General features: G+C 33.6%; 1 protein-coding gene, 1 long non-coding RNA gene and 1 other non-coding gene across 4 annotated transcripts; all 3 read right to left on the bottom strand.

Moving 5' to 3' along the window:
- Positions 1-25,300: 25,300 nt before the first annotated feature.
- LOC121214127 (small nucleolar RNA R71) lies at positions 25,301-25,407 on the bottom strand. Its single transcript, XR_005909714.1, has one exon. It is a non-coding gene; the product is annotated as a small nucleolar RNA R71 (small nucleolar RNA).
- Positions 25,408-37,620: 12,213 nt separating this feature from the next.
- LOC107951778 (WD repeat-containing protein 25) lies at positions 37,621-42,347 on the bottom strand. Of its 2 annotated transcripts, none has more exons than XM_016886911.2 (4): positions 41,955-42,347; positions 40,289-40,453; positions 39,638-40,173; positions 37,621-38,138 (listed from the first exon to the last, which is right to left on the bottom strand). In XM_016886911.2, exons 1-4 carry the CDS (start codon positions 42,235-42,237, stop codon positions 37,767-37,769), a joined length of 1,356 nt encoding a protein of 451 aa, XP_016742400.2. In that variant the 5' UTR covers positions 42,238-42,347; the 3' UTR covers positions 37,621-37,766. The 2 variants fall into 2 exon arrangements, with proteins under 2 accessions (XP_016742400.2, XP_016742401.2); XM_016886912.2 differs by having other exon boundaries at positions 39,689-40,173; positions 41,955-42,315.
- A 5,632-nt stretch (positions 42,348-47,979) lies between these two features.
- LOC121213815 (uncharacterized) lies at positions 47,980-50,804 on the bottom strand. Its single transcript, XR_005909258.1, has 5 exons — positions 50,593-50,804; positions 50,404-50,478; positions 50,230-50,273; positions 48,960-49,044; positions 47,980-48,213 (listed from the first exon to the last, which is right to left on the bottom strand). It is a non-coding gene; the product is annotated as an uncharacterized lncRNA (long non-coding RNA).
- Between the last annotated feature and the right edge of the window lie 21,285 nt (positions 50,805-72,089).

Raw genomic sequence — 72,089 nt, 5'->3', positions numbered from 1 at the left:
CGTCATAATCCACAATAAAATAGTATTGCAGAACGAATGAACAGAACGATCATGGAGAAAGTTTGATGTATGTTGTTGAATGCTAACTTACCGAAGTCATTTTGGGCCGAAGTAGCCTCTACTGCATGTTTTTTGATCAACCAATCTCCATCTGTTGCCATTGAGAAAAAGACTCCACAAGAGGTATGGTCTAGTAACCCTGCTGACTATTCTGATTTAAAGATCTTTGGGTGTCCTGCGTATGCTCATGTTGATAATGGTAAATTGGAACCGAGATCCATTAAATGTGTTTTTCTTGGTTATAAAGCTGGTGTAAAAAGGTATAAGTTATGGTGTCCTGAAAAGAGAAAAGTTATGATTAGCAGAGATGTTGTTTTTTTATGAAACTGCTATGCTACCTAACTTATCTCTTAAAGACTCTTCCAATAAAGAAAATCAAAAGAAGGTGGATCATCAGATTAATCCAAAATCTACAACAGAGTCGACTCTTCAAGTCAATACAAAAATTCAAAATAGAGTTGCTTCTTCACCATAATACTCTATCACCAAAAATAGAACTAGAAGAGAAATTAAACCTCCAAAGAAGTATGTCGATGCTGATCTAGTTGCTTATGCTTTAAATGTGGCTGAAGATATAGATGCAAACTAAGAGCCATCTAATTATTCTGAGGCAGGTAACTGTGAAAAATCAGAAAAGTGGATGTTTGTTATATAAGAAGAGATGAAATCACTCCACAAAAATAGAACATGATATCTTGTGAAACTTCCTAAAGGTAAAAAGGTTGTTCGTTGTAAATGGGTGTTTAAAAAGAAAGAAGTGACTCCAAGATTTGAAGAATCCAGATATAAAGCAAGACTTGTTGCAAATGGTTACAGTCAAATTCCAGTAGTGGACTTCACGGATATGTTCTGCCTAGTTGTGAAGCATAGTTTGATTCAAGCTTTGCTTGGTATTGTGACCATGCATGATTTAGAGCTTGAGCAGTTAGATGTAAAAACTAAATTTTTGCATGGAGAACTTAAGGAGGATATTTACATGTAACAACCAGAGGGTTTTACAGTTTCAGAAAAAGAGGACTATGTTTGCTTGCTGAAAAAAGTCCCTCTACGGTTTGAAACAATCACCAAGACAGTGGTACAAAAGGTTTGATTCCTTTATGACTTCTCATGATTTTAAAAGAAGTAGCTTTGACAGTTGTGTTTACTTTAAGAAAAACAGTGATGGTTCTTTTGTGTATTTACTCCTTTATGTTGATGACATGTTGATAGTAGCGAAAGATAAAGAAGAGATAAGAAAGGATAAAGCCCAACTAAGTGAAGAATTTGATATGAAAGATTTGGGACCAGCAAAGGAGATACTTGGTATGGAGATTCTCAGAGATAGAAAAACAAATAAATTGTACCTAAGTCAAAAGGGGAAAATGTAGAAAGTTCTTTGCAGATAAAATATGCAGAGTGCTAAGCCTGTTAGTACTCCTTTAACAGCCCATTTCAGACTTTTATCGGCTTTGTCTCCACAATCAGAAGATGAGATTGAGTACCTGTTACATGTTCCATACTCAAGTGCAGTGAGATCTCTCATGTATGCTATGGTCTTTTCACATCCAGATTTATCACATGCAGTCAGTGCAGTTAGTAGATACATGGAAAATTTTAGTAAAGAACATTGGAAAGCAGTTTAGTAGATTTTAAGATACTTACGAGGTACTACTGATGTTTGCTTACAGTTTGGAAGAACTAGAGATGGAGTCATTGGGTATGTTGATGCTGATTTTGCTGGAGACCTCGATAAAAGAAGATCTATCACAGGTAATGTATTTACAATCGGAGGTTGTGCAATCAGTTAGAAAGCTACTTTTCAAACTACAATCGCTTTGTCTACCACTGAAGCTGAGTACATTACGATTACTGAGGCTTGTAAATAAGCTATTTGGTTGAAGGGACTCTTTAGTGAACTCAATGAAGACCTTCAAATCAGTACAATATTTTGTAACAGTTAGAGTGTCATCTTCCTCACAAAAGATCAAATGTTTCATGAGAGAATAAAACACATTGATGTTCGGTATCATTTTGTTCATAATATTATTGCTTGTAGTGATATTGTTGTGAGCAAAATTAGTACTCATGAAAATCCTGCAGATTGTAACAGCCTAATTTTCTGTAGTGTCAGAACAGTGATTTGAGATCACTAAATTTGATGAAAAATTTAGAAAAATTTACTAATTAATAATTATAAGTTAAGCGTGATTTTAGAAATATTTTTGAATTAGTGAATTTTGTGATTTAAAAGAAATTATTAGGTAAATTGGGTCGAAAACGAGGTATCGAGACCTCAATATTATAAACTGAGCCGTAAATATTTTTATAAGTATTTACGAAGTGTCATTAGGGTAGTGTACAGGCCCAATTTTACCCGGGCCTTAAACACAACAAAATTAAAACAAAACCCCTAGCCCAATGAGCCTAACTCCGCCTACCCAAAATCCGATAGAAAAACTAGGGTTTCAGAACCCTAGCCTTTGCTGCAGGTGCGCCGCCAGTCCCATCATCGCCCTAGTGCCGCATCATTGCCTACCACCTGCCTCTGACTCTACCGCCGTGACAAGCACCTACAAACAAGCAAAAAAGAAAGAAAAAATAATAATAGAAAGATAGTGAATCAGCTATAAAGGCTGAGGCTTTATTTTGTAGAAAGAAAACGAATGTAAAAAATGAGATTGAAGAGAATCAATAAAAAATTTTTGAAGAGAAGGTTTTCCTCTTTTCTTTTTATTCTGTTTCTTGATCTATTTTCTATCTGTTTCTTTATTTATTATTGAATCATATATATATGTATATATAAGAATATATATAAAATGAAAAGAGGGAAAAGACTAGAAAAAACTGTACCTGCGTCGCGCTGGAGATTCTCTCGTCGTCGTCGGAGTCGGCTAGAAGAAAGGACTTTGGGTTTTTTCCTTTCGGTCCTCGGCTGGAGAAGGCCTAGCCTTCGGTTTTGTTGTGAAACAAGGGCTGAAAAGCCCATATTTGCACAACACCGGCCACTGGCCATGGTGGCGACGACGATGGCCATGGAACTCCAAGGGGCAGAGTCTAGAAGGCTCAAAAGAGAGGAACTTTTTTTATTTTAGCAGAAAAAAATGAGATTTTTAAAGTTTTTTTTTATTTTTAATGGTTTTCAAAATGGCGCCGTTTTAGTGAAGGAGATCCGCGCGTTGACCCGACCCGACCGCTGAGGATCCGCGTGTCTAGTCTTGAGGGGATATTTGCGCGAGAAGCCCCTCCCTAAATTTACATACATACATATGTATATCTGCATATTTTTTTTATATTGTATAATTTTTTTAAATATACGTATACATATCTTTTATTTTCATGAATACATACACATACTTATATGTTTTTTTTATATATTTTCATATAATTTAATATTTTTATATATTTTATAATTTATATACACATACTTATATCTATATACATATTTTCTAAATTTTTATAAGTATATATTTATATGTACATACTTATATATTTATATTTTCACATATTAAAATATGTATATTTATATATATTATATATATTATTTTATTATAATTCACATATATATTCATTTTTTCTTATATGTACATATACATATTTTTATATTTTTATATTTTATCTATTTTTTTGTTATTATTATTGTTCTACTTGATGTTCATTATTATATTTATTTACATGTTCATTATTATCATTTTTATACTCTTTAAATGTTTCGGTTTTATTATTTATTTACTTGATATTGTGTATACACAATTGATTTGTTTTTATTTATATTTTTATTATTTTTGTTCTTGCTCATGCTATTTATATTTACATTATCACAATCGTTACTCCATTACATCAATTTTTACCTAGATTCAAAAAAGAAATTTTAAAAATATAAGTAATACTCGGTATTTGGGATCTTCGAGAGAATCGAGCCCTAACGATTGGGTTCCGATTTTCTTCATTGAATCTAAATAATCGAGATAAAAAGCTCATTATCGGGAATTCAATACGTTGTGTCCGAACGCATTGGACATGACACGTCGTTTTCTCGAGATGTGAATTTTTCTAAAAAATAATAAAGGCAATATTCAATGTTTAAAATTTTGAGAAATTGTGCCCTAACGTATTGGCTGTGATTTCTTCATCTGACTTAAACAATCGAATACCCTTTTAAACTTTATTGTGCAAGTTTTTAGACAAGTTCATTTCTGAAGAGGTAAGATACCGTGCCCTAATGCATTGGGTGTGACATTTTCTCTTTCTGAAATGAGAGAGTCTTAACGAGTAACTTGATTTATGTAAGTTTTCCTTTTTTATATAAATAAAGGATCATAGTTTAAATTCTTCAAAGTTTTCCAATTTTCAACATTAAGACATTAACTAATCCACTAGGTACCAATTTTGGGCGTTACGAGGGTGCTAGTCCTTCCTCGAACGTAACCGAATCCTGAACCCGTCTTTCTAAATTTTGTGGACCAAAACTGTTGTTTTAATAAAATTACATCATTTATTAAAAACAACCACTTTTCAAGGTGATCTGATCACACCTCATCAAAAAAGGATTGGTGGGGACTCCCGTTTTCGTTTTTGTTTTCAAAACCCAAGTCGACCCCTACTTTGTCCAAAAAATGGTGTCAACAGCTTGGTGACTCCACTGGGGACCAACACGAGATTCAAGCCATGAGTTGATTACTTTTTGTCTTTTTGTCAAAAATTGAAAACTTGGTTTAAATATACGATCCTTTCGTTGCATTTTCATTCGTCTTTATTACGATTTTCATCATTGTGATTAATAATCGTTATGTTAGTTTAAGTCTGGTTATATTTCTGCGCATTGTATTGCATGACCACTCAGTCATACCCTTTTAAGTGGAAGTGAGAAACTACGCCTTCGTGAGGTTTTCACCTCCGCATGGGATAGTGAATCGCTTTCGGGATACATCCGTACCTATGTCTTCGTGAGATTTTCATCTCCGTATGGCCATAGGGAAATGTACTCCCCTGAACTGAACTCGGCTCATATGAGCCTATAATGGGTGAGGATCGAGGAATCTTCTAGTTCAAGGACCCTTACTTTAGAACCGAACCGCATATAATGAGCCTTAGAAGCCTCCCCTAGGTAGAACCACATCAAATGCCTAGAGGTCACTTGAAAACTTGGTTTAAATTTACAATTATTTTGTTGTATTTCATCCATCTTGTTATGATTTTCATTACTTCGGTTTGTAATTACTCTATTGGTTTGAATTTTTATGTTTATGCATATTGCATTACATAACCGCTTGGTTACACCCTTTTAAGTGGGAGTGAGAAGCTACTCCTTCGTGAGGTTTTCACCTCCGTGCAGGATAGTGGATCACTTTCGGGATACATTTGTACCTATGTCTTCGTGAGATTTTCATCTCCGTGCAGCCATAGGGAAATGTATTCCCTTGAACCGAACTTGGTCTATATGAGCCTATAATGGGTAAGGATCGAGGAATCTACTAGTTTAGGTACCCTTTCTTTAGATCCAAACCACATATAGAGGACCTAAGGAGCCCACCCTAGGTAGAACCACTTTAAACTCCTAGTGGTTACCCGAATAGGTACTCTGTTTTTCTTGTTTTCTTTTGCTTTGTACTAACATGTTTCGTTTCGTTTTGTTGTGATTGCATTGCATTTGCATCTTAGAAAAATGTGTTGATTCAAGTTCGATTACTAAATTAGAAAGCTTATCATGGGAAACAGATTTCTTGATAAAGTGGGAGATAATATAGCTGCCCGAATACACTCCAAGAAACACCACAAAAGAAAAGTGATGGAAGAGGACATGATTCTACTTCGCGGCCCAAAGATTCAAACTAATTATTTGAGAGTCGTCGACATTCTGACTTCTTTAAAGAAGCTGATGAGCATTACGATGATGAACAGCCGATGGATCGCAACCAGGATCAAGCAAGAAGGAGCTAGTAGGGGCATCCATTGGAAATTTGCAAGATTTATCTTAAACATTCGGATAAAGAGGAAGATCAATGTTGTTTCTTGGAATATAAGGGCGAGGTCATACATGCACCGCTTTATGTAAAGAAATTTATTTTTTAGTAAAGTTTTCTAAAAGGAATTGAATCAAAGTCAACGTCTTTTTTTTTTGCATTCATTTCATGCATTTGCATCACATGACATCACATGCATTAAGGATCATTAAAGACCCTAATTGAGTAAAATTATTTCAGCTAATCTGGAAAACCAACACCTTTACGGTATCCAAGAAAAAACTAAAGGAATGGACCAAAGGTTGGAGAAATTAGAGCAAAGGCAAATACAGATGCAAGAGCAATTGACCAAATTTCAACAAGATATGCAAGAATCTCAAAGGAGCTTGATGAGCCAATTAGCACAGCTATCAGCTAGAAATAAAAAGAGAAACCCTATAGTTAATTCTGGGGACGAATATGAAGACCCTACCTATCCTCCAGGTTTCACCCCAATAGGCATCCAGGCCCAACCCGACGCACATCTACAAGGGGCACCCACTACTAACAGACCCCAACAATATCAGGCCGGTACCTCGGTGCTAATTAACTATCCGACAGGCTTAGGTTCTAATCCAAGGAACGATCTAACCAATCTTGTAGTTCCTGAGTTAGACAAAATAGCAAAAGTAAGGGTAGAACTACCAAAGCAACTCGAAGATCGGTATAGGTGGTTGGAAGAAAAACTCAAAGCAATGGAGAATGCTGATTACCATTGTGGGGTTGACGCCAAGGATTTAAGTTTGGCCTCAGATCTAGTACTCCCACCGAAATTCAAGACTCCAGAATTTGAAAAGTATAATGGGACCAGTTGTCTCAAAGCTCACATCATGATGTTCTATCGAAGAATGACGGGATACATTGATAACGATCAACTGTTAATTCATTGCTTCTAAGATAGTTTGATCAGGTCGGCTGCCAAATGGTACAACCAGTTGAGCTGTGCCAATATCCACTCATGGAAAGGCTTGGCACTGGCTTTCATGAAGCAATATGGTCACATGGCAGACATGAAACCTGACAGAATTACACTACAGAACTTGGAAAAGAAGCAAAGTGAGAGCTTCAAGTAATATGCCCAAAGATGGAGAGAGGTAGCAGCACAAGTCCAACAACCTCTTCTGGAAAAAGAAACCACGGTGCTTTTCGACAACACTCTGAAAGCCCCATTCATTAACCACATGTTAGGAAGCGCTACCATGAGCTTCTTAGATATGGTAATGTCTGGCGAGATGATTGAAAATGCCATAAGAAATGGAAAGATAGATACGGGGGGAGTTGTCAAAAGATCAACCCCAAATATCAAAGAAAATGAATTGAGCAACCTGAGCTTGTATAAGAAAGGGTATTCAAAATCGATCATTATGGGCCAACCGAGGGTCGTAATCGCCGGCTATCAAAGTATTAACACCGTATCCGAAGAGTGACCCTAGGAAAAATCAGGCATTTGCCTTTACACACCTGAAAGTGTTTTGAATAGTAAGACTGTAGAAGAGATCCCTAAAAGTTTTAGACCTAATTTAGAGTAATGTCTAAAACACGCTTATTGCTCTAAGCCTAAAGGCACTAAGAATCCTTTTGTGAGATAGGCTTATGCCCAACATCTTTATTTCAATAAAATGCATCTTTGTTTCTCGCTTCGAGCAAATATTCTTTTATTGTTTCCATTTCATTCATAAGCATACTGTACAGATAAATATTCGTAGATTCTTTTATTCTTTGGATCTACTTTCATCCTATAACAGGTCTCCAGATATCAATGATATGAGTGACACTGCTATTGACTCAGAACCTCCTTTTAAGCAGGATATGTGTCTAGATTAAACCTCAAGACTTTAGAGATAATCGAGACTGTAGCTTATCTCCTGATTTGTTAAGGACGGGAGAACAAGATTCTACTGGGCACAGATGTCATAGGGCCGATCTCACCTAATGTTTTTGACGGTTATCTTTATGGTCATCAATTACCTCACTAAGTAGGCAGAAGCTGCTTCATATGCTAATGTCGCGAAGTCAACAGTCTGCAAATTCTTGGAAAATCAAATGACAGTATCAAATGCCAAAAAGGAGCATATCTGACAATACACTAAAATTGAACAGCGGCACGATGTCAAAAGTTTGTAGTCTGTTCAAGGTTAACACATTTCACCCCAAAATACATGATGTAGTGGGAGCAAAAACAAAACAAAAGAAGAGAGGAAAAACTGCTACCGGGGCAACACATTGGCTTATCGCAGTTTTGCTCATAGAGGTCAAGATTCCTTCTCTCCGACTGTTGGATCAGATCCCGATCGAAGAGAAATGTTCAAAGTTATCTATCTTGGTCAAATGTACCAAAAAAGACGTGAGCTTACCAAAGAAGGTTCGCCCTAAAGAGTTCCATGAAGGGGACCTAACATCGAAGAAAATCCTCTCTATACAAAAAGGACTTTAGAAGAAAGAGGATATTAAATTGAAAAGAACCTTATATGGAAGGCTTTATCTAGAGAAGTGTTGATTTCGACCAGAAAGGATAGTAAGGACTCACCTGATCCTACGAGTGCGAATTCAATCAAAGAATGTTCAAAAAAAAGAAAAAAAATAACAAAAAAGGAAAAGAAAAATAAAAATAAAAATAAAAATAAAAAGGAGAGGCCAAGGTGAAAACTCACAAAGGGCGCCTTGAGACCAAAGGGGTTTTGAATTGAAAACCCAGGAATGGGCAATTCAAATTTTGATCAAAGGTGGGGCATGCGGTAGCCTTGTCCTCTCTGAATTAATAAGGAAGAGAGATGCTACATATTGGGGCATCAACAAAGTCTTCTAAGACTTCTAAACACATATCAAGTTCGAAAGGGTCCTCAAGAAGCTTATGCGGAGAAGCTCATGCTGCGATATCTGGGGCACCTGCTTTCATTTTATTCATTTCGTATCTTAGCAAAATTTGTTATCTTGATCATTTATTTATTTCAAGCTTTGTTCTTAATAAAATTTCATCTTGTCCATTGTGATAATCCTTTTCATCTTATTCATTTTGAATCTTAGCAAAATTCACTATCTTGATTAATTTATTTGTTTAGAGCTCTACTCTCAATAAAATTTCATCTTTCCCATTGTGATAATATTTTTCAAGCATTTTTCATTAAAATAAAGATTAATGGGCTGTTAATATTCAAGCAAAAGGAGTTTTGCATATTACTCTAAATGTTTCTAAATAATACAGGAACCTGAAGTAAGACTATTGTTTAGAGCACACCAAGGTTAAAGGGTGAAATTTCTAAGAGGGAAAAGTCTAAATTAAGACTATCCTTTCAGATTTTGTTGTCCAAACATTGATTGAACAAAATGACAAAATGTCGTGCTGGTGACAAAGCTTCAATGAGCAAACGAGCAATGATCACCAAGTGATAAAAAGAGGTTTCTTGGAAGAGAAAGTTCTACAATTGTGCATAAATATTTGGTACGACACCCTGGGAATGGTATAGGAGACCAAAGAGATTTAGATCCTGTATCCCTAAATTACAGTGGGAAAGGATTGACAAAAGTCAGATCTTATACTCAGTGGGGGGAAGATGGCTCAAATTTTATGCCCCAAAATTACCATAGACTGAACCTTGAAGATCACAGCTGATTGAAATTTGAAGATTACAGTAGGAGGCAATCTGGCTAAGTAAGAGATAAGTGTTACTAGCCGAGCAAGATAACATTCTGACGTGTTGGCAATAAAACCTTATTGAATAACGAGTAATGACAACCCTAACATTAAAAAGGTATCATTCTCATGACATTCTGCATTCATGCAAATATAATTCACACACACCTAGTTAGGAGCATTTGATTCGTTCTGGTCATAACATCTTAATCATTAGGCATAACTAGGTTCATAAAATGGACTTTACAGGTCTTGTTCCTCAGAGAACATGCTAATGAAGTTACCTATACCCCTGAAGTTTCAGTGGGCTGAATTGAAGTCGTCATATCAAGTCCTATCTCTCAGAAATTACAGAGGAGTGGACTAGAAGCAACAGATCCTATTTTCTTGTACTGGTAGTGAAGCAGATCGAAGACACCAGCCTCACCTCCCTGAGCAGACTGAATATAGCAGATATTGTCTTCCTATACCGATAGAGAAGTAGATCAAAGACACAAGACTCACCTCTCTGAGTTTGCAGCGGAGTATACTAAAAGCAACAAATCTCGTCTTCTTGTACTGGCAGTGAAGTAGATCAAAGACACAAGCCTGACCTTCCTGAGTTTGCAGTGGAGCAGACTAAAAGATTGCAGATCTAGTATTCTTGTACTAGCAATGAAACAGATCGAGAGCACTAGCCTTATCCCTCTGAAGTTGCAGTGGAGCATATTAAAGATAGCAAATCGCATTTTCCTGAAGTTGCAGTGGAACAGATTAAATCTATCATAACAGATCTCCTCTCTCTGAAGTTGCAGTAGAGTAGATCATATCAAACTTTGTCTCTTTGAATTTGCAGTATAGCAGGTTGAAATAGAAAACCTTATCCCCATGAAGTTGCAATGGGGCAAGTTGAAGATACAAGTCTTATCTCCCTGAAGTTGCAGTGGATCAGATTGAAGTTACTAATCCTACCTCCCTGAAGTTGCAGTGGAATAGATTAAAATGATGGATTCTATCTCCCTGAAGTTGCAGTGGACCATATTAAAGATAGCAAATCTTATTTTCCTGAAGTTGCAATGGAACAGATTGAAGCTATAGGCTACAAACCTTAGCTCTTTTAAGTTGCAGTAGAGCAGGTTGAAATAACAAACCTTGCCCCCTGAAATTGCAGCAGGGCAGGTTGAAATTACAAGTCTTATCCCTTTGAAGTTGCAGTGGGGCAAGTTGAAGACATGAGTCCTATCTCCCTAAAGTTGCAGTGGAATGGGTCAAAATGATGGATCTTATCTCTCTGAAGTTGCAGTAGAATAGACCGCATCAAACTTTATTGAAGCTACAAGTCTTATCTCACTGATGTTGCAGTAGAATAGACTGAAGATAGCAGATATTATCTCTCTGAAGTTGCAGTAAAGTAGACCACGATGAGTCTTATCTCCCTGAAGTTACAGTGGAGCGGACCAAAATAATGAATCCTATACCTCTAAAGTTACAGTAGGTCGAATTAGATCTTATCATATCAAACATTATCTCCTCGAAGTTGCAGTCGAGCAAGTTGAAGATACAAGTCTTATCTCCCTGACGTTGCAGTGGAGTAGACTAAAATCACAAATCCCGTCCCCTTTAAGTTACTGCGAAGAAGATTGAAGCTACAAGTCAGATCATTCTGAAGTGCAGTGGAGTGGATCAAAGCAACAAGACACAGTTGACTGGAACGAAGATATTTGAAGAAGAGAAGCACCAGAAAAAGTCAAGACTCAACGAGACCGGGTGAATTTGGCCCTTTTGAAGTCTTTGCTCTGTTCTTGTTACATGACAACGAGCAAAGAGGGGCAGCTGTACAGGCCCAATTTTACCCAGGCCTTAAACACAACAAAATTAAAACAAAACCCCTAGCCCAATTACAGACCTAACCCACTAGCCCAATGATCCCAACTCAGCCTACCCAAAACCCGATAGAAAAACTAGGGTTTCAGAACACTAGCCTTTGCTGCATGTGCGCCGCCAGTCCCATCATCGCCCTAGTGCCGCGTCATTGCGTACCACCTGCCCCTGACTCTACCGCCGTGACAGGCACCTACAAACACGCAACAAAGAAAGAAAAAATAATAATAGAAAGACGGTGAATCAGCTATAAAGGCTGAGGCTTTGTTTTGTAGAAAGAAAACGAATGTAAAAAAGGAGATTGAAGAGAATCAATAAAAAAAATTTTGAAGATAAGGTTTTCCTCTTTTCTTTTTATTTTGTTTCTTGATCTATTTTCTATATGTTTTTCTTTATTTATTATTGAATCATATATATATGTATATATAAGAATATATATAAAATGAAAAGAGGGAAAAGACGAGAAAAAACTGTGCTGGAGATTCTCTCGTCGTAGGAGTCGGCTAGAAGAAGGGACCTTGGGTTTTTTCCTTTCGGTCCTGGGCTGGAGAAGGCCTAGCATTCGGTTTTGTTGTGAAAAAAAGGGCTGAAAAGCCCGTATTTGCACAACACCGGCCACTGGCCATGGTGGTGACGACGGTGGCCATGGAACTCCAAGGGGCGGAGTCTAGAAGGCTCAAAAGAGAGGAACTTTTTTTATTTCAGCAGAAAAAAATGAGAATTTTAAAGTTTTTTTTAATGGTTTTCAAAACGGCGCCGTTTTAGTGAAGGAGATCCACGTGTTGACCCGACCCGACCGCTAGGGATCTGCGTGTTTAGTCTTGAGGGGATATTTGCGCGAGAAGCCCCTCCATCTTTGCAGTTTATTTAATGCAGTTTCTTTATTATATTTGCAATTTTGGCCACAAAATTTTCTTTTGTTTTAATTAGGTCCCCAGACCATGCACACACCTCACTGGAACGATGTCGTTTGATATACGAGGGAATATTTCCCTTTTCAGTCCTTTTCGTTTCACGTGTGTTGTGATTTGGTCCTTTATGTGCTTTTTTTAATTACGACCCTAAACTTTGTTTATTTTTTTTAATTTAATCCTCAATCTGCTTTAGGTTATTCTTCTATTAAAATCAATTATTTATTGCTATTATTATTATTATTATTATGCATATCTTTTAATTCTAAGCTTTATTATTTATATGTACATGTGTATGTTCCATAATTTATTTTTATATATGCATGCACGTATCTATGTATATTTATACTTTTTTTTACACATATCTATATACATGTATATACTTATATGTACTCTTCATATTTTATAACCTATATATCTATATACGATTATATTTCTAATTTTTATAAACCTATATATATATATACTTACATATATTTCATAATTCTTATATATATCTATATACATATGCGTATCTAAATTTACATACATACATATGTATACATGCATATTTTTTTTATATTGTATAATTTTTTTTTAAATATACGTATACATATCTTTTATTTTCATGAATACATACACATACTTATATCTATATACATATTTTCTAAATTTTTATAAGTATATATTTATATGTACATACTTATATATTTATATTTTCACATATTAAAATATGTATATTTATATATATTATATATATTATTTTATTATAATTCACATACATATACATTTTTTCTTATATGTACATATACATATTTTTATATTTTATAATTTTTATCTATTTTTTTGTTATTATTATTGTTCTACTTGATGTTCATTATTATATTTATTTACATGTTCATTATTATCATTATTATATTCTTTAAATGTTTCGGTTTTATTTATTTATTTACTTGATATTGTGTATACACAATTGATTTGTTTTTATTTATCTTTTTATTATTTTTGTTCTTGCTCATGCTATTTATATTTACATTATCACAATCGTTACTCCATTACATCAATTTTTACCTAGATTCAAAAAAGAAATTTTAAAAATATAAGTAATACTCTGTATTTGGGATCTTCGAGAGAATCGAGCCCTAACAATTGGGTTCCGATTTCCTTCGTTGAATCTAAATAATCGAGATTACTCTTTTAAAAAAATAATAAAAAGCTCATTATCGGTAATTCAATACGTTGTGTCCGAACGCATTGGACATGACACGTCGTTTTCTCGATATGTGAATTTTTCTAAAAAATAATAAAGGCAATATTCAATGTTTAGAATTTTGAGAAATTGTGCCCTAACGTATTGGCTGTGATTTCTTCATCTGACTTAAACAATCGAATACCCTTTTAAACTTTATTGTGCAAGTTTTTAGACAAGTTCATTTCTGAAGAGGTAAGATACCATGCCCTAATGCATTGGGTGTGACATTTTCTCTTTCTGAAATGAAAGAGTCTTAACGAGTAACTTGATTTATATAAGTTTTCCTTTTTTATATAAATAAAGGATCATAGTTTAAATTCTTCAAAGTTTTCCAATTTTCAACATTAAGACATTAACTAATCAACTAGGTACCAATTTTGGGGGTTACGAGGGTGCTAATCCTTCCTCGAACATAACCGACTCCCGAACCCGTTTTTTTAAATTTTGTGGACCAAAACTGTTATTTTAATAAAATTAAATCGTTTATTAAAAACAACCACTTTTCAAGGTGACCCGATCACAACTCATCAAAAAAGGATTGGTGGCGACTCCCGTTTTCGTTTTTGTTTTCAAAACCCAAGTCGACCCCTATTTTGTCCAAAAAATGGTGTCAACAGGTAGTATTAAAGTTTCGTTAAGAAATTTTAATGTTCGATGGTTAATTGATTAAAAAGATCGAATTGAAAAAAATCTATACCCGGGACTTCGTTCTGATAAATCAGACTCGTAAATATTTATTATAAATATTGCGAAGTTAGTTGTGTAGTTAATTAGGTTTTTATTAAGTGAATTTGTCTAAATTGAGGTTAATTATGAAAAAGAATTAAATTGCAATAGTGACAAAAGTTTAATTTTAGGTTAAAGAAAAGTTAAAAGGACCAAATAGGAAATTATGCCTTTTTCTAAAGTTGAGGCGGTTTAACATTGAAAAATCTAAGATATTTTTAATTTAAAATATATATATTATATTAAATTTACTTAATTAATAAGTATTTTTTATATTATATTATTAATATATTATATTATATTATTATATATTTATAAAACAAAAGAAAGAATAGAAATGAGAAAGAAACAGAGAAGCAAAACGAAATTTGAGAAAGAAAAAGAGAAAGAAGAAAAAGAAAGAGAACCACAGCTTAGGGGTTTCAAAAAGTTTCAAATTCAATTGGTAAGTTAATTTAGTCCATTTTTCTTGTAATTTTGATATTTTTGAAATCCTAGAACAAAATACTACTTGATTTAAGTTGAAATTTTGAAAGTTAGTAAATTTTTAGATGTTGTTTATGTTGAATAAATTGAAGAATTAGGGATTAAATTGATTGAATTTCAAGTTAGAAGTTAGTAAAAGGTTGGTTTGTAAAATAAATTATAGACTTTGAATTAATAGGGACTAAATTGAGAGAATTTCAAAATTAGGGATTTATGGTGAAAATGAAGAGTTAAAATGAGTTTATAGTAAGAATTAAGAGAGAATATGGAGTTAGATTGGGAAAATAAAATTAGTATTGATAAGGGATTAAATTAGAATTTAGGTAAAGTTTAGGTATAAATGGAAATATTTTGATGAAATTGTGTATTATTGATTTTTAATTGTTTAATTACGTAGCTAAAGTCGTGCAAGAGTTATTTCTTAGAAAGGAAAGGAGAAGGTGGACGAGTGATTCGAGAAAATTTCGGTTAGTATTACCATAATTCGAATTTAATTATTAATTGTTATAATTTAAATTAATATACATGATAAACAAATTGAGGTAAGTATCATGATTGAATTGAATAAAAAAATACGTATTGGTATTGAATTTATTAATATTAATTGTTGAATTTTGAATAGTATGTTTAATAAATAAAAATAAGGTAAATATCGATATTGAATTAAATGATATTGAATTGTTTGTGAATTGAAATAATAGATGTTTTGAATTGATTGAATATTTGAAATTGTTGTGGAAATGAATTCGAAATTGGAAAAGTAAAATAATACGCTATTAACTTATCAGACTAGATTGGATACAAATGGCATGCCATAGGATTTGTGATGTGATGAGGAGATTTGTAGTTCGGCCGAGAAGATGATTCTGTTATTATATGCTTCGGTTTATCCGAAGAGGCATCTAATGCCTTATTGGTGTGTTTGGGAGGATATGATATAGTGGTGTGTTAGGGAGGATTTATATTATTTCGGGTCTGTTAGGTTGGATATTCTGGTGTGTTTGGTTGGATCCGTGTATCCGTCAAGGTCCGAGTCTTGTTAATAGGGGTAAATAATTGAAATGAGAAATTTTGAATAAGTATGATTGATTGAGCTATGGAAAGAAATGAGAAAGTGAAATTGTGAATTGATTTGTGAATTGGAAATCGAGATATGAGATTTGAATATATGAATTCAAAGTTCATGATGTGATTAAGAGTAAATTTTTGTTATATGATATTAGTGAGTACAAATTGCAATAGAATTAATATTGAATATAGTGAATAATTGAATGAATTGTATATGAATTGAAATGAACTATTGGAATGAGATAGTGAAAAATTCAATAGAATTGAGATAGTGAAATAAGGTATGAATACAATTAAATACAAGATTTGAAATATTGCTTATTGTTATTAATTATCAAGTTGATTTAAAATATGAGATAATTAATGAATAATTATAAACATAAATTAAATATATATAAATTTATCGATTAATGTTATAAATTTGAATTATGGTAATACCACTGAGTATTCCCATACTCAGCGTATGGTTGTTTCCGTGCGCAGGTTAGTAGAAAGCCAGTGTCCGGTCCAGCATCCAGAGCAATCTCGACCTCAGATAAATTTTAGTGATGTACCTTTCTTTTGATAATGTGGCATGTATCTAGGTGATGTATTGATTAAAGTATGCTATGTATGTTATTTAGTTGTGAATTAGTTATAAGTTATCCAATATGTCCGGTAATGCTTCATAACCCGATTCCGGCGATGGATACGGGTTGGGGGTGTTACACAGATATGATGACTAAGTCACTTCCTATAACCAAGTTTGAGCATTGCTTAGACTTGGTCGGTGTTCATTGTTGAAGTTAAACCCTTAAAGGGTTTTATGGAAGAGGTGGAGAACTTGTTCATTGAGAGTTCGCGATGAAGAACTTGTTCATTGAGAATTCGTGTCAAGATGGAGATTGTTAGAATTAAGTGACCTGAATCCTTATTTAAATAAAATATAGTGGTAAAATAAAACAAAAGTAAAATCCATTTAGAATTACACTTCTTTTATTTTATTTTAGAATAAGGTTTTTTAAACCTTATTAAACTCCATCTATTTGATATTGATTAGAATAAAGTGTTTCAATCTTACTATACTCCTATTAGAATATAGTTTTACAAGCCTATAAATAGACATAGTCTACTCCTCTTGTAATCATTCGAATTCGACATAGTGAATTTTCTTCTCCTCTACCCGTGGTTTTTCCTGAAAGGGTATCCATGTAAAAATCTGTGTGTTTTTTATTTTTATTTCTCTTTTCTTTGCAATATATTGACATTACCGACATTCTATTTGTTTTTTTACAATACCCATCTCGTTATAGGTTCTGATCAAATCTATTCTTCTTGATACAATATTTAGAACTACTCATAGTCTTTCCCCAACCCATAAATAGATGGATAATGCGCTTTAGTGAACTTGAACCTACATCCTCCCACATTCGCAACAATACCCATGCTAACTAAACTAAGACTCAATCGACAATATTCCTATTAATTCTTAATAATAAAGGAGAGTTGATGTTATGTATTATATAGATGTTAATACTACTTTAATATTACTTGCTAGAGTATGAAGTTACTACATATGCAACATACCAACTCGATATGAACTTGGGACAAAAAATTTCATTTTTTTTCATATGTTGGTATATTATGAGATAATATATATGCTTAAAATTTTATTATTTAGAAAAAAAATGATTTCACTTCTTTCAAAGTGAAATCATGGTTTTTGAAAGTAAATCTTGTTTGAGTTTAACAAAGCAGGTAAAATTCATCGACACCTGTTGATCAAGTCGTAAGAAATTTATGTCTTTCAATAAAGTTTTTAGTCTTGTGAATGGGGAAAACAACTTTAAAAATTGTTTTTGTTTAAAAGTTCAATCCAACTCGATTTTAAATTTATTGGAAATTGGAGGATATTAAATAAAAAAAGAAGGCAAAGTTCATCTCCCCATTGAATTTAATGATGGAGCTTTAAGAGCATTCAAGTAGTTTCTTTATGAAATTTGGTTGCCTGCCCTACCTATGCAGAATTATTTTGTGAAGTATTCCTTTTCATTTTATCTCCTCAAGGATGGATGAGTGATAGAGTCAAGTAGCAATATAATGAGGGTTTTGAAAACATGCAAAAAGCATGCATATAGGAAGGCTGCCTCTCTTGAAGGTTTTTCATCAGGAAAGCTTTTCCAATACCCTGATGTTGTGTGTGACATATCAAACTTTTCAATGTCCCTACATGTATTAATTTCATGCAATATTGCGTATCTAATTCTCCATACGTGTATCTATCCCACCTTCTAATTGTTTCAATTTCTCCTTAATAAAAAAATACCAAATTATTAGGAATTTTGATTAAAGGGTCATAAATCACCATTGTGCCAGCAATCTTGACCCCTTCAAAATGAAAAATTACTTTTCCTTTTGCAAATCACAAAGTTTTAAGTTAATTAATTCGATTGTAAAATTGTATTTTAATCCTTTCAAAAAAAATTAAAATTCAATTATAACCTCTCTAAAAATAAAAAATAATAATTTAATTCCTTGAAAATTTGTAAAATTTCACGTGACAAAATTACATTTTAATCTTTTTCAAAAATTAGTAACTCAAATTTGATCTCTCCAAAAAACAAATTTAACTTCATCCTATGAGTTATAACTTATAACTATATCAATAGTTACCATCAAAATCAATTATTACAAACACTTAACAAAATAATTAACTCAATCACAACTGATTGGCTTCTGCAATTGGGATTCGAACTCAAATTTCAAGATTGCAAGAGAAAAAGGGGAGTTTTCTTTTTTTAATCAAGGTGTAAAAGAGAGTGTTAAAGCTTAAATGTTAACCGCCTTTTGGATAGTTTAGAATCTAATTAAGCTTATCTTATCCTATTGCACAGTATAATCTAAATTCATGGAGCCATCTCAGTTCCCAAACATTTTTACTTTAGTACTTTACCATGAAAGGGGTAAATTAAGGTCACTAAATCATTTCCATTTAATGACATAACAAGTATGAAATTCATTGACTCAACCCTATTAGGAAGCAAACTTCATGCATGATAAGGTTAAATGACATGACTTCATGCTTTCATCTTTTTAGTGCTTTTTACTTGGTTTTTTTGTTTTTTCTTAGCTCATTTTGCTTGAAATTTACAAAGCAAATCTTAACCCATCACTTGCCGACAACGGTGAAAAATCCATTATCATATATAGGAACATGAAAATTGGATTATAAATGTGTTTAGCTACAATAATGTTGGTACTTGCATCAGTACCAAGATCCGGACATGTCCTTGTGATCTCAAAAAGGAACAACTTTATGGATAATATGATGAAGCCATGTTCTCCACTTCCATGCACAAGCTCCAGATCGATGACTCACGACACCATTATACTACAAAAGTGAAAATCACCATCTCAGTTTTCACTCTCCATAAACAGAAAACTATCTAAAACCCCACTAACACAAACCTAACATCTCAAAAACAAATTTCCATATTCCTTTTTACTTTTGAAATCATCGTAATAGAAAATATATTTAATACACCTTCGGAATAAAATTTGTTTAGGCCCCTTGATGTGAAAAATGTTTGTCCCATAACTTTTATCCTTTTGAGAGAGGGTGTTGATTTTGCCCTTTGTTTCACTTTCATGGATAGGGTGATCTTTTACCCATTAGAATAGTGAGGTGTTTAAAACAATGGGCTTCTTGGACTTGCCTTTTTTCTTTTTCTTTTTTTTTTTCTTTTGTTTTTAATATTAACAGATGGGTAGTAATAATGGTGGTAGAGCAGGGTCTTTATCCACTTCCTGTTCATGCACTCTTGTCGGTCAAGTGACCCAAAAATTAGGGGACACTGTTCATGGCTCTGTAATAAGTCAATCCTCTAAAGCTACAAAATGGTAGAAGAATCTAGCATTACTCGTGTTGTACATGAAGCAGTGACCAGCAAAAAGAGGGTTATCCCCAATTATTGTGTCACTGCCCTAAACTCACATTTTGAGGAAAAAGACTTTAGGATTACATTATGGTAACTTTGGACATGTTAAGTATACATCAAACTTATAATCAATCAAAGCTTTTAACACTTTTATGACATAATTAAATAAATGTTCAAAAAAAAATCATGGACCATTCAAATGAAACATTCCATCACATTGTTATGGAATCTTTTTAGACAACTTGGATTCTTTTTTAAATAATATTTCACATAAACCAATTTTATCACATATAAAGATTAAATGATAGTGTAATAAGAAATTATAGCTAGGAACAGTTCTAATTTTTACTCACTGTAAGTAATGATTCTGTCTACTAAAGAAAGCAGTTCTATTGATGTTTATTGATGAACATCATAGATTTCAATTTTGTGAACAAATTATGTGTTGAAAAGCAAAGATAACAGCAGCAGAGGGGAAATCTAGTTGATTACATGTTCATGCAATATGTTGGAAGGCGTATATTGGAATTAATACAAATAAATATCATAAAGGGGAAAAAACAGAAAGAAAAGTTTCCCAATTAAAAAGCTGAAATGAAATCTTTCTTTTGAATAAAAAGTATACAGAATCTAAAAGCAACTTGGATTCTAGCTGTACTCAGGTTCTAGAGCTAGACATTTGTGGTGTCAACTGGTGACATTGATTAAACATCTTGTTCAATGGCTTTTTAGTAACATGATTACTCTAAAGAATCGTTGTTTAATTCAAAGCTTATAGGATCATAATCATGTTTGTGGAGAATACTACAAAAGAAGAAAAAATAATGTATTAATTGATAGATTTACATTAAAGACATAAGAATTAATAAAATACTGATAAAGTGCCAGCACCTTGTTAAATGTGTAGATGGCCTACAATGAAAGACCTCTATAAGGAATACTTCCTTAATAGGAAAATTATCATAAATGGGGATTTAAGAAAAATCATGATTGGTTGGCTTGACAAATTTATTAAATTTTATGTTTTCTTTTTCTATCTTAAGTCAAAGAAAAGAACAGGGAAGAACCAACCAAATGGGTGACTTTGGGTTGGGCATATATAAATCACATGGTAGTTCCTATAAAATGAGTTTGTCGGCTCACATTTTAGGGTATGGATGGATTCAAAGACTTGAGAGACAAAGCATTTTGATAATGGCCTAGCATGTAGCATGACCAGAGACATTAATCTAACTTTGAAAAGAATAGAAAAACACAAACACATATATATGACAAGATGATAAGCATAGGTTTTAGATTCTTTAATAGAATTAAACTCAAAAGCATCCAAGTTAATGAAATGATCAAGTTAACTCTGGTTGGTTAAATCAAAGGATTTTAGAAGAAAGGTGTGATTTACACAAATCCTAGAGAGATGAATTTGCTTAGGTAAAAACCTTTGAGCCCATCGTTTATTGTCTCCGATTAGGGTAGGCAAATGGGGTCCCCTCATTGAGCGAACACCCGCTTCACCACAAGTACGCAAAGACCAAAGACCAAATAAAAAAAGATAAACAAATATGATCTCTCTCTTAGATGATGATGATCATTAAAATAAAGCCATTTGCAATGGAGGCCATACTCAAAGCTTCATCACCCTTTGCTTCTTTAACTTGGTCCATTCTTTTTTTTTATAGGGGGTCAAAGAAAGGTAGAGATTTTAGATTTTATAGAGAGATGATAAGTAAGGGCTTTGGAGACCAATTAAGGTGGGGAACATATTCATATGCAAAGTTGACAATATATTTATATTTATAAATATTAAGCACATAGGCAGATAGGCCACATAACTGTGTTCCTCACTTGAATGGGATATCAAGAAATTTTCGTTTAGATTATAATTTTGGGTTTCCTTTTTATTTTTGCCAATAGACAGAGTTTTAAGAGGGGGTTTGTGGACCAAGCATGTTTAGGAAGAAATGTTGGTTTGTCCGGATAGTGCTTAGGGAAATGAAGATATAAGCATGTTCGGTTTTTTCATTAAATTTAATATTTTGTGGAAATGGGAGGATTATTCATTTATATATATATATAAAGGGAAAGGTATACAAAGATAAAACCTAAAATTTAATGTCAGTCCAAATTATTTCCATGAAAATTATTTATCGTTATATCGTGGACTTGGTTGGTTTTTTTTTTCTTTGTGTATATAGAGATGGTATATAAAATAAATTGTTCTTCTTGACTTATGGTTTGTGTGTTTTTGTATGGTGGAGTTGAAAGATGGATAGGGAGCTTGGAAGGTTTTGATTGGACCAATATTGCAAATGCATCTAAAAAGGGAAGTGGTGTGTTTTCTCACTCGCTTGGCCTCCTTAGCAATTGACCTCCATCAAGGGTTGGGAAAGGGAATTGAATAATTATGTCTTTTGTCGAAGTACCATTTTGGGGGGGTTTTGGCCCCCCTTTCCTCTCTTCCCTTTCTCCCCTTTTGTTTCTCATGCAAAAGAAAGGGGTGAGGTGGATGAACACAAAGCAAAGCATAGAACAGCTTTGGGTATGCCCCCACAACCATCAAGTCTTAAATGAATTATACTACCTGTTATATGGTGGTAGGTATGGGTTAGTGGCACCTAGACACTGAATAGCAGCAGCTAAGCTTACACCACTGCGCAACACCCCCATTATGCATCAAATTTCCACAATTTCCATGCATGGGTGTTGGCTGCCTCTTCTTTCTCCCTTTTAACCTGCAAAAAAATTTAACAACTTAAAAGAATGAAATTGAGTTGTATTAATATGCACATTTGACATGTTTTTGCCTTCTAATTTTAGTAGAATTGGGACATTATTGCTATTAATTCTAGTGAATTATGTTTATTTTCTATGGGTGCAATATATTTCACAAGGATACTTCAATTTTGAGCTAATTTATATAGTTGACACATGGATGATAAGTAATGAAGCTCTAGGAAGCAATATAGTTGCGTGCCGCATGATCGGATGGGCAATATGTGAAAAAATGTGGTTTAAGTTGATAACTATGGATATTGTTTTTTTAGATTAATAATTGTTTTGTATTTAATCACCTAAAAAATCCTCTTGAAGGATAAGGTGAGTTTGTCATTTAGAATTTTTATTTTATATTATTGTTATTTTAGTATAATTTCAAGTTAGGTCCCTTATTTGGTGTTTAAGATACTAAATTGTTACTTCGAATAACTAGATTTGTAATTATCTTTTTGTTCTAACAATCAATGATGAGTAAGCATAATTTGACTGAACCAAGCGATACCTTGTGTTATGAGAATGGGAAATTTAATTAAATGAATCGTGCAGTTGAGTGTGTTGAGTGGAGTTAGGTCTTTTTAATTTATAAGGCTATTAGCAAATTAAATTCTAAGAGTGTCTTTTAGGGTTGTTCGATTCACAATGATTAATTGTCGAGTTGTTTTCATAATTAATTAACAATCTAAGAAAATATTGGTGGTTCTAATTTGTCATTTGATTGCTATAATCTACTTATCAATAAGTAAGAAAACATGATTTAATTCTTGATCGGTCTCAATACCAAGAATAATGTCACATCTAATGCTAGAGTTTGTTATCATATTGATTCTTTATTCATTATCTCGATTTTCTATTATTTAATATTTTATTTCAGTTTGATTATATTTATTTCTTTATTTTTGAAATAATAAAACCCCCTCTTTTATTTATTTTCCTCCCGATTTACTTAGTTGTAACTACGACTAATTTTTGGTCGTAGTAGAATTCAATTTTTTTTGTCATATCTTTGTGCGATTTGACCCTACTCCCCTAATAGAAAATTAGATTTGATGGATTCTACGCCCATAAAATTTTTGGCACCGTTGTCAGGAATTGGTACTAACTACTGATGATTTCTTTGGATGACTAGGTCTGCATGCATAGGTACATTCGAGTTCAATCCAAAAATCAAGAAGATAACTCATTCCTTGAGAGAATAGGTGAATCAAAAAAAATCAACAATCTAAATATCTTTCCTTTTTGCTGCCTAAAGAAGAGATCAGCACAGATGCTAAGACACTTGAAATCTAAACCAAAATAATGACTAAAAATAACCATACACTGAGAGAACTTATCATTGCACTCGTAGATCAGTTATCCAAATTTGAAAGTAGCCTTTGAGTTGAAATTAGGTTTGATGCACTTGCTCCCCACATTCCATGGCTTAGAAAATAAGGATTCTCACAAACATCTCAAAGAATTTCATATAATGTGTTTGAGTATGAAGCCACAAGGGGTAACCTAATAAAAGAGAGTACTCCAAAAGCCCAGGAATGTCCAAGTTATTTCGGACTCCAAGAATGGCTAATCCAAATTTTTGGAATTGGTCGACTTGAAGAGATGCTACTTAGACAATAGGTTAAAAATCAATTATGAAGAAAATTAGCAATATATCGTTTAATTCAGATTCATAATAATAGGTGAAGTTTAGGTGGATTCTTTCCTGGGTTACCTTTGATTATTTTCCTATTTCATTCTCTGTTGCGTTATTAGATAAATTAGATTAGTAAATTTAGATTAAAAACAATCACTCCAATTTGTCGGCTAAATAATAGAAAAACAGTAATTACTAGTCCTTTTAGTCCCCGTGCATACAATATTCCCTACTCACCATAACTATGCTATTGTTCGATAGGTGCACTTGCCTTAGTTGTTTTTATAGTTAGTTTAGTGACGATCAAGTTTTTGGCGCCATTGTTGGGGGCTAAAATATTAGGAACACTTGATTTTTATTAATTTAGCCATTTATTTTTATTGCATTTTATTTTTGCTTTTAGTTTAATTTTTATTTTCTAATTTTTCTTTTATTTTCTTCTAGTAGGTTCCTTTAGTTTATGACTGGAAGAAACCCATCGGGACCATTACTGTTTGACAGCGAAATTGAAAGAACAGCACGCAAAAACCGTAGAGAAGCAAGACAGAGTCGACAGAGTATAGTATACGAGCAAGAGGATGTTATTATTATTACTGAGGAGATGGATGATAATAAGAATAATCAGCCACCTCCTGCAGTTGCTGCAAATCCAGATCCTGTTCCTCGCACTATGTACGATTATGCCAAGCCCACTCTAACGGGGACTGAATCGAGTATTGTGAGACCCACCATTGCAACGAATAATTTTGAACTAAATTCAAACACTATTTAGATGGTACAACAATTTGTTCAGTTCGACGGTTTGCAAGACGAAGATCCAAATACTCAGTTGGCTAATTTTCTAAAAGTTTGTGATACTTTCAAGATAAATGGCATTTCTGACGATGCCATTCGCCTACGATCATTCCTCTTCTCGTTGAGAAACAAAAATAAACAATGGTTGAATTCTTTTCCATGAGGTTCTATCACTACATGGGATCAAATGATCGAGAAATTCCTACTGAAGTACTTCCTACCAGCTAAGACAACCAAGTTGAGAAATGATATCTCTTCCTTCAATCAGATCGACTGAGAGACCCTATATGATGCATGGGAGAAGTATAAGGATTTATTGTGATGGTGCCCCCACCATGGGTTACCTCAATGGCTATAGGTTCAAACCTTTTACAACGATTTGAACCCCTTAACTAGGCAGTTGACCGATGCAGTAGCTGATAGAACACTTAACAATAAAATATCTGAAGCGGCTTATGAATTTATAGAGGAGATGACACTGAATAATTATCAGTGGCAATTCATGAGGATAAAGCCGATGAAAGCAGTCAGTACTTTTAACTTAGATGCGGTCACCATGTTATCGAATTAGGTAGAACAATTAAATAAGAAATTTGATGGTTTTTATGTTCCTACGTAGGTACATCCGATGATGCAGTGCAATACGAATGGAGGAGGAATGAACATCCAAAATATTTACCCTACGGTCCTAGCACAAAGAACGGACTAATCAACTATATGGGTAATAAAATTAGGCCTCAAAATAACCCATATAGTAACACCTATAATGCAGGTTGGAGGAACCATTCCAATTTCTCTTGGGGTGGTCAAGGAAATTAGAAAGCACAACCCCCTCTAGGCTTCCAACAACAACCTTACCAGCAAGAGAAAAAAGCGAATCTCGAGGAGATATTGACGAAGTTTATCTCAGTGTCAGAAACCCACTTCCAAAACACTAAAGCAGCACTTAAAAATCAGCAAGCATCAATTCAATGACTCGAGGATCAAATCAGTCAACTTGCTAAGCTGATTTCAGAAAGACCACAAGGTAGTTTGCCCAGCAATACCAAAACTAACCCTAGGGAGCAACTTTATGCAATAACTGTGCGAGATGAAGGAGGGTTAGTTGATTCTGAACCAGAATCGAGGCAAGAAATTGTCATAAGTAACGCAAAGGTTGAGGTAAGCCAGAAAGAGCAAAAGCCAGTAGCTATAGAATATAAACTTCGAGTTCCATATCCGAATGCAACGAAGAAAGACCACACAAATGAATAATTTGGTCAATTTCTTAAACTTTTGAAAAAAATTACATATTAACTTACCATTTATTGAAGCTCTTTTGCAAATGCCCAATTCCGTTAAATTTTTAAAGGAGCTTTTGGCAAACAAATGAAAGTTAGATGATTCGTCGCATGTGGAGCTAAATGCAGTTTGCTCAGCCTTACTACAAAATAAACTACTCAATAAATTGAAAGATCCAAGGAGTTTTACTATTCATTGTTTAATTGGTAGTTTAAATATTAATAATGCTTTGGCTGATTTAAGGGCTAGTATTAATGTCATGCCCCATAAAATGTTTAAGCAATTAGGTATTGGGAAACCCAAACAAACTAGGATGAGTATTCAATTAGCATATAGAACCATTAGATTTCCTAGGGGTATTATTGAAGATGTTCTTGTAAAAATTGATAAATTCATATTCCTAGTTAATTTTGTTGTTTTAGACATGAATGAGGATAGTGATGCACCTCTGATTCTAGGTCGGCCCTTTTTAGCAACTGCTAAAACTATTATTGATGTTGGTACAGGTGAATTAATACTTCGTGTAGGTGACGAAATGATTACTCTCCAAGCTCGTGATTCTGTTAAGACATCTAGTGATCGAGATGATTATACGAGTTCTGTTAATATTAATAACCTTATGGCTCAACCTTTTTTGCAGGGAACACCTCAGAAAAATGCAATGGAGCCATATTTCAGTCCATGCAATAGAAACAGAACGACTCATGAATAACAAATGCTACAAACCGATGAACTAGACGAATGGTGGACACATGTCAATGAGAAACCTAGAATACATGATGCAAAGCCAAAGCGACGCCATGATGAGCATGTGGATGGAATGAACCAATTTAAGGTTGGGGATAAGGTACTGCTAGATAAAACGGATCCTCGAATTGCCACTTTGGAGCTTGATGCAAACGAATCAAATCCCTTTGGGGTACTGAATGTCTTTCCATACGGTACAGTCGAGGTAACTCATTCTGAATTCGACACATTTAACGTAAATAGTACTTGACTCAAACCTTACTTTCATAATAAAATTGATAATGTGAAAGAGGAGTTTCGACACCATGAACCACCGTGACCATGCGAATACGAGGTAAGTCAAGCTTAGACTTTAAATAAGCGCTTTTCGAGAGGCAACCCGAGTGTTAACACTACTAATTTTCTTAATTTTATTTCATGATAATTTTAAAATTAATTAATTTTAAAAATTTTAAATATATATATATTTCTGACCCACACAGCCTGGACACATGGGTGTGTCCTAGGCCGTGTGCACTATAAGGGGTTTGACAGTGAGTTACATGGCCTGGCGACATAGCCATGTGACCCACACGACTGGACACACGAGCGTGTCCTTGGCCGTGTGGATCCTGGGACATAATTTTTCAAAAAAATTGACTAATTTTTCACAAAAATCGACTATTACACGGCTTAAAATAGTCCACACGGGCGTGCGACACGGTCGTGTGAAACCTGGAGCTAATTTTTTTCATTTTTAAATCAAGTTAGGGAGTTACACAGGAAAGGCACACGGCCGTGTATGAGACATGGCTGAGCCATACGGGTATGTAAGGTTTCACACGGGCGTGGGAGAAGCAAAGGAGGTTGCACATGGCCTGGACACACGGGCCTGTCTGAGGCCGTGTGAAGACTGGGCCTATATTTTTAAAATGCACACGGGCTAAAAAGGAACCACATGGACATGTGACACGACCGTGCAGCCCAACACAGGCCTCACATGACCATATCACCCATTTTAAACCCCTAATCCCCTTTTAATTTTTTTTACTTCATCTTCCTCAAATTTCACTCCCTAAACCCTAGCCGTCGCTCCCTACAATCACCCCCTCTTTGGCCACCGTTGTTCTCCACCACCCTCACACCCTCTCCCTATTTTCTCTTTTCCTTCTCCTTTCTTCACCTCGTGAGCACCCAAGCCCGCACCCTCGTCAACCTCGCACATTCCCTTTCCCTTTCCCTTTCCTCTTCTCACCGTCAGACCACCCCACGACCAACCACCACACCGCCCTCCCCTCTCCTCTCCCTTGGCCTTCTCTCAGCCTCGTTGCGTGCCAATCCCACACCCCGACCACTGTGCACACCCTTCACTCCGACCACCGCCCCTATCGCCATCGGTCATTCCTATTTTTCCCATTTTTAATTCTTTATTTTTATTTTATTTTAATTTATTTTTCTTATTATTATTTTTGGTTTTTTATTTTATATTTTCAATTTATTCTTATTAAAATTATTATTTTCTTTAGTTTTTGCTTAGTTTATTTTACTTTATTATTCTGCTTCTTTTTGTGTTAACTATTTAGTCCATGTTGTATTTTTATTTTTATAGTTTGCTTATGTTTTTCTTCACTACTCCCTTATATTTGTGTTATAATATTGGTTATTGCTTTTATTTCTAATATCGTCAGTCTATTTAGGTTACTATATATTTTATTATTCTTTTTATTCTTCTTAATTACTCTTGTTATTTTTTTATTATAAGTATGTCATGATTTGTCTTTTAGTTCTAATTTTGTTATTTTATTTATTATTCTTTATCATTTTCTTCACTTTGATTCATAATAGCTTCACTATATGACTTTTGCATGCTTGGGTCCTCGTCCATACTATTTTAGGAGTAATTTGCTATTTTGACTACTTGGATTTTACAATCTTAGCCTTTGTTTGCATATTTGGTGATGCTTTATTTATTGATGAATTCTTTTCTTTTTCAAGCACACCATCACAAACACTCGTAGCAAGTCCAAGGTCGTCATCCTCGCTTCAAAAAAGCGTAAGACCCCTAGCACGAGCTTTTCCTCGAGCGCTTCCACCGAGGCTCGCCACCCCTATATCCAATTTTTAACAGGTCCCTAAGAAGACTTATTTTAGCTACTTCGACTGCGACCAGTCGACTTAGGCCGATGTATTGATTGGGCCGCTTTGAAGTAGGTCCAGTTAGTTGATCATGTTCGAGCCTTTCTTGCTACAACCCTGTAGGACCGGTTTTTCTCCATCATCGAGCCCATGTACATGGATTTGACTTTAAAGTTTTGCTCAAAATTCTCTTTACAGCATGCCATGACGACTCATGACAAGCCAGGCACCATCACTTTCTGACTCGGTGGCCTAGTGTGCCATATAAGTGTCCCTGAGTTCAGCACTACTTTGGGACTATAGATTGAGGAGTTTATGAGTGCCGAGAACTTCCTCCGCTTACATCGACACATCCACTACTCGCCATCTAGTTGTTGGGTAGATCTTACGGTGAGTACAACACCTTATGATACAAGTCTCCCTTCGGCTTTACGGTATATTCATGCCCTTTTAGCTCATACTTTGACTAGTATGAGAGATAGCACAGGAGTCATTAGTACTACCGATGCATATTTTTTATGGAGCATGGCCACGAGACATATTTTTTATTTATTCTATTTTATCTCCCTCACTTTTCGCCATCAAACAAACCGCAACAGGAAGGGTCCTATCTGTTTAGGCCCTTTTGTGACTCGACTTGCTCAACAATTCGGTCTCCTCGACACGCCAGAGCAGTCCTCTATGCTTACACTCACCGACCAGATGTCTCCACAGGGAATATCGAGCATGACCCATATGAGGATGATCGAGCGATTTCGTGGAGTAGATCCTTCTCAATACCAATTATTTCATTCTAACTCTCAAAATAAACCCGAGGACTTCACTGATGATGTCCCTTTCCATCACGGGGACCCACCTCATCCTCCACCTTCGAGTCACCGTCCTGTTCCTTTTGCTGCTACTTTAGCGAACCTCTCCGAGTGGTTCACTCGCTTTGAGCAGCATTACTTTCAGAGGTTCGACAGTATTGGCGCGACATTGTAGCAGACTTGTCAGCATCTCCATATCTTCTCTTCAACGCCGACGACTCACGACATCGATGCTTCTGATGATGAGGACCATTAAGTTTATTTGTTTTATTTTTATTTTTATGTTTATTGTTATGTTCTTAGACTTATTTCGTTTTTATCTTTTGAACTATATTTTTATTTTTATGGTTGTTTCTAATCGAGTTAGTAACCCCTTAATCATCTTCACTATTTGTATTTATTTTCTGATTAGTTTGCTCGGAATCATGCACTACATTTAGATTTGACTATAATTTTGATTTTCACTATTCTGGGGATTTCATCTAATATTCAGGGCAGTTTTAGTTTTCTCCCTCTCTTATGATATTATGTTTATACTCTAATTATATCTTTTTGTACATTGACGACAATGTACATCTTAAGTATGGGGAGGTTATTTTTATAATTATTAGAAATCTCTGAATTTTGTCTTGTGTTTAAGTAATTTTCTCATATTTTCATTAGAATGAATTTTTTTATCAATTTGAGATTTTTATTGATGTGTTTTGGATTAATTTGTAGATAATTATGTATTGCTTAATTTAAACTTAAAGACATGAGAGAATCAACCATGATAGGCTATGTTTCAGAAATTAAAATTTTTAGGTTGTTATTGAAGTATTATCTTGAAGTTAGAAATTTACAAGATTGACATCAGAAACCATGATTTTTTGTGAGATTTTGAGCATTTAGAGCATACATTTTTCTTGCTCATTTTTTATTGGTTATGAGTGTGTCAATTTGATTTATTATTCTAGAACTTGTGTCGTTTATACATGTCGAGACCACACATTTTGATTTGATATACTTAGATGATAAAGGCACTTAGGTTTTAACCTACTTATCCCATAAAAAGCCTACCTACATAACTAACCCTAAGTGAACCCCGTTGAGCCTAACACACCGTTTCTTGATTTACCCATTAATGTTAACCCATAACTCTCTCTTTTTTTTGCTGAAACTTTTTCCCATTTTATTGACTCCCTTTTTTGTCGAGATTTGATTTGGTTAGTTGCCTAATTATACTCTTTTGTTTGATTTGCTGAATTATTTCTTATTAATAAAAAAAGAAAAAAAATGAAAAAAAATTGATTATTATTTAGTTCTATGTTGATTGAGCTTGAACAGTTGAATTCATATTTTGAAAAGAAGCTTGTTTTTATTCTTGAATAGTTTTCGATTGTTGTGATTGTTTTTAATTCAGCATTTGCTTATTTTTCTAGTTTGGTAATTTATCAATTCGATCTTGATTTTAACCAACTTTTTCAATCTTTCTCCACACCTTTAACCTAAGCCTCATTACAACCTCTTAAAGACCTTTTGATTTGTGTATCATATCAGTTTATAGTGGTGGAGATTTGATTTTCATGCAAGCCTATGGTAATGACTTTTCATGTTTGACTATTGAGTGCTTATTCTTGAACCTCAAACACTTTAAGTGATTTAAGTGAATCTTTAGTGAGGATGTCGATTCTTGTCAATTTTGAATTAAAGGTAATTACTTAGATAAGGGGAAATACCTATGTTTTCATGCTTTAAAAATGTTTGACTTGGATTGTTTGAATATTTAGTGCTCTTTTAGTTGAATTATCAATGTATGATTATTTGCGAATTATGACGAAACATTATTGATGAGAATTATAAGTTGAGAAAGATTGATTTTAATTGTGAGTTGAGGATTTTGCTTGAGGACAAGCAAAAACTTAAGTGTGGGGATATTTGATAAGCTTGAAAAGTAACATATTTTAATCTCATTCTTAATGCGTTTTTAGATGATTAATTATGTAAATTAGTGAATTTGATACTCCTAATCCTTTAAATTCATGTTTCTATACTTAGGAGAGCATTTGGGAGCAAAAGGAGCAAAAAACGAGCCGAAATCGGACAAATAGAGCTATTTCTAGCATCCACACGGCCTGGGCATTTCTACATGGGCTGGCCACACGCCCATCTGCCAACCCATGTCGATATCGTACCCTACTTCCCAGATACGCGAAAAAACCTAATTTTTAGACTTTCTGAGCATTCTAAAGTCTATAAATACCAATTAGTAGAAGACTTAAAGGAGGCACTCAGAAAAGATGGAAGAAAGCACTCGAAGAACGCCAATAAAATCAACTCGGAAGCGGATCTCCCTCAAGATCAAAAATCTCCATTTAATTTCTTTCGAAGTTTTATGGAGTTTCTTTATGTCTTGTGGTTATTCTGACTTTGAGATGTTTTCATTCAGGATTATGAACTAAATTTCCTAGATACCTAGGGAGGATGAAATCTATGATGAATCTTATTATTTAATTTCTGTTTTTACGCGATAAATACTTGATTCTTGTTCTTAATTATGTATGTTTATTTTGTGTTTTAATATTTTTGGGATATTAATTCATGTTTAATATGCTTATTTCAGTGAAGCAAAAGTCTCTGTTTAAGAGTAGATATAACATAATTGAGTGGAGTTGCATGCAATCCTAGAAATAGGGCAACATAAATCTACCGGATTAGAGTCAAATCTAATAGGGGAATCCATAGATCGAGTTAATGTGACGATAGGGGTTTTAATTAGAAAGAGATTTCAATTAATCAACCTAGAGTCAGTTGTTCTTACTCTCGAAAGAGATATTAACATAATTTAGGGATTTTTACGGATCAATACACAAGTGAATAAATCGTTTAATTCAGATTCATAATAATAAGTGAAATCTAGGTGGGTTCTTTCCTGGGTATTGTCTATCTCATTGGTTACATTTGATTATTTTCCTATTTCATTCTCTGTTGCATTATTAGTTAAATTAGATTAGTAAATTTAGATTAAAAACAATCACTCCAATTTGTCGGCTAAATAATAGAAAAACGGTAATTACTAGTACTTTTAGTCCTCATGGATACGATATTCCCTACTCACCATAACTATACTATTGTTTGATAGGTGCGCTTGCCTTAGTCATTTTCATAGTTAGTTTAGTGACCATCAACTATCTTAACATGTCATCTTTCATCTAACTATATGACTGAATCTAGATCTTATCAGACGATACTACATTTTCACTTCTCTTCAAACAACTATCTTTAGTTATCTAGAACAATTAATCACATGTACTATTCTCTTAGTGGATACTACTTGTTGATCTTACTTTTGGCAGATTCTTATGTTGAATTTGCTAAATCAGATCATCAACCAGATCATACCTTGATTCAACCTACTATATATACTCATACTGATTAAGAACACTCCGGGTCATTCAAAAGAAATCTAAACATCTATATTTCATAGCATAAGAATACCAGATTTGCCAAAAACTTATATTCCAACTATCCCAAATAAGACATGATACTTCTCAAATGTGATAGATATCAAATAATTCATATTTCAATCTTTCATAGCATAGTCTAAATTCATACTAACAAACACTTATACCTTTCATAATATGAATACGCCCATATTCTAAATTAATAGATTACCATGGTAGATACCCTTTTTAAACATACAGATACACACTTCATTTCAAGACCTTCCCTTTAGACTTATTCAATTACATTACAGAATTAAGTCAACCAAACTAAATTTAGACGTATCATAACCTTATCATAGACTTATCTATCAAATAAATCTCAAAATTTATCCAAAACTTACCGCAAGGGCGGATAATCACATTCTACCACACATATATCATCAAATACGCTAATAAAATATTACAAAACTTGCCACAAAATCTTAGCAAATCATGCCACACAAGCAAACATACAAAATCACGTGTTTACTATCTCAGCGAACTTTCATAGTAGGTGTCGTGGGTTTCTCCCTCATGTAATCATACATAATTTCATGTCTTGATCTTCTAGTTTGACCTACACATTATCGAAGGCTTCACCATGAATATTCATACAGTCATATATTGCCATGGGTTTCAACCACATGGACTTACATATTCTCATGTCGTGATCTGCCAAGTCAATCTACACATTATCGCCGGCTTCACCATGAACATTCATACAATCATATATTGTCATGGGTCTTAGCCACATGAACTTACACATTCTTATGTCGTGATCTGTCAGTCCAAGCTTCATTTTACTAAATGCTACACCATGATTGTTTCCATATCATACATTACCATGGGTCTCAACCACATGGTCTTACACTTATTTTCTTATTGTGATCTGTCAATCTGGTTAGCAATATACCTCCATTACCAGAGGCATCAGAAGGGATGCTTTACCCCGAATTTACTTACCCATATTTGTTCACTCATAGCTGACCAGTTCGTATATTCCTATATCAGACTTTACCTACATACTTACCAATCATTTTCTATTCATACAATAGTTCATACATAATATCATCACACACACATAACATCTTTATTATGCTTCACCCACTTACCCGCTATCTAAGGTGTTACCGTTATATATAAGTCTTTACCAGAACAATTAACATGCAGGATTCAGAATAGAGACTCACCAAATACTTGCCTAACTTGTAGCTCGAAGCTCTAGACTCGAACATCCATCTCGACCCAACAACAACAAGAAATGGAACAACCACCAATTAGACCAATAACCTTAGCTTCCAGCTTAATAAGGAAGAGATAATATTTAAACTTAAGAAAAAGAATCAAAAAGTAATATTGAAGGAAGAAGAACTTCCTGAAGAACCCTTCACACACATATATATACTCTCAAATCCCTTTAGTGGAACTTGACATGTGTACTTTGTATCTGGAATTTTTCATTCTTGATGGCCTACAAATTCTAAAAGAAACATAAACGAAAATCATGTACAAATGATATTTGACTAGTCAATCCAGTTGGTTCCTAACCAGGTCACTTTACAACCCAACTAACACAATATTCAGACAAATTAAGCGTACTAAACATTTGGCAGTAACTTTCACCTAACTTATGCTTCGCTTGATATATCATTCTCTTAGATAACAGAATAACCTAAAACATTTATTTACTCAATGGTGGATACTATACACCATGTTTCAATTCGCTAGAAGACTTAACATGACAGATTACACTACGCCAAACAGATAACTTCACACCACACACCTTATTCTTGCACCCATCAGACTTGGGGTGCATCAAGGTAAACAATGTCTCATTACTCAATCCTTGCAAGAAAATACTTTAGGTTTGCCTAATTATATGAAACTAAATTGTGTCTGAATTAGATGCTCCATAATTATCGACATTTACTAAAACTAGTTTAAACACTCCAATTACATGATTTAAGTTGTTCACACTCATAAAATGAAAAAAGAAAAAAAGAAAGAGGCATCATATACCCCATTAATTATTTAGATAATAACTCTTAGAATTGTGATTAATTGAGTAATCAAGGTTAGGTGCTTGGATTATCATATATCTTCGCATCAAAAGATCATGTGACATCTTGAACAAATCAGTTACTCAACTGATCATAATAATTATGAATTAAGTGACCATGGTCGGGTGCTTGCGTTGTCATCTTTCTTCACATCTAAAGATCAAGTGACGCCTAGACAATCCAATAAGATACTTGAATTAGAAAAGAAAAGAATAAAATTTCTTTATGATTGTGAATTTTTTTTCAACTTTACAGTGTCTTGAAATATTTGGTACAAAGTCAACTTTATGAAGCTTAATTGTCTCCTAATTAAAATAATTGTGTGCTTAACTAGACTTGCAAACTAATGTATTTATTATTAAGGAAATGATATATGAGATGCTTAAGGACAAGTATTGGCTGAGTGGGTGCATTTGTTAGTGTGCATATTTGACATGTTTTGGTTTCTAATTTTAGTAAATTTGGGCCATGATTGCTACTAATTCTAATTAATTAAGTAAATTTCTTATAGGTGCAAAATATGCCATAAGGATACTTAAATTTGGAGTCAATTTGTGCAATTGATGCATGTATGATATGTGGTCGAGCCATAGAAAGCAATATGGTTTGTGTGTAGCTTGAAGATGAACAATATGTGAAAAATTGTAAATCAAGTTGGTAATTGTGGAGATTATTTTGAGATAAATAACTATTTTACATTTGATCACTTACAAGATACTCTTAAATAATAAATATTATATTTGGTGATTTTATCATTTTAAAATTTTTGTTTTGTATTCGTCTTCATTTTAGAGAGGAAGTTAGGATAGAACTCCTCTCTATAAATGAGGAATTCAACATTTCCCAATGAGAGGAGAGTATTATTTCAACATTCACAGAGTTACGAGTGGCTAATTCCTGTTTCTCTAATCGATGAGAGATAGAATTTTTGAGTTTATTAGGATTGTGAGATTTAAGTGTTCTTCATTCTTTTCTTGTTCAATGGGTATTTACTCATTCTTCATTTTTTGATCTAGGTCTTTGCCACATCTTATTATTATTCTTAGTATTGCTTCAAGTTGGCCTCTTGTTTGGTATTTAGTATAGTAAATTGTTAGTTGGAATAACTGTATCCGTAATTATCTTTTTATTCTAACTTTTAGTGGCAACTTAGCATAATTTGATTGAACTTGGTGGTCAAGTTGTATTATAGGAATGGGTAATCTAATTTAAATGAATTACACAGTTGAGCTTGTTGGTGAATAAAATTCTAGAAACGTCTTTTAGGATTGTTCAACTAGCAATGATTATTTGTTGAGTTGTTCTCGCAGTTAATTTACAATTTAAGAAAATATTAGTGATTTGAAGTTATTCTTCAATTGCTATAATTGGCTTATCAACGAGTAAGAAGATATAATCTAATCAATAATCAATCCCAATTAAGAGATTAATATTTCACCCGAGGCTAGAGTTTGTCATCATATTGGCTTCCTTTTCATTATTCCAATTTTCCATAATTTTTGTTCTCTTGCTTATATTTATTTCTTTATTTTCGGAATAATTAAACTCCTATTTATTTTCCTAGAAGTTTAACTAATTTCTAATCACAACAGAATTCAATTCTGTGTCCAATCTCTATGGGATTCGACCTAAAAAAAATTTAAATTTAATGGATTCAATGCCCCATCAAAGTATACTACATCTCAAGTTTGAGAGCAATTGGCCGAGGTTGCCCGAAGTCATTTTTGAGTCGTGACTGCCACAATATCCTATTTGTTCATTCTATCGCTCATGTTTCTTTTTCCTATATTAGCTAGTAGGTAACATGTGACAGATTAAATGCCTAGGAAAGCTAAGTTGAGTATTTGCCCTAACGATTGGGTGGCTAATCCACCACAAGAACTTAAAGACGAGTGTGATCTTGCAGGTTTTGCAGCCGTTGCATTTGATAGGGAAAAAAACCATTTTTAGTTTTACCAATCAAATTGGTTTTAATTGCACACATTCCCATTACCATGCCAGAGGGCACACGATGGTAGAGATGTTTCCCATTATTTTGATAACTTCAAATCAACCTGCAATTCAGCTAGTAGTGAAATGTGATGGGAAGATTTTTCTTTTTTTTCTTCTCTTTAATAGGTGTAGACCAAATGCCTTCCAAGTCCGGAGTATTAGACAGTTTTGATCTCATAAAGCATCTTACACCTTAATGACAAATAAAAGTTAATGTTTTATTATACATAGTCTCACTCAAACACTGAAACATCTCCATTCCAACTGCATGAAGCAATTACATTAGACAAGATGGGGTGGAAAGCGATGTCTACACAAGCTTCCTCGTACGCCTTGATCTTCTTGACAAGCACCGACGATCGGGAGTTATACAAGTATATAGAACCATCTGAGGAACCAGAGGCAAGCTTCTCCCCATCCAAGCTGAAATTGCACTTAATTGGAAATCCAGACACTCCATGGCTTTCATACCTTTTATACTTGTCTAGCTTGAAGGGAGGTTTTGAAGAGAAAATGGCAATATAATTCCCATTTGATTGGGCCACAAAATAGGGATCGAATGGATGGTACCTAACACAAGGACAAGTGTAGGCTTCTGCATAAACCTGGAACAATTACCAAAAATGATTCGGCCATAAACAATGAACAAAGTTGTCACCTTACATGTATTCATTAAACATTCTATATGCAACAAATCTAGCTTACCAGTATTCTAGAAGTTCAACACTGTTACCGTTTTCACCAAGACAACAAAAACAGCATCTTAGGTGTCTAAGCCACATTTGGTGTTAAACTTTATCCTAATATCCTATCAAGGTTGTCTTGAATTGCAATATCCATATGAAAAGGGTCAACTGAAAAGATATGATTGGGACATATCCATATCAAAGGGCTAAAGATAGACATTTGTTACATCCCCTTCTATATTTGAAAGGGAAATAGAAGTGACAAGAGTAATTGAAGTACATGACTTTAGTCCAAGGGAACATCAATCTTACACAGGAAAATAGTATTCTGAAATGGCTGATTGATTATCCATCTTTTCTTTTCCATACAAAAAAGAAACACTTTTGTGCATGCATGTGTGCTTTAATGACACGACTCATATCAAACTCCAAAGTCATGCAAATTGGACCCGACTTAAGTTGATGTAACATAAGAGGTAGTATTCAAATGACTCTTAAGAATTGTCAACTTGAACAGAAAAGATAGGTGCCAAGTCTACAAACAAACTAATGGTTCATTTATAAAGCTCTGTAGCATAGAGGCACCAAGTTAAAGTTTGGCCTAGGTTCCCTACGCAGATAAGCCATGGAATTCTTTCTTTTTACTCGATTTAGATGTGTACCAAACCCCAAATTATAATCCTGACTAAGGACGCTTTTGTGATTTCTGCCAAGAAATTATTAACACAGAATGTTCAAATCAAAGCATTATGACCTATGAAGCTAACCTACAAGGGGTATATAGGTTACAGCAAAGCATAGCAGATACAATGGCTATTAGCTAGCCCACCTTGACTGAGTCAGCAAGAAATTTTACTGTTCTCCTCGAAGCATTGATCAATAATAGAAACAATGCGGTTTGAGGCATGAAAGCAAGGGAATGGGTTAAAGGAATTATGTAATTCAAATATAGACTCAAACAATAATTCCTAAAAATATGATTCAATTACTTGACCACACAGTAACAGTGAAGATTTATCCTCGCTTGTTCTGGTAATACTTCAAAAGATTGTAAACAATTTTGTACTTACAGCTTATAAGGTTCAAAAACATTATTATTTTACAATTACATAATGGTAGAGACTTATGTCATGACTCAACACTTACTACATACAGTTTTAATTCGACACAAAAATAAAAATCAATTGTGAGAAGAAACAAAGGTTTAATACGGAAAATGTGTTTCAATTCCTTGCAAATAATCTATTCAACTATCTAGTCATTTTAATTTGTAATTTTCTTTATCACCGTGATAGGAGGCTATGCTCAGGAAGATTATAGCAAAAGGTAATATATTTAGGTTGGAAGATAGCCATAAACTAACTTTATGACAGAACAAAAGAAAAAGAGGAGGCAATATGAGGTGGAAATAGCTCTACCATAAAAATCTCAGCGATGGAGACTAAATGATGTAGAAATATGTCTCTAACCTCATTAGACAGTGGAACCTGTCTAGAGATGTCCCAAACAATAATGGAATTTTCACTGATGTTACACCCGGAAACGTCACTGGAAGATACAAATTGCTTCCCATCAGTGGAGAATTCAACATCAAGAATTGGACCCAGACCTCGAATGTATTCATGGACCACCTTGCCAGTTCTAACATCCCACAATCTGAGTCTGCCCTTCGAGCCCCCAGAAAGGAATAGGTTTGAGTCATCTGGATGGAATTTTATAACTCCAACAACTTGATCATCTCTAAAAATCAGAGATTCAAGACCCTTTTCAACATCAATCAACCTTGATGAACAGTCATATCCACAAGAAAGTACAAATGATCCCTGCTGTGACCATTTAACATCTTTCACAGCTGCATTATGAAAGCTAAACACACGAGCTTTTTTCTGACCTCTGCTCCATACATTCCATATGCAGATTGTTTGATCCATCCCAGCAGAAGCAAGTAGATGAACTGTAAACTAGATCGTAAACAGTTAAAATGGCACTCAGAAGACAGGACCAATAAATATAATGCACTAAAACGAAAAAGGTAAAAAATCGACGGTTTTAGAAAAACAATAGCACACCATGAGTCGGTGACCAATGAACAGCATTAACAGCTTTTGCATGCCCATGCAGAGCTACAGAAAGCTTTCCAGGAATTTGACTTAGCTGTGCACGGCCCTTTGGTTTATGCCGCATTGATGAAAGAACATCATGCGGTAGATCCAGTTCTGAAATGCTTCCAAGAACTGAGAACAGGAGATTACTGTATCAGCAGGAAAAATGACACAAGTTCTTATGATTATAATAAAAGTTAATCTTGACACAAGTGAACAGCTTATGAGTACAACGACGTAGCATAAACCTTATTGTTACTAACACTACACAATAAAAATAATAAGGAACAAACAGATTCACGAATACATTTGTTTTGGTGAATACTTTTATGAACGGGTGAGACTTCATTCTACAAATAGAGGAAACATCCAATTTTTAACAATAAGCTTGTCAAATATTTGGACAGATTCTGTCAACAATTGGGCTTATACATTTATTCGATCTGGCCCTTTGATTAGACGCGAAAAACACTGAAGGATACAGATTTGACTGGTATAACCATCAGACAGGAGCACATCATCAGAACAAACCATGTTAAAATTTTCTTTCTATCATTTGAGGGCTCATATCCATTTGCATTTTGCTTCCCTGACCCTGTTTGAAGTTCCAACCCAATAATTGTGTACACAAAGGAAACACAAGCAATTCTAAAACAAGCTGTAGAATACATGAGTAAGATATTATCATATTAATGCCAAAAAAAAGAGTTAATCAAATTTTGCCATTAGTCCCATGTGCTAAACTGCAAATTTAGTCACTATACTCTAATTTGATCATTTTTAGTCCTTGTACTTTTCGAATTTTGAAACTGTAGCCCTTGTACTTTTCAAATTTTGAAATTTCAACTTTAGTCACTATGTTAAATTTTGTTGTTTCCGAAATTTTAGGCAATAAACAATTATCACAAGGAAATTCAATGTCAACTTACTATTTCCATATAATAGTCACAAAAATGCCACCTCATTTTAGTCAATGAATTTAACGGCTACTAGTACCTGAGTCATGACTTAAATTTCAAAATCCCAAAAAAGTAGTTACTAGAAATGATTGACTCAAAGCACAAAAACTAAATCACAACTAACGCATGTAGAATTTGACCTAACGAATTTAATTGTTACCGATTATGTAAGAAAAAAATACTATAAAAATGACTAAATCCACAACTTAGCAGAATCTGAACAAGACTTCAATACACGATGTAGAGGAAAGAATATGGGCTCAGTGACATAGGCAACAGTAAAAAAATGGCACTAATCTTTGAATGAGATAAGATCATTGAACTATACAAGGAATATTAAATACTCAAATACAGCGCAAAACAATTGAGTCTCGGCTCCAGCCGCCTCCTTGCCAAAAGGTAGTATCAACAACAACAACAACAAAAATTTACATGAACATTTTCTTCCTACCGAGTCACCAATTCAATCCAAAATTTCTCTACTCAATTGAAAACACAAATTAAATCAAGTTTCTAATTTTAAAAATTGATTATTTCATCAATAACAAGACTACCCATTTCCTCTTTTCACTTCGTTTTCAAAAAAAATAATCATCAAAACTGCAACTTTAAACCCAAAAAAAAAAGCCGCTAAAATTGGGGAAATAAAAGAAAAAGGTAAAAGCAACAAGTACCTGATTGATTGATGACATGATGATCCTGGTGAATCGGGTTCGGTTCATGAGCCTGGGAAACCGCACCAGCAAGTGCTCGTTCCCTTTTCGATATATACCTGCCGGGAAGCGGAGCTTCTTCTCTCTTTTGAAGATCCAATGTGGGAAATAGGTATTCGGATTTGGGCCGTTTCGAAGGGCGGAAAGGGAGGTGGTGATGGTTTACAGGTTTGGGTTCAGGGTCGGGTTCGGGTTCGGGTTCATCGTCTGAAGTGTTGGAGTAGGCTTTGAAAAGAAGATCCATGGCTGAACTGAAAAGCTATTTTTCTTTTTCGGCTGCCTTTTTCAGGTTTTTTCTCCGAAAGGGCAAATTGGGTGTTGCAAAATGGCCATATAATTTGTATGCCATTAATCAAAGCCCATTGTATTGAAAAAATGGGGCTATTATTTAACCACTACAGGCCCATGGTCTTAAAAATATGGACCCAAGTGCCTACAAAATTATAAATACAACCATTCTTGGGGCCTAAAATGGACCTAAGGGTGCTGAACCATGCCCATGGCTTTGACAAACGGGGTTTTTATTTAACCATTATAAGCCAATGACCGAATGAAAGATGCTTTACAACATTCATAAATGGGCTTATATTTGTAACCATTGCTACAAGAGCCATTTATTTATTTTTTATATTTGAATGTAAATGTGATAAATTAATTTATTTGGTAATATTTAGTTAATCTCATAACTTATTTTTAACAAAGAGAAGGAAACAATTTTTCCTACTTTGAAGAGATTTTATTTATTTTTTAATTTCAAAGTTAAAATTGTACTAACTATTGTTTATTTTATGTCTAGTTATTGTAAAGGTTAATATTTTGTACACTGGGGGTATATTTTTTTTATTTCACAAGTAGTCTTAAAAAATTGTCATGTCTCTTTTTTCAATATTTTATAATACTTTTATATGACGATTCTCTCCCTGATTGTAAAATCTAAAAATTCTATTCACAGTGTACCAAATATTATATAAAACTTGTTACACGTGTTACTAGAAGAGATATAAATACTTTATTTTTGGATATTATATAAAACTTGTATCCTGTTATTTAATATTGGTTAAATTTTTTTATAAATTATAATTGAGTAATATATATTAATGTGCTAATGAAGTGGAGAAAAACTGAAGATCCTCCCCTCTTGAAGTTTTTCCTTTAATAAATATACTTTTTTTCAATAAAAATACTTGTTACAAATCATAATAAGATATAAAGGGTATTTTGAAATTTTAAAATTGGGTTGATGTTGTTACAAAACTCTTTTTTTTAATATATATATATATAGGTTGTACTATTGTAATAAAATATGGATCTGAACATAAAAACTGGTGATGGGCCCTAAACAACAATAATGACTATAAGAGAATAAAGGGATGTAGGAAGTAGGTCCAACCAATCCTTTCTCTTCATATTTCCATCATCAACCCCTTCAAACATATTTTTTAAAAAATTAAATAATTTGGACCTTACTTTTCCAGGCTCCCCCCATGGTCCTACTCTTCAAAATCATAAACAACTTTAATAAAAAATTTATTTTCAGACTAATTATATACCTTTTTATTTATATAAAGAATAAAGAATAAAGAACAAAGAATAAAACTTTATAAGTTTTGCTATTATTGATGCAAAAATGAGGTCATGCTGTCAAGTCCTTGGCCTAGAAATTGAACCATGTGCCCTAACCCCCACACACTCAAACCTTCTAGGACTGTATATTCTTCTTAACAATATTTTGCAGCAACTGACTGCCAAATTATGGTACTTCATGGGAGTTTTGATAAGATATATCATCTTTTGTCTTCCAGTGGGAAAAAGGGTTATCAATAGTGGTTTAGAAGAGACAAGTCCTAATAATTGAATCAAATGCTCATTCCAATTACATGTTACAAATAAGAAGAGGTTTCAGGTGGGGGTCAAGTCCGACTCATTGTATTAATATCATATGCATAGTTATTTAAGTTAGACTGACTCAAAATATGTATTTTAAATTTTATTTAAATTTGTTTATATTTACAGAAAGAATTAGCTAAAATCCGTTTAGATGCATCAATATTTTTTTAAAAAAATCTAATGGTATATATATTTCTTTTATTAATTTTCTAAACATTTAAAAAATAATATTTTTTAATATTTACATTATAGTACTATATATTCAATATTCATATAATATATAATATAATATAGAAAATTTTAATAATCTTGAAAACGGATCAAATCAAGCACGAGCTATGAATATTTAAGTCCGAGCTCATATCATATCATAAGTATACTTAAATTTTTTTTCTCTATTTTTCGAATGGAACTCCAAGTTTAAATGAATAATAGGTGTACATCTACGTAATTTATTAAGTTTAATGATTAATTTGTGATGGAACAATAATATTGGCAATAATGAATGATATATGGAAAAAGAAATGTAAGCAATTGAATGTTGTTATGGTGTGTGTGTTGTTTTAAAAAGAAAAAAAGGATTTTAGGTGAAAGCCAAGTATTCTCCAAAATATTTATAACCTCAAAGAAAGCAAAGAGAAAAGAGAAAAACATAATAGAAACCGACCAAATAAAGGGGGGAGTGAAAAACAAAAAGGATAAGAAGACAAGGAATGAAACAGCATCCAACCCAAGTATTTCAAATATTGTAGGATTATATGGGAAGAAAGGTGGGGACCAATGTAATTGACTAAAACAAAATTCAATTTCACTATTTAAAAGTTAAAAGAAGAAGAAGAAGAAATGAAAGGGGCTAAAGGAATGTTTCATCAAAGAGGGTCAAGATCCATGTCAACCCCCACCAGGTGGGATGACTAATTAGGTGACAATGACCCATCCCCACTACTTGTCAATTTCTTTATTTTTACACCTCATCTTTGTATTGTAACACACCATGGACCTTAATTTCTTTTATATAACATAAAATTCATGGTGGAAACTCAAAGTACAATTTTCAAACCCCATGGGAGTTTGTAACAAAGTCAATGAAAAGAGAGATGGTCTTTTAAGGCACAACTCTCTTAAGTCTTTTACTTTTGTTTTCAGATTTTTAATCTGTTTTTGCTGCAATTTTGGGATGGAGATAAAAATGTGTGAATATATAAATTTAAACTAAAATTATTGTGCCTAAAAGGGAAAGTGATTTTAGCTTAAACGATGAGATTATAGGTTTAGAGAGTTGGTAAGGATGATTAGAATGTGGACAAGTTAGAAATGGTGGGATTAAACAATGTGTAGACTTGTGACCATATATTAAAAATTATCCTAGATTATGTTTTCCATTAGATGTTACTAGAATAAGAAATTAAATAGGGATTCGATGTTGTTATAATAATTAAATAATAAAAATTGGGTTGAATAAATAAAAAAGTGTTGGTATCCATAACCTCTTGCCTTCTTGGTGTAGCCAACAGCTTTTTAAAGTTTAATTGGCTATTATTATACGGAGATGTTCATCAAAGTGGAAATCTTAGTTGTTCTTTTTTTATATTTTATAAAGGAAATATGAATCATGATGACTGAGCTGTATCCCCCATATTTTATTACACATTCACAGAGTTAATAAGTGTGTAATTACATTTGACTTTGGGATTCAATCAAGGATGATGTCTTCAATAAGATATTTTTGTAAGTTCGACATGAAATTCTTCTATATCTATATTATTACTACTAAATATTTAATTAAAGTGATATCTGGAGTTGATTGTGTACCAATTAATTTTATTTTTCTTGTTGAAAAGGTAACAAATGTTATTAGGGAAGTGTTTAAGTTTTGATACTAAATTCATTTATAAATCATTGGTAAGTATCCCGCAATTATTGTTTTCTAAATGTGTATGAAAAACCGCTTAATAATTGGATTTGAGTATAATTACTTATAATTATATTTATGTGAAATATTTGAGTAACCATTATAATTAACAAGTCTCACTAAATTTAGTAATTGGAGCTTATCAATTATTTACTCTTAATCCTTATAAAGAGTTGAAAATAGAAAGAATTATCTATTGACGAAGTGCTTGTCTTCTTTAAAAATAGTTTGAGTTCAAATTATCTTTATATAAATAAAATTGACAGTGTAATAAAATTTCAAGTGATTTAAATTTCAAATGTTCATCGTCCTAGATGTGACTTAAATTCGAATCGCACTAATTACGTTTGTTATTCAGGCTTTACGCTATTATTATAATTAAAAATAAAAAGCTAAAAGGCTAAGAATGTAAACCATTAAATTTGGTAATGCTGGTTTTTCAACCCTTTACATAATAAGTCAATCACTAAAATTATATCAGTTGACTACTGTTAGATGGTTATTGAATTTATTGACTTATGACTTTGCAAGCAGATATATATAGTCTCTCTAGCATGAACCAATCACATCAAACTATTTGATTTTTAATATATATTATATATTCTAGTGTTAGTGTTAGTGTTAGTGTTAGTGTTAGCTTTGACATGCTCCATTTGCAAACCTTTAAATCCCTTTCAATTTTATGTAGCTAACTAAATTATAATTCTACGACAATAATAGCTTGAAAGAAACAAGTAAACCTACCCATTATGATAAAGGAAAAATATCAGCCTCCATTTTTTTAATATTTTTAATAGTTAGTCATATGTGAAAAGGGATTAGTGTTTTAAGTAAAATATTCAAAACTCAATCAGTTAATTTTTCCTATATAATGCTTAAATTTATTTATAATTTTTTCAATTTTTAAATAAGAGGATAAAACTCATTTAAGCGCGCTTAAACTCACATCCTCCTATAATATGGCAATTAAATTAAGACTCAATTAACAACACCAAAAATTTTATTTCATTGTTTAAAATTTTAATTTTTTTATCGAATAAAGAACATAAAAATAAACTCAGATGCACACAAATGAATCATGCTTATATAGATTTCTCAAATTACAGATCATAAGCAGAGATTATACAACAGACAAGCTCTCGAATGTTACACATGCAATATCAGCACTTCAGATTTAAAATTTCACATGCAAACACTAATCAGATAACAAATGTATTTATATATCATACATACCATACATATCATAACATACTATCACACTTTTAGAAATTTTAGCACATTTAACCTATATCTGTCGCCAGAATGGGGTTACGAGACATTACCGGACAATACACAACTTTCATACATTTAGCTAATCACCACATAAATTTTAACAATAATAATAATTCAATTATGCACATATGTATATACCCAAACGGACATTATCCAATTTTACTAGTCCATTTTGCTAAAGTATCATACATTATTGTTGATTACATCTTTTAATTCCATAATCTAATATATATACATATGCACAAATATGTCATTTATTAATTTACTATCTTACTAATTCGTGTACTAGTCATTTTCAAATGTAAATCAAGCACTTATCATTTACATGCAAAAACATCTCCTAAAACGTAATCATTATATATATATAATATAGAAAACAAATCTACTAATGCATTAAACATGCCAAAATCGAACATATATATATAATAATATTAATACTGTAACATATCACAGATCACTTATAAAACTAATTTCGTAAACAAGACTCATTATACCAAATACCAATTCTAATTACAATATATATATCAATTTAATTATAAAACCATAGTCGAATATTCATATATTCATTAATCATCATATCCAAAGGTAAAACTCTCATACCATAACAATAATCCACACTTCATAAATATAAGAAAATTTAACGTTAACATATAACTAGACATTCAGTTCCATGATTTAAAACACCACTACAAAATCACAAGGTAATTTATATTCATCAATAAGAACTCATTCATCAACTATACCTAATTCCCTTGAATCAAATTATATCAAACCATAATTGCAAATCATGTCAACTTTCAAGACTATATCATCATGCATATACCAAATACGCCATATACTTATAATATACATATTGCTTTCGAAATAGGCTTAAACCATAACTGAATTACTCAACCATCAACAATATGCCAAACACGTCACACACACATATATATATATATACCATGACTGAAATTTGCTTAAACTTAAGCATCATATATAGCCATTTTTGCATGGCTTAATATTTACAAATTCAAAACTAGCTCAAAACACAAACTAGCCTATACATGCCATAAGAGTAAAGTTAAACTTTTGAAAATGCCAAAATAACGATCGATAGTATGTCTGATTACTCTGATGATCCCCGAGCTCGTAACCTGTTTCCAAAATCTATAAAACAACGAACAAACACACACACAGTAAGCTTGAATAGCTTAGTAAGTCATAAGAAAATACATCATTTCAAAGACATCTAATATAATTTAACTAGACCAAATCAAGTAACCCTTAATCACATCTACTCTTATCATACTAGCTAATTCATATAACATCGCAAAAATATTAGTAATTTAACATCATTTGACTGAATACACATATACTCATAAGCACACATTACTCTCACTTTTAATATCACAAATACATCATTTAGTCGAATATGAGCATTCATGTAAATACATATAATTCTCTTTATTTCATGTATAATTTATATCACCATTTCAAATACCAAGCTTGCTTTATTTTCGTTAACATTGAACTTAACACTTACCTGACCCTTTCAGCTCGATTTCACATTCAATCACAACTTGATAATGCTTGTTGAACCATTCAGAACTAAATAGAATACTCGAATAATCATATTTATCGTACAATGCCAACGTCCCACACGTAGTCTTACATGTAATCACGTAGCGATGCCGCTGTCCCACACAGGGTCTTACACAATAACACTTATCGAAATTCCTTTGGTTCACTCAGAACTTTCGTACGTCGAGTTTCAATCAAATCAAACTTATACATACTGTTTCCATATACATATACATTCGGCTATCTCATATTTATATGCACATAAATTCAATTCAACATTTCAAATTCACAAATATTTAAAGTTAACAACATTTATGTTCTTATAGACTTACCTCGGACGAAGACAAACAAGCCGAGATGATTATTCCACAACTTTAGATTTCCCCCGATCCAATTTCGATTTCCTCTTTTCTTGATCTAAATTAGTATAAGTTAAACTTATTTAATCACATGTTCAATCAAATTCATCCATAATCACATAATTGGGAAAATTACACTTTTGCCCCTAACAATTCACATTTTTCACAAATTAGTCCCTATTTCACAAAATACAAAATAAACAAAATTTCATTACACAATAGCTTGGTTGAATATTCACTAAGTTCATATAATTCCATGCATTTCATTTATTTCACATTTTAGTCCCTCAATTTATTATTTTTACAATTTAGCTCTAATTACTCAAAATCATCAAAAATTCAAATACAACATATGTTTATCTATCTCATATCTTTTATTTTCTAACATCAAACAACAAAAATCACAAGCTTTCAACAATGGTAAAATACAAAATCATCACCAAATTCAAAACTTCAAGCATGAGTCTAGTAGTATTCGAAGCAACGATCTCAAAAACGTAAAAATTAACAAAAACCGAGCTAAACACATACCTAAATTCAAGCTTCAAAGTGCCGAAACCTTAAACCTATTCTTTTTCTTTTTCTTTAGCTATATTCGGTCCAAAAAAATAAAGATGAACTAATGCATGTTGTTTTTATATTTTATTAACATATTGAATATATTTACAAATTTAACCTTCATTATTTAATGTAAAACCATTATAAAATAAAGCCATATCCGTCCAATTCTTTTAATTATGGAATAATTTCCTTTTAAGGGCCCCACACTATAAAGACAATAGCAAATTAACACTTTAATAAATAGTTAACAACTTTTATAACTTACGCGATTAAGCCCTTTTTATTAAATCGAGCATCTAAATGATAAAACTTTTAAAAGAAAATTTAGCACACACAAATTCACACAGTATAAACACCAAAAATAATTTTAGAATATTTTTCTGACTCGGATTCGTGATCCCGAAACCACCGTTCCGAATAGGGTCAAAATCAGCTATTACAGAAATAACATTAACAAAGGCAAAGTATCAGATTTCATGTCCATAATACCTACATAACTCCTTTCGGAATCTACAGAATGACCAATTTCGAATTACACTTCAAATATGGGCCTAATGAAGTTTTATGAAAAATGGGCCCACACGCCAGTGTGGCTCACATGGCATGGCACACGGTCGTGTGGCATGACAGTAAGCTTTCCAGCATCACGTCGTTTGCTTTTTTTTAGGTTTTCGTTACACACCTGGCCGTTTTTCGAGTTTAACACAACCGCCACAATTTCAGCACCTAAAAATGACATTCAGAACGAACTAATTAGCAAATGTCATACTAAATTCAATGACTAAATCAGACGCAATCGTTAGAAATTTGGCCTAAAAGACAAAATCAATCCCCCTTCAAACATTCCATTACTCACCCAACAGAACAGTAGTTTCTAAGGCTCACTAATCGTCAAAGGAATTTTCGTCTCAAAATTCATACCTAAACAAATCTGAAATCAATTAAACCAAAATCCTTCAGACCAAAACAAAAACTTCACATACCTTCCTTGGAAAAGAATAAAGCAAATAAATGATACCACTAAAGAGGACAGGAAAACACTTACCTCTATCAAGAACACATTGACAACCTGCTCAAAACTTGCACAACTACAAATAAACACAAAAAAAGCGACGATTTTGGACAAAACGTCTAAATGGCGGCAAATGAACAGGAAGAATGACACTGAAGAACCAGAGTTATTATTATGCAAATAAAAATGAATAGAAAAAGAGTGAAAAAGAGAAATCCGACAAGGGGAAAATGGCAAAGAAGAGTTTCAATCAACAAAAATGAAAAGCTACATAATGTTGAAGAAGGTGAGGGGAAATGGACAACAACACTAGAGAAATTTTAGGGAATTATCTTTTATTATTATTAAAAAAAATAACAACCACCTACCAAATCCTATTAGTTATCCTAATCAATTTTTTTCTCAAAATTTAAAACAAAAATTATTCCCATTTGAACTCAGGACCAAACAAATAAGAGAATAATTAACCATTGAATCAACAAACTCATTTTTGTCATTAGTTGAACGAAAAGAATACATAATTCAGACATTCAAGGATAGGGGTTAGGACAAAAATAACAAAAAATAAAAGGAAATTATTTGATCACAAGATCTTAAACACATAATTAACACTTAGCCACTAAACCAAATTAACTTACTTGGCAAAATTTTCACCCCATTAATTTAAAAAATAAAAATTAAAACACGACCACTCTTGGTTTCACCAACCCAATTTATACTAATCTGATTTTCGGGGTGTGACATTATGATTAGGAAATGAATTTAATTCTACATGAATTGTGTCTTTCTATTTTGGTTAGTTTATTTTATGTCTATATTTCTTAACTATTTTATTCAATATCCTCATTTTGTTTTATTATTTCAACAATAATATTGCATGCAAAAACATTGTCGATAACTTTTTTATTTTGATTCCACATTTTCTCATAGTGACAAACTTATTGAAATATGTTCATTTCACTAGCTTCATCTTCAAGTACCTGAATCTTTTCTGGAGTTTTAAATGATTAGTTATGTCTTGGATCTCTTTCAGAACAACCGCCTCCACTATATGTCCATCTAGATTTCTTATTTTCTTTACGAAAATTTTCATCTTTGGAACTAATCAATCTACCATGCTTCAAGCATACATTTCTTTCATTTATTTTAATAGGTTGTCCTACTGGGACTTTCAATTCAAATCAAAACATTAGCTAGCATATAACACTTGGTTATTTTCATTCGATCAATAAATGCATTTGGTAATTAACTTGCAATAAGGTGAATTATCTTTTAAACTTCTAGTTCAAATTACTCCCTATCAAGATCTAGACAATGATAATTCATTCCAAGTAGTTATTTCATCGAACTATTATTCGCCTCTCCCCTTTAATGTTAGGAAACTATTAAATCAAAATAGTAATCACAGATCATGTCATAATTAAATCTCCAACTCATTCAAAATATATAATAATAAAATGAGACTCATAACTAATACATAATCCCAACTTTTCTTTGAATATCTATTTTGTGCATTGTGGTGGAGCAACTTGAACATATACCCTCACATTAAAAAAATTCTAAAATAGGTTGTATTTAGCTCTTGACCAAAAGCCAATTGTCTTGAGGAGTATTTATCATTAACTTATTGACATGATGGATACAAGTGCCTAAGTATGTAAAATATCATATCTTTAAACATATGAAAAAAGTTTTATTCTCAAAAGCAGTGGTTTGTCTGTTAACTAGAGGCATTTAAGTCATAATAATGCTAAAATTTTTTATACATATAAACAATAGACTTTGTGATACTCACACCATAATCACTTAAAGCCTAGTAACAAACTTACCAACATCAACAAGAATGATCTCAATTGCATAATTTGAAAGTCTTGTTTTTAAACTAATTATTAAACAAGTAATCTCATAAACGACAGGTTGCAAGCTGATAACTCACATGTGATTATCTTGTAGATGCAACTACCAAAATATACTAAAACATCCACTTGATGGATACATGCGACCATATTTCTTTCAGAAATGTAAGAAATTCAATCAACTTTTGCTAGTGAGGTTCTAATAAATCATTTTCTTTGAGAAAAAGCAACACATGATAATTCTTTAAAATGAAGAATCTTTAGGTTCTTTAATGAATATTCATGTAAATTGTCATTTGTCGCATCATTATTGATCAAGATGGCTTAATCGGTCATGCTAGTTAATTAATATATTTGGACTGGTAAAATTTTAGTTTAATGTACATGTGATTCAGTCATACGAATATAGAGAGTATAAACTAGTGAAAAAGTAGGTATTATTTCATAAAAAAATTATCCAATATAATATATGTAACAGATAGGAAATAATCTAACATCAATTTTTCGATAACATACATTTTGTACCTCATAGCACTTAGGCATTTCTAAAGTAGAATTTACTACATAAAAGGTAATACCATGCAAACAAATATACTAACACTATATTGAAGAAAACATCGAAATAGTAAGAAGGTAGTTATAAATGTTAATTAGAAAAATTCTTGAATACCATATTTGAAACAACCAAATCTAGGACATTAGCCTCAACACGATAAAATCAAAGTTGAAGTCACATGTACTTATTGCAAATAAAATTTATTAATTTATAGAGTATGCATAAAAGAATATTTCTTTGCATAGATATATGTGGAAAATTAAGCAAAGTGTATTAATATACCATGAATACACAACAATTAAAAGCTAAAATGTAGGATGAAACTATTAATCTAAATTGCAATATTGAGTTTGACTTATAATTCCTCTCTAATGTGATTATTATTACTAAGACATCCAAGAATTAATTGATCAATGCCACAATTCATACTTACAAAAATTTCATCTTAATAAATTACATACAATCTTAAGGGATATGACCATAAGACTATGTACAAATATCAAAAATCAAATCATGGACTTAAATATTAGTAATGAGTGACAACAAAATCCACAATTTGGATTATATAATTCCTAAAAATTGGCATACTAGAATTTAAATGATCAACATCATAAAAACAATGTCAGTATCCCTTTATTATTTAAGTTTTTCATAATTATCATTCTAGTATGTCAAATTGGATTCAACACCAATCTATTATTTGTTTCCACATTATTTTCATTTTTGCTCTTTTAGTGGTGAGAAGAATTATTCCGACCACTCATTTGATCATTATTATAGGTCCATGATTATGTTTTAAAAATTTATTATGTGTCGTTGCACTAGCTTCAGGGATGGAGCAAATCCTATAAGACGATCTTCTTGATTTTTCATTAATAGTTCGTTATTTTGTTCAATCACAAGTAAATATAATATTAACTTATAATATTTATTATAACCCTTTTCATAATATTCCACCTACATTAGCACATTTGAAGCATAAAAAGTTGAAAAAGATTTTTTTTCTCTGGTAAGTCATTATCAGTAATATTCTATCCAAATAATTTTAGTTAAGAAATTATCTTAAATGCAAAGCTATACTCACTCATAGTTTAAAAATCTTACAACCTCAAGTGCATCATTTATAACAAGATTTAGGTGAAATTATCATTTTCTGAAGATCATAACTTTCTTTTTAAATTATTCCTTTTCTAAAGCAAACTCAATACTTCATATAATTTTTAATCAAATTTCAAATTTTTAGATGTAACACCCTGAATAATTTATTTTTGTTTCTGTAAATATTTAACATTAATGTGTATCTGCTTCAGTGGTTAAATGTTTAGGTGTGTGTGTGAGGTCTTAGGTTCAAGTCTCACCTTTGTCAAATTTTTTTATTTTAAATCCAAGCCTTACCCTTGTTGAGTGGACTTATATAAAATTTTCTGTTAATTTATATCAGAATGAGCTTGATGGTTTGAGTGGTAAGCGAGTTGGTGTGTTGGAAGTCTTGTGTTCAAATCTTTGTGTGAGCATGGTTTTTATGTTTGCTTGGTTTTGTGATAGAGTTTCAGTGGAATTAGAATTCTGAGGCGATTGGGTGGTTGAGGATGTAGTGGGATAGTGCCAATTAAAATTAAATCTTTTATTTTTATTTTGTTTCTCTCTCTCTCTAAAGTTTTGACGTTCTTTTTTTGTGACTGGCAAAAAATTCATTCTTTTTCCTTGCTTCTGAAATCCTTTCAATCAACCTCGATTTTTTGGTTCCCTGCTTTCGTACGTTTTGGTAAGTGGCGGTAGTAGGGATTTGCGAGTTAGAGGAGTTTCTTTTAATATCGTTTTTAGTGTTGTTGTCTGTTTCGTTAGTTGATTTTTTTTTTGGGTTTTTGACAGCATCAAATTGTGAAGAATGGGACTCTCCTCTCGCGGAATCGTAGTCGGATCCATTCTTTTTCCTTGCTTCTAAAATCCTATCGAAATCCTGTCACTCAACCTCGATTTTTTGGTTCCCTGCTTTCGTATGTTTTGGTAAGTGGCAGTAGTAGGCCTTTGTGAGTTAGGGAAGTTTCTTTTAATGCTGTTTTTAGTGTTGTTGTCTGTTTCGTTAGTTGATTTCTTTTGGGTTTTTGACAACAGCAAATTGTGAAGAACAGGACTCTCCTCTCGCGAAATCATAGTCGGAATCGTTCGGGGTAGTAGAGTAAGTGTTGAGCACTTGTTTTGAACCATTGTTCATTTCATAGTTTTGGTTAAATTGAGGTTTAGAACTGATTTTGGGGGTTTGTTATGTCGACTTTAGGTGTTGTTTGGCTCGAGAGTGTTTTTGCATCGAAATCGTACCAGGTGTGTACCCGAAAATTAGAAAATCCAGTTTCAATGAAAGCCAAAAAACCATTCTATCGACGCCACACGGACATGTGTCTGGCCGTGTGGTTAGCCGTGTGCGAGACACTGCCTTGTGGTTGACGAGGGCATGTTCATGCGCAAGACACAGTCGTGTGGTAGTGTGAGTGTGGTCGTGTAGGCTACACGGGTGTGTGGGTTTTGGGCCAGGCCGTGTGGGCCACATGGGCAAGGCCAATCTAGGCGTGTGGGCCCACACGGGCATGTAGGCCCATAATTCTGAATTTTTCCCTAGGGTCATACAAGTCGTTCCGATTGACTGTGAGCCTACCATAGGGTCGGTAAGGGCTAATTAAACCCTAAAATTTATGTTTATTTTGATAATTATATACATATGATCTTTGTATATGAGCATGTTATGCATGATATTACTGTATCTATTATTTCTTTATCAGTGACTGGTGGGTTTTGTCTGTGGGAAGGAAGTGTTTTGTTGGGCGACTTTCGCCTAGATTCTGGCAGCTTGGCTGCGTATTATCTTATATGTGTCGTAATGACACAATGTGGTGTGTAGAAATAGGTGGGTGTTTTTAACCCCACATAGTGTGATGGGATGTCAGACATGGTGTGTAGATGATGGGGGTAGGATTCTGTATATTTGTTCTGCATATCTGTATCTGTATCTGTATCTGTATCTGTATCTGTATCTGTATCTGTATCTGTATCTGTATCTGTATCTGTATCTGTATCTGTATCTGTATCTGTAAAGGACTTAAAATTTGATTCTGAATCTAAATCTGGTTGTGTATGTGATACTTGTATGTAATGCATGTCTATTTCTATTGGATTATGCACTGAGTTTACGAAAACTCACATTTGTTTGTTCGTTCTGTCCAAGTAATCCACAGACTTAGGCAGATCAGTATAATGGAGTCTCACGGTGATCACGAGTTTGTAAACTGACTCTAAATATTGGTTTAAATTTAATTAAGGACTATTGGATGCATTTTTAATCTTTTATTGCGATGTTTGACTACAACCTCAGTTTTACGAAAACTAATATTTTTTAAAAATACGAGCTAGATTTCCAAAATATAACGATTCTTAAGATTTCTGTTGTAAATTATGATTTGGCAAATAAATTAATTAAATAACATTTTCAATAAAATGTGTGTAAACTAAAATGGGTTACAAAGCTTTAATGAACATGCACTGTTTCCAAAACCCTTTACTGTAACATTACCAGATTCGGCCACAACGTCTAGGCCGGGTTTAGGGTGTTACATTAACATATTTAGTAATCATGAATTAAATAGTTAATCAAGTCTTTAAGCATCCAAATTTCATGCATAATATAATCTAATAATCTAATCTTTCTCTATTCTTTTCAAAATCAAAATAAGTAGATATTCATAACAAGAGTGATTCATGCCAAATATAATCTCCAAAAGAAAATTTTAAAGGAATTTAAAAACACACCACATATGAATTTAATCTAGTACACTTGAGTCTCTTTTTTATTTATATTTTAATTCTTTTTTCTCCATGTTGGGGATCGACCCATATAAACAACGAACAAGTAACACAGAGAAGATCAAACACACATATTTTACGCGAAAAACCCTCAAAGAAGGAAAAACCATGGGCAAAAGAGACTTTAGCTTTTCATTAAATGAGTACACAAATGAGAGTACAATATGAAGAAATAACTTAAATTTACAACTTGTACATTATCCAAAACCCCGATACAAAGTTCAAAATGTCAAAGAGCAAATCGATAAAAAAGCCCTAAATCTCATAGGACATTCACAAAAGAGGTATAAAATACTTTTCATAATTACCACGAAACTCTCACTAAAACTCATATGTGACTATATCTTGTCACCCTCAAGAAAAGCCTTTATTGCTTGTCTTATCTAAATCAGGGTTACAAAGACCCTTTAAATAGGTTAAGATTAGAGTTCTAATCATACTTAAATACCACTAGATTAATCAGAATCTAACTAGAGAAGAAGTCCTACTTGAAGTCTAAAATGCGACTGCCAAATAGGAGAACACGTCGTGACATCGCAACATCCCATTCGCCTTATCATGACATCATCCATCACATCGTCTTAACGAGCTGATGCACCTCATTCCGACGTCGGGCCTGTTTTAGCCTTTCTTCGGTTGTTCGTTGATTCTCGTTTAAGGTGTCTGCAATGTGTTTGATAAATGCGAGGCATACCCCACAACTCTCAACCTTAACTCGTATTTATCACTCCTCCTTTTTCATGCCCCATCACAGGCTAAACTTGAATTTTGTAGAATGTCAACCAAGTCTAAATCGTGCTTAAACTTAAAAAATGAAGGACTCCTAGTCTTCAAACTAAATTTGTAAAATGCAACAATGGCCAATAATACTCGAATAGGAGAGAAAACATTAACTCTCTCCACCTTAACTATAACCCTTTTATGACCAACCTTACCTTAAATACTCTGTGAACCGTTCGAGTTCTTAAAACCAAAAGTGGATTAGATTCTTCTTTAAATCAGGTACATGCTTGACATTTGACATGACTCCACCTTCAACCTGATTATGTTGGAAAACAACAAATCATCACCATTGTCCTTAGCTATATTAGCTACCTCCGTAATCATTTGAAACTGCTAGAAACTGAAATTTGTGGTCCGTCGAACTTCTTGATATCCAAAATCATTGTTGTACCACCGAATGAGTCGATCTGCGAAAGCTAAACCATAATTTTGATACTAGTTTATTGAGGATCGACCCATACAAGCAACAAACAAGTAAAATAAAGAAAATCAAACACAAATATTTTATGTGGAAAGCCTTCTTTCCCTCAAAGAGGGAAAAATCATGGGAAATGGAAACTTTAATTTTTCATTAAATGAGTAAACAGACGAGAGCACAATATGGAGAAAATAACCTAAATGGACAACCTGAACATTGCCCAAAACGCCAAATATAAAGCTCAAAATCTCAAAGAGCAAATCGGTAAAAAAACTCTAAATCTCATAGGGCACTCATAAAACGGGTATAAAATACTCTCCATAATTACCATAAAACTCTCATCAAAACTCATATGCGAATACATCTTGTCGCCCTCAAGAAAAACCCTTACTGATTGACATATCTAAATCAGGATTAAAAAAGCCCTTTAAATAGGTTAAGATTAGAGTTCTAATCATACTAAAATTTCCCTGGAATAATCAAAGTCTAACTAGAAGAAAAATTCTTGCTTGAAGTTTAAAACGTGGCTGCCAAATAGGAGAAAATGTCATGATGTCGCAACGTCCCATTTGCCTCATCACGACGTGGTCTATTGCGTTATCCCAACGAGCTAACGCATCTCGTCCCGACATCAGACTTATTTTTGCATTTCTTTAGTTGCTCATCAATTCTCGTCTAAGGTGCCTCCAACATGTCCAATTAATGTGAGGCACACCCTACACTTTGATTTTATTTTGCCCCTTTACTTACGTAGGTTATGTTTAGGGATCACTAAAGTAAGAGACTTTCTTCCTTTTTTATTTTCTTTCTTTCTTTATTATTTGTTTTCTTTGATTGTAGTTGTGGTGATATTTGATTCTTGGCTTAGGGTAAGGATGTATGAATACCTTGACTGTGGATTTTCTTGGGTTATGGTTTTGGCCAAAAGGGAAATGGTGAGTGGGTTAAGAATGAAGGGTTGTTAAATTGGCTAGGTTAGAAGTGGGGCATGGGGTTGACAATGACTTAAATAGGATTTGGGACTTGAGTTGTTACTGATACAATTTGGATTATTGGGTTAGGGGATAATGGTGCAAAGGTGTTAAGCAACCAAATTTTTGAATTGTTAACTTATTAATACTTCAATGACCAATTCGTAACTTTTCTAAATTAAGCGACCAAATTGTAAATTTACTTGTTCCCAAATTTAACATCCATTACCAACTTAAAAACCCTATGACTTAAATGATAAATTTTGAATAATTTAATGACAAATTTGTAAGGTTTTTTTCTTAAATTGAGTGACCAAAGTGTAAATTTACTAATAATTGAGTGACTTTGGGGGTAGTATACTTATTTTTTAATAAGTTATCATCTAATACAAGTTTAATCACCATTTATAAATATAAGCTTGACAAAAACATAAATCAACCTACACACTAAAATAATGATTAGTATATTAAATGTTGTTAAATTAAAAATTAGTAGTTTAGTAGATAAAAACCTGTAACACCACAAACATGACTTAGACGTTACGGCCGAATATGGAAGGTTACTTTGATAAATTGAAACTTCAACCATTTTTTTTCAAAATAAATATTATTTTGGATATAAAAAAATGAAATTATAACTTAGCCTTAGGTCTTTAGTAAGAATGATTGTCACAAAAATGTGCGAGAGCATCTTAAAATATTTGCTTATAACTCATTTTTATATAACTATAACGCTTCAGTTGCTTGTTTCATAAAACACATTATTCTGGTGAAAACGTTGCAGCGAAAAAAATTCTTAGATTTGTTTAGGCTCTGTTTGATTGGTGGAAAATATTTTCCGGAAAATATTTTACGGATTTTCCAATGTTTGATTGGTGTAAAATGAAATCCTAAGGGAAAATGTTTTACAAACACGGGTAAAAAAGGCCCCAATTTATGGAAAACGTCTTACCGATTTGGAATCAGTAAGACATTTTCTGGAATTTTCGGCGTTCTCCCTTCTCTACACCCTCGTTCTCCCTTTCATTCTCCCTTCTCCTCTCTACACCGATCTGGTTTCGTTCTCCCTTCTCCCTTTCGTTCTCCCTTGATCTGGTTTCGGGCTCTTTTTCCCCCTTGATTTCTTCTTCCTTTTATAAATTAATTTGGGGATTTTCTGCTTGTTTTTGTCTGAGATCTCTTGCTTGGGTTTTCTACTAGTTTGGCTGTGGTGTTTGGCTTGTCTTGGGCAGACTTTCTTCGCGGACTTGCTTTAGAAAGGTATATTTTCTTGTCCATAGTTTTGTGAATCGGTTTCTGGGTTAGTTCCTTTATGTTATTGGTTTCTTGTCCATAGTTTTGTGAATCGGTTTCTTGTCCATAGTTAGAAAGATTTTGGCCCCTGTTTATGCTGAATGTCACCTCTGCTCTCACTGATCTGTGCCTACAGTCTTCTGTAGTTACCACTGTATCGTTGGTCGCAACTTAGATTTTAATCCATGCTTTTGATGTTCTAACAGCATCAAATGTAGTCAAATGTAGTTTAATCCATGGTTTTGTCGTTGGTCGCAATTTATTACTTATCTAGTTAGAAGTTAAATTTGTTAGTATTTGATGCTAGCGAAAATGGCTTCCTTTGATACTGGCAGTCCTATAGACCATGTGCTGCAATAAGAGGACATAAAATCCAAGGGTTTTTGTTGATAAGAGCCTGCAACTCATTGTAAACAACACCTTGCAAATGAAAATGAGTCATAGCCTCATAAACATCAGTAGGAGTAGAATCTGACAGACAAACTACCTTGGTTCTTTCATATGATTTATTTCTTTACATGTTGGCGTAGGCAATTAAGAACCTTGTTCTTGGAAGACAGCTCAATTATTGAGAAATATGGTCGATGGATTCATGAGATTGCGATGAATAATTCAGTTCTTGAGACTTTAAACTTTTACATGACGGATCTTGTAAAAGTTGGTTTTGAAGATCTCCAACTTATTGCCAGAAATTGTCGTAATTTGGTCTCTGTGAAAATTAGTGATTGTGAAATTTTAGATCTCGTCGGTTTCTTTCATGCTGCTGCTGTTTTAGAAGAATTCAACGGTGGTTCTTCCTACAACCAACTTGATGGGTATGCTGCTGTAACATTCCCCTCGAGGTTATGTCGTTTGGGTTTAACCTACATGGGGAAGAATGAAATGCCAATTGTGTTTCCTTTTGCACCGTTGTTTAAAGAATTGGATCTCCTTTATGCATTACTCGACACAGAAGATCACTGCTTGTTAATACAAAGTTGCCCAAACTTGGAAGTTCTCAAGGTTGAATCACAAAACCATTGTCCGTATTCTATTTTTTTTCATTATGTTCTTTAATTATCAAACATATGTTTTCTGAGTGGAAAAACATATTAATAGTAATTAATTACATTTAATTACTTAATTTTTTCATAAAATTTTCATTTGCTGAAGTCCTATATGAAGTCCTTAATTAAAGTCCTATATGATTTATTTGCTGAAGAGTGAGCTTCTGAAATCTGTATATGTTGAAATCTAAAATCTGTATTTGGTAAGGTTCCCATGGAATTATTAGACTTTTAATTTTTAATAAGGATTTTACTGTATCATAGCTGCATCATAGTTCTATTACCTGCATTCCCCCATTTATGTTTCAATGCGCGAGAGAAATTCTGTCACTTTGTGTTCTATTACCTTGTCCTTGTGTCATCAACTTTTGGATCTTTATGGACTCGATTTAGAACTGGAGTTTTCACATGAAGAAAAACAATTTTCTCTGCTGAAAGAAATTTTAAAGCTTGGTATAGATGTAGTGGTGTCTGATGCATTTTCCTCCATATTTTTTGAAATTCTTGGAACTACATTTTGAGACTTGGAAGCTGTTCTTTCTGGGTTTTTGGTACCTGAACTGCTTGTGGATGAAATATAAGAAACTGCCGCAGAGTGCTCTGAATCTTCCAAACTAGGCACTAACTTGAGGGACTAAAGCTTCTTCCTCAACAGTTTGAGCCTCTTCTCAGCCTTGTTCATTACTTTGGTCTATTCTTTGAGTTTTTTCATATATATATATATATATATGAAGCTTGTGTTGTTTCTTATGGGATAAATTTTCGTTTAGGGTTAATTTTAGAAGTTTAAAATTCTAGATTCCGGTTTCAATGTTAATAGCATTGATTATTATGTCAAATCTTGAGAAATGAAAATTTTTTCAGCAACTCATGTGATACAAAATGCATCAAATATGTATAGAATGTTGACACCATTTTTTGACAAAACGGGGTCGACTTGGGTTTTAAAAAAAATGAAACAGGAGTCGCCACCAATCCTTTTTATAAGGTGTGATTGGATCACCTCGAAAAGTGGTCTTTTTTAATAAACGGTTTGATTTTATTAAAACACCAAGTTTGGTCCGCGAAATTCAGAAAACGGATTCGGGAGTCGGTTACGCACGAGGAAGGATTAGCACCCTCGATACGCCCAAAATTGGTACCTAGTTGATTACTTAATGTCTTAATGTCAAAAAATTGAGAACCTTGGAAAAATTAAAAATACGATCCTCGTGTTAAAATAAAATAAAAAAAATTAGAAAAGAAACATATTTCACGTTATTCGAGAAAGAGAATCATATCCAGTAAGTTAGGACACAATGTCTCGAATTCCCGATACGCGAATGAAAAATGCTTATTTAAAAAATTTAGCCATCTCGGATTTTAAAAACGAGATCACGACCAGTAAGTTAGGACGCGATTTTTTTTAAATCCCGAGATCATTTAAAATTTGAGTTTAAAAGGATTCGTGCATTTAGATTTATCGTGAAAATTGAAACCCAGTAAGTTAGGGTACGATCCTCATGAATCTAAACACGAAATGCCATCTTTAAAAAAACAAATTTTGTCATACCGAGCAAAATAACATATATAGTCGTTATAAAAAAGGGATGGAAACTAATTCCATTATCGATATGCGTGGTGACACCATGATAGATACGAAAATGTATATAAAAATAATACAGGCCATAACAACTAAATAAAATAAATAAAAAAACAAATCAATAATATGTGAAACAATATAAAATAAAATAAAATAAAATAAATAAAGCACTTATGTAAAATAATAAAGAGCATGTAAATAAATGAATAAATTACCATCAAATGAAACAATGATTAATGAATAACATTATAATATTTATAGATATAAGTATGTATGTATGCGAGAATTATAAAATATGAAAGTATACGTACGTGTATGTATTATAAAATATATAAAAATATGAATTTATATGCATATGTAAAATATATGGAGATTTACATATATATAAAAAAGGGGACACATAAGTATGTGTATATATTCATAAAAATATATATGTGTATAGATATTCATAAAAATTATGAAAATAGAAGTAATACAAATATATATATGTAAAAATATGTACTATTTACGAAGATTAGAAATATGTATGTGTATTATAAATATATATGCATGTATAAATAAATTATAAAAGGTATGTTTATGTATATATATATTACAAAAAAAATGTGTATAAGTATATGTAGAAATATATAATAATATATGAATATATCTATAAAAGCAATTATAATAATAATAATAATGCAATAACAATAATAATATAAAATTTGTAAAGAAAATAAACAAAATCACTAAAGGATCAGATTAAACATTAAACAAGATTCGGGGAGTTCAAAGCGCAAATAAACGAAAGGGGAGGGATTGATCTGAACACGCATGTAACATGGAGGGTCCATCAAAGAAAATTACCCTTCCTTTAAAACGGCCTAGTTCGAGTAAGGACGAAGTTGAAAATACGGAAAAAATTTTGGGTAAATTTTAAAAAATTAAAAGAACCTAATTTTAAAAGTATTAAAAAAGCGGAAGGGCTAAACGCGCAATTAGCCCTTCCGTTAAAACACGCGGATCCCCTAAGGCAGACGGGTCGGGTCTCGGGTCTTATGCAGAAACGGCGTCGTTTTAGGGGCTTTCTGACCCTTCCAAAACGGCGCCGTTTTGGATCCTTATATAAATCAAACCCCCCTAAAAAAAATCATTTCATCCCTCTTTTAAAAAAAAAATTTCAGAACTCTTTCTCCCCCTCTCTCTTCTCCGGTCAAGGGCCTGGGCAAGAGCCACCGTGCTGGCCACCGGTCGCCGGCGCCGGCGCCGCCGTGCACGGCGGTAGGGAGACCAAAAGTCTCTCCTTTTTCTCTCCGATGCCTCTCCTCGACCTCCCGAACGCTCCGGTGACGGCAAAAAAGGTAAAAATGCCTCCTTTTTTTTATTTTTGTTTCGAAATAAAATAAAATAAGATAAACGAAAAAACGACCTTTTTTCTTTCTGTTTTCTTCCAATCTTGCAAAGAGTTACAAAAAGATATCTCTTTTTTTTGCAAAGGACCAGATCGATTTTTTCCCCCCTATTACAATGGTTGTGTTCGGCTTATATAGCCAAATCTTTAAAACTGTTAAACTTCTATTTCTTTATTGTTTCTGTTGTCTTCTAGTGCTTGTGTGTTGTTTGCTCTATGTTGCAGGCGGGCAGTTGGGCAAATGGCAGAAAGCAGGTGAACGGCGGAGCAGGTGAGAAGGCCAGGGGCAAGGACGTGCGGCGCTAGGCTAGGGTTAGGGGTTAGGTCTGTTTTGGTCTTGGGTTTGGGCTGGTTCAGATTGGGCTTTGGGTCTGTATTGGTTTCGGGCCTCGGGCAAAAATGGGCTCTTACAGCTGCCCCTCTTTGCTTATTGTCGTGTAACGAGAATAGAGCAAAGACTAAGAGAGACCAATTTTGCCCGGTCTCGCCGAGTCTTAACATCTTGGTGCTTTTCTTCTTCAGATAGCTTCATTCTAGTCCATTGCGTCCTTTTTCTTCGATCCTCTTCACGGCATCTTCAGAGAAATACGGCTTATAGCTTCAATCCATTTTATTGCAATTCAGAGAGATACGGCTTCAATCTACTCTGCTGCAACTCTATGGCGATGAGATTTATGGTTTTTAATCCGCTCCACTGTAACTTCAGGGAGATAGGATTTATTCTTTCGTCTGCTCCACTGCTGCTTAGGGAGATAAGACTTGATGCGATCTGTTCCACTACTGCTTAGGGAGATAAGATCTGGTTTCTTCGATCTGCTTCACCGTCAGTACAGGAAGGCAAGATCCACTATCTTCAACTAGCTCCACTACAACCGAGAGAGGCAAGGTTTGTGTTTTCGACCTGCTTCGCTGTCAATACAGGAAGGCAAGATCTGTTGTCTTCAACCAGCTCCACCACAACCGAGAGAGGCAAGGTTTGTGTCTTCGATCTGCTTCGTTGTTAATGCAGGAAGGCAAGATCTGCTATCTTTAAACAGCTCCATTGCAACCAATGGAGGCAAGGTTTTATTTTCGATCTGCTTCGCTATTAATGCAGGAGGGCAAGATCTGCTTCTTTAACCAGCTCCACTGCAACCAATGAAGGCAAGGCTTGTTTTCGATCTGCTTCGTTGTTAACGCTGGAAGGCAAGATCTGCTTCTTTAACCAGCTCCACTGCAACCAATGAAGGCGAGGCTTTGTTTTCGATGTTCACTGATTTGTTCTCTAGGGAACATGACCTGTATGTTCTATTTTACGAACCTAATTGTGCCTAGAGATTAGGATGACATGATCAGAACGAATCAAATGCTCCTAACTAGATGTGTATGAATGACATGCAAAATGTCATGAAAATGATTCCTTAATGCTTAGGTTATCATCACACGAAAGCATATTAAGGCTTTATTACTGACGTGCTATACCACCTTCTTGCTCGGCTAGCATATCCAAAGAATCACTTAATCCGATTGCCCTCACGGTAAACCTTAAAGTTTAATCCACTAGGGCACAAAATTTGTACGATCATTCTCCCTCTACAATCCAAGGGTAGAAATATGGTTTTTCCTCAATCCTCTTTTATCACAATTCAAGGATATAGGATCTTAATCTTTCTGGTCCCCCTTACACCATTTCCAGGGTGTCGCTTCAAAGACTCATGCACAAATGAAGGCTCTCTTCTCCGAGGTAACCTCTTCCTATTGCCTAGTGATCATTGCTTGCTTGTTTATTTAAGATTTTTCATTGACACGACATCTTGTCCTTTTGTTCAATCAATGCATTTGTCAACAAAATCCAAAGAGAAAGTCCAAACTTAGACTCTTCCTTCTCAAATTTCCAACCTTCAAATTTGGCATGTTCTAAACAATAGTCCTGTTTCAGGTTCCTATATTATTTAGAAACTTTTCAGAGTAATATGCAAAACTTCCTTTGTGAAAGTATTATTAGTCCATTAATCATTATTCTAATGCTTGCAAAAAGGTCATAACAATGGATAAGAATAAAGTTGGTTCTGAGCATAGCTCGAAAGAACAAATTATCGAAAATAGTGAAGAAGGACAACAAAAGAATTAATTGGGAATGTATATCTTGGAAAGAAAGAAAAAGTATTCCAAGAGTAACATGAGAATTGGGTGCCCCAGATATCACAGCTTGAACTTCTCTATACAAACTTTCTGAAGACCCTTTTGAGTTGGACATGTGTTTAGGAGATCTACAATATTCTGTCAATGTTCCAAGATGTTGCATATCCTTTCCTGTTGATTCAGGCATGGTAAGATCAACACATGCCTCAAAACTTGAGCAGCTTATATCACCTCATGCCCCATTTTGATCAGTATTTGAGCCGCCCTTTTCGGGTTTTCAGCTCAGATCCCCTTTGGCCTAAGGCGCCCTTTGCGGGTTTTCCCCTTAGCCTCTCCATTTTACTTTTTTCATTTTCCATTTTCATTCTTCATCTTTTTCTTTTTTGAACTTCATTGTCTTATAATACAGTGACAAACTGTGATGTCTGATTTTGAACTGATTACAGCCCTCAACTATCATGTTGTCATTCTAGTTCAATACATTTTCCCATACCATCGTCTCTGGAATTCTATATTGGCATATGATGACATTGACGCATGCTGTAGCTTTTATCCATTTGATGAAGTAATTTAATGATCTCAATAGTGAAGCAATGCCCATTAGAAGTCTTCGATAATGGTGATGTCCATGCCCCATTGTGCTCAAAATTTGAGTCGTCCTTTTTCGGTTTTCAACTCAAAACCACTTTTGGTCACAAAGCGCCCTTTTTGGCTTTTCGCCTTGGCCTCTTCTTTTCTTTTCTTTACTTTTCATATTTTTATTTTGACTTTGATTGGTTTCTCTTTTCTTTTTATTTTTATTTTTGATTTTGATTTTGTTTTTCTTTTCCTTTTCCCTTGTTTTTTGAATCGGATCTAAACTCTTGGGATTGGACAAGTCCTTGTTATCCCCTTCAAAGGATCTTCTCCGATATCGAATTTCCTTTAGAGCCTTTTAGGGCAAAACTACAACTGGAAACTTTTGATCTTCTTCTTCCATCGGGATAAAATCCAGCAACATCTTGAAGGAATAGAAACTCGACTTCAAACGGGCAAAGCTATGCTGAATTGACGAGAACGGTATTGCCCCGGCAGAGAATTGCATCGTTCGCACTGTAAATTTCTGACATCGTGCTGTTGTGCAGGTTTTATTATAAGAATCGAGGCATACCCTGGTATGATCATAAAGACATCTTTGAATTTTTCGTCTCTGTAGGCAGGTTAATTCTAGTCTTCATCAAGCTCACAATTTCTAATGATTCACTGAGAGGTAGGATCTGTTTATCCTTTTGTTCTACCATCCTCAACAAGTTTGGGGGTAAGCTACTATCTATGTCATTTCCAAAGTCATGAGATCCATCTAAGCACATGCCTCACTCAAGTGGAAAATCTGAGTTTGTAGCAGTTTCATTCATGTTATTGATATCTGAGGACTCATAATAAGCACCGAGGAATATACAAAAGAATGTATAAATTTATGAATGATTATTTACGATATGATTATGAATGAACGTTGTGGAAGAAAATCCAACAGACTGAAATAATCAAAAAGAATGAAAGAATATTGGCTCAAAAAGGAACGCAAAGATGTATTTTATTAGAATAATAACGTTCAGACATTAGCCTATTTCACAAAGGAATTTCTATCGCTCCAGGCTAAAAACAGCAAAAATGTTCTGAACATTACTCTAAATAAGCTCTAAAAACTACAGAGATTTCTTCTACAAGCCCATTGCTTGGAGCACTCCAGGTTTATAAAGGCGGACATCTAACAAGATCCCTTTTCAATTATGCCTTCATATATGGTATTGATGTGAAGACTTCCCAACACTTTCTCATATATTGCGTTCATCCCATTATTAATCATGATTGGGTGGCGAATTTTCTGCATTAGATGAATCACCAAACTTGACTACACCCATGTTGATGAGCTTTTCAACCAGTTTCTTGAAGGCTATGCAGTTCTCTATGGAATGCCCCGTATTTCCCGCATGATATTCGCAATGTGCATTCGCATCGTGCCATTTGGGGTACGGTGGCTGTGGAGGTTTCGTGTAGAGAGGGGCGACAATACGTGCGTTGAATAAGCTTTGATACAACTCCTTATATGACATCGGAATTGGCGTGAATTGAAGGTTCTCAGTGCCTTGCTTCGCATACGATTCTTGTCTAGATGAACCTTGCTGACTAGTAATCACCTTTCTTGGCTGTGTAATCGATTTGTTGTAGGTGTTCACATTGCTCACCTCATTTTCCTTCTTCTTTAAGTCTGACCTCCTATTATTTTCTCCAGCATCAATCTTTCCACTTCTCACGGCATTTTCAATCATTTCACCACTCATGACTATGTCTGAAAGACTCTTCGAAGCACTTCCTAACATGTGGGTGATGAACGGGGCCTTCAATGTATTGATGAAGAGCATCGTCATTTCTTTCTCTAGGAGTGGCGGCTGAACTTGGATAGCGACCTCCCTCCACCTTTGTGCGTATTGCCTAAAACTTTCATTAGGCTTTTTCTCCATATTTTGAAGGGTAATTCTGTCAAGGACCATATCAGCTACATGACTGTATTGTTTCATAAAGGCTTGTGCTAAATCCTTCCAAGAGCTAATCTGGATACGCGTCAATTGATTGTACCATTTAGACGCTGCCCCTGTGAGGCTATCTTGAAAGCAGTGTATGAGCAGTTGGTCGTTGTTGACGTATCCGGCCATACGCCTACAGAACATAGTAATATGAGCTTCTGGGCAGCTGGTCCCATTATATTTCTCGAATTCCGGCATCTTAAATTTGTAAGGAAGTATCAAATCCGGAACTAAACTCAGATCTTTCGCATCTATTCCAAGAATGCCGTCGATACTTTCTATCGCCCTAAACTTCTCTTCAATCCATTTCCATTTCTCCTCAAACTGCTTTGGTAACTCCTCCTTCATCTTGTCTTTCTCCACTACTTCATCGAAGTCCGGGACAACCAGATTATCGTCAGGATTAGAACCAGATCTGACCTGAAGGTTCTTCGGTATTGAAGCGTCACCTTGAAAGTGCTGAGGTCTAATCGAGACAGAAGATCTTCGTGGATGTGGTTCAATCTGAATTTGCGCTTGTGGTGGCGTGTATCCTGGAGAAAAAAGTGGCTCATCATTGTTTCCTTCTTCATCGCAAACCATAGGATTTTTCCTTTTATCCACTCCCTTGGTTATTAATTGCGTCAATTTAGTCATTAGTTCATCCTGAGACTCCTTCATCTTTTGTGCCATGTCTTTCTGGATCTTTTCCATATGTTCTTTCATTTGCACCTGTAACTGGTCTTGCATCTCTTTTTGCGTTTGCTCCAGTTTCTCTAATCTTTGATCCATTTCTTTGGCTTTGCGACGAGTACCGTAAGGATGTTTGGTTGATTGGTTTTCCAGATTAGCTGAAATAATTTTACATAATTAGGGTCACTTCGTGAAAATCTAATGCATATGATGCAATGTAATGCAAATGCATGAAATGAATGTCTAAAGAGACGTTGATTCTGATTACATTTAAGAAACTTTTCTAGAAAGCAAATTCCCTTACATAAAACGGATACATGTACGACCTTACCCTCATATTCCAAGAAACAACATCGATTTTTTTTCTTCATCCGCATGTTTGAGGTAATCTCACCAATAGATGCCATTGCTAGCTCATTTTCTTGATCCTGGTTGCGATCCATCATCTGCCCATCTTCATAAGGCTCGTCAGCTTGTTGAAGGCTTTTGGACAATCGTCTCGAATCCCCAGGCCACCAAGCAAGGTCACGAACTCTTCCATCGCCATTCTTGTGTTTCTCAGAATAGGTTTGGGAAGTCGTATTGTTTTCCACTTTATCAAGGAATTCGTATTCCATGACAAGCTTTCTAATTTAGTAATTGGATTTGAATCCATATCTCTTTCCTAAAATGCAATGCAAACATAATCAAAACAAAACAAGATCGGTTAAAAACAGAAGCGAACAAGGAAAACAAAAAGTACCTAATCGGGTAGATACTAGGGGTTTGGAGTGGCTCTACCTAGGTTAAGTTCCTAAGTCTACTATATGAGGGTTGGTTCTAAAGTAAGGGTACCCGAACCAGCAGATTCCTCGATCCTCCCCCATTATAGGCTCATACGGACTGAGTTCAGTTCAGGGGAATACATTTCCCTATGGCCATGCGGAGATGAAAATCTCACGAAGACATAGGTACGGATGTATCCCGAAAGCGATTCACTATCCCATGCGGAGGTGAAAACCTCACGAAGGCGTAGCTTCTCACTCCCACTTAAAAAGGGTGTGACCAACGGTCATGCAATGCAATGTGCAAAAATAAATCTGAACTTAAACACAGCAATTATGAATCATAATGACGAAGATCATAATAAAGATAAAAATACAATGAAAGGATCGTATATTTAAACTAAGTTTTTGATTTTTGACAAAAAGACAAAAAGTAATCAACTCATGGCTTGACTCTCGTGTTTCTTCCCCAGCGGAGTCGCCAAGCTGTTGACACCATTTTTTGACAAAACGGGGTCGACTTGGGTTTTAAAAAAAATGAAACAGGAGTCGCCACCAATCCTTTTTATAAGGTGTGATTGGATCACCTCGAAAAGTGGTCTTTTTTAATAAACGGTTTGATTTTATTAAAACACCAAGTTTGGTCCGCGAAATTCAGAAAACGGATTCGGGAGTCGGTTACGCACGAGGAAGGATTAGCACCCTCGATACGCCCAAAATTGGTACCTAGTTGATTACTTAATGTCTTAATGTCAAAAAATTGAGAACCTTGGAAAAATTAAAAATACGATCCTCGTGTTAAAATAAAATAAAAAAAATTAGAAAAGAAACATATTTCACGTTATTCGAGAAAGAGAATCATATCCAGTAAGTTAGGACACAATGTCTCGAATTCCCGATACGCGAATGAAAAATACTTATTTAAAAAAATTTAGCCATCTCGGATTTTAAAAACGAGATCACGACCAGTAAGTTAGGACGCGATTTTTTTTAAATCCCGAGATCATTTAAAATTTGAGTTTAAAAGGATTCGTGCATTTAGATTTATCGTGAAAATTGAAACCCAGTAAGTTAGGGTACGATCCTCATGAATCTAAACACGAAATGCCATCTTTAAAAAAACAAATTTTGTCATACCGAGCAAAACAACATATATAGTCGTTATAAAAAAGGGATGGAAACTAATTCCATTATCGATATGCGTGGTGACACCATGATAGATACGAAAATGTATATAAAAATAATACAGGCCATAACAACTAAATAAAATAAATAAAAAAACAAATCAATAATATGTGAAACAATATAAAATAAAATAAAATAAAATAAATAAAGCACTTATGTAAAATAATAAAGAGCATGTAAATAAATGAATAAATTACCATCAAATGAAACAATGATTAATGAATAACATTATAATATTTATAGATATAAGTATGTATGTATGCGAGAATTATAAAATATGAAAGTATACGTACGTGTATGTATTATAAAATATATAAAAATATGAATTTATATGCATATGTAAAATATATGGAGATTTACATATATATAAAAAAGGGGACACATAAGTATGTGTATATATTCATAAAAATATATATGTGTATAGATATTCATAAAAATTATGAAAATAGAAGTAATACAAATATATATATGTAA

This window comes from Gossypium hirsutum, chromosome D01 (assembly GCF_007990345.1).
Source record: "Gossypium hirsutum isolate 1008001.06 chromosome D01, Gossypium_hirsutum_v2.1, whole genome shotgun sequence".
NCBI lineage: Eukaryota > Viridiplantae > Streptophyta > Magnoliopsida > Malvales > Malvaceae > Gossypium > Gossypium hirsutum.
The sequence above is the reverse complement of the archived record's forward strand: the minus strand, read 5'-3'. Positions and strand labels throughout refer to the sequence as shown.

Bases quoted from the DNA above. Each gene is read 5' to 3' on its own strand.
- LOC107951778 (XM_016886911.2), bottom strand. From the start codon at position 42,237: ATGGATCTTCTTTTCAAAGCCTACTCCAACACTTCAGACGATGAACCC. The intron at 40,174-40,288 runs GTGTGCTATTGT...TCTAGTTTACAG, and splicing joins TCATTGGTCACCGACTCATG to TTCATCTACTTGCTTCTGCT. The intron at 38,139-39,637 runs GTAGAGCTATTT...TAATTGTTCCAG, and splicing joins CCATCGCTGAGATTTTTATG to GTTTATGCAGAAGCCTACAC.